General features: G+C 46.3%; 1 long non-coding RNA gene across 1 annotated transcript; it reads left to right on the top strand.

Moving 5' to 3' along the window:
- The first annotated feature begins 36,036 nt into the window (after positions 1-36,036).
- LOC141220735 (uncharacterized) lies at positions 36,037-69,893 on the top strand. Its single transcript, XR_012288912.1, has 2 exons — positions 36,037-36,361; positions 69,619-69,893. It is a non-coding gene; the product is annotated as an uncharacterized lncRNA (long non-coding RNA).
- The last annotated feature ends 2,196 nt before the right edge of the window (positions 69,894-72,089 follow it).

The raw sequence follows: 72,089 nt of genomic DNA, 5'->3' as shown, positions 1-72,089 counted from the left end.
GAATGGGAAAAGAGGTTGTGGTTGAAGGGGGAATAAACTTGGTGTTAAAGGTATACATGGGGTAGAAGGTAATGTTAGTGAAAGCACTAGTAAACCAACACCGTCATGTCCTATCCAAAGACAACTGACAACTTCAGTTACTGAACAGGCTACTCCACTCCCTTTCTTTGGCAGCCGCACAGCGATACGCCTTGTTGATAAGGGCCAGAAAGAGCAGGTGCTCCAGTGGATGGCAAGCGCTGCTTCAAATGGCCTCTCCTTTTCTTCCTCTACATCAACATCATACACAGTACAGTCCACAGAGGTGGCACCCCAATTACTCTTGCTCCCCCCCCGCGTCACAACTGCCCAACTGACTGTAGCGAACCACAGATGGGTGAGTCTGCAGAACTGTTCACACATTCTAAATCATGGGCATAAGAAGTGTACTCCAAACATTCACAGAGTCAAGAAGAGGAGGAAAGCATCTGCACCGATGCCCAAAATTTTTCTACGTTCCAAGCAGGTTCCTGACCCTCATCACCAGACATTAAACACCGGGGAGGGAGGTGATCTTGATGAGGCTCAGATACCTGAAGCTCATGTGGACTGTACTGTACTGTCAGAGCAACAAGAGGAGAAGGGTCACGCTGAGGCTGAGGAATGGTATAACATATTGGATGATGATGAGGTTGAAGATCCTACCTGGTGTTAACCCAGAGTCAGCAGCCGAGTAGCTCATCTGAGGGGGTGGAGGAGGAAACCTTCCACCCTACGGTGCAGACACGGAGTGATCCAAGCACGAGGAGCACTGCGTCCTTGGCCACAACGGTGGCTGTGGCCAGCAGGGGTGGCAAGGGTTGCCTAGCCTGGACCTTTTTTGAGACCGCAAAGGATGAGCCAACTCATGTTATCTGCACACTTTGCAAGAAAAGATTCACTAGAGGGAAAAAGTGTAATAATTTGACTACTATATGCATGAACTATCACATGCGCACACAACATGCATTATGCTTGGAATATCACTGCACTAAAATGCAGACCAGCGGACCTCAACAAACATCAGCTGCCCCATCAACCTTATCCGCTGCTTCTTCCTCCTCCTCCTCTGTTAGGCTATATGCCCACGATGCAGAAATGCTCAGGATTTTTTCCTGAGCGTTTCTGCATCTCCCTGGCAGAAAAAATGCATGCGGATTGTACATGCGTTTTTCCTGCCAGGGACATGTGGATGTGAAGCGTTCTTCACATGCATTTCCGCATGCGGGTTGACAAACACTTTCCAAGCAATTTTAGCATCACTTGGAAAGTGCTTGACAACTTGGTCACACTATATAAATCCATGCAAAATGCATGGATTTATATACTGTGACCTTTAAAGAATGGTAAAAAAATAAATCTATACTTACCTTCTGATGGCCCCCGCAGTCTTGCTTCGCTCCGTCCTGGCTGCCAGCAGCTCACGGTGCACTGCACTGAAGGACCTGCCGTCACATGACTATGACATCAGCGCAGGTCCTTCAGTCCACCGCGAGTTGCCGTCAAGTGAAGACAAGGAGACCGGGGGCCTTCAGAAGGTATATATAACATTTATTTTTTGTTTTATTCTTTTTTTCACAGGTTCTATGGTACCAGAGGAGAGTCTTCTGTCCTCCACACCCGGGTACCATCCGCACATTGGAACGCATGGATTCCGCATGTACAGATGCAGTGATGCGGAATCCATGTGTTCCAATGAAAGTCAATGGCGGCGAAAACGCAGTGCTTCCGCAAAATAATTGGTAGTGCTGCGTTTTTTCCGCAATGATAACACGCAGCGGAAATTTCCGCAGCATGTGCACAGCACATGCGGATTATCATTGGGGAACATGGCAGGCCTTATACCATGCATTTGTTAAGCGTTTCTGCAGCATTTTTGCCGCTGCGGAAATGCTTAAAAAATGCATCGTGGGCACACAGCCTTACCTTGCCAAGTATTGGCATGCAGGTCACCCACCGCAAAACTTCTGGTTCTCTACCCACTCCAGTCAGGCTGAGTGAAAGCTCATCAGCTGTAACAGAAGTGGACATGCCTGCTGTGCTTGTTTCACCGAGCACACCACGCGTTTCTCAATCCACCAAAACATCTGCGCCTGCACCTCACTCACAGACCAGCAGTTTGTCCGTTTCAATATACTCCGCCCTCTCTCAGCACTACAGCTAGCCCTCGGTCCCACAGTTGTGGTCACGTAAAAGATTATTTCATCCTATACATGACAAAGCTAAGAGGTTGAACTCCACCGTCTCAAATCTGCTGGCCACGGAAATGTTGCCTTTCTGCCTCGTAGATACAGACTGTTTCCAAAAGCTGATGGCCATAACAGTCCCCCAGTACCAGTTGCCTAGTCTCCATTACTTCTCTAAGAAAGCTGTGCCTGCACTACACCAGCATGTCGCAGACAACATCACCCATTCCTTGACTAAATCTATATCTGGCAGGGTGCATTTCACCACAGACACCTGGACGAGTAAGAATGGCCCAAGGCGTTAAATCTCGCTGACTGGGCACTGGGTGACTGGTGGCTGTGGGGAAGGGGCTGCTCCACAAATCTTGGAGTCCCCAAGGCTTGCATAACAAACCTCTGTAATTCACACTTCCTCTACTTCACCTAGGGCCTCCACCTGCGCAATCAACCTCTGCCTTAATGAGACACGCTTTCCAACAGTGCAGAGCTAATCCACACCACATCCTTACTGCACAGCCAGGGCTCACTGCAATCAGGCAGTCTTAAAATTAATATGCCTTGGAGATCGCAGTCATACAGCTGAAGAGTTGTGGACAGGTCTCCAGGCTGAGTTTGAGCAATGGCATTCACCGCTGAACCTGGAGCCAGGGAATTCCGTGTGCGATAATGGTGCGAACCTGGTGGCATCACTACGAGCTCACACATGTGCCTTGCATGGCTCACATCCTCAACCTGGATGAGCTGCTTCAGAAAGCACAGAAGCTGTGTGCTCAATTCCGCCGTTCGCACCCCTCAGGTCATCGACTTGCATCGATACAGAGGTCTTTGTCCATGCCAGTTAACAGGTTGATATGCGATGTGCCGATATGGTGGAATTACACTCTGCACGTGTTGCAGTGACTGTGGCAGCAGCAACGAGCCCTGACGCAGTACGTCATGTCGTATAGTCTGGGCCAATGCAGTACAGACATGGGGCATATCACGTTTAAGAAGTGTGAACAGATTAAGGACCTCTGCACCCTTCTGCACAGTTTTGAAATGGCTACTAAACTAGTTAGTGCAGACGATGCAGTCATCAGCATCACTATTCCGGTCATCTACATGCTGGAGCCGACTTTGAATAGTGTGTGGCAGGAGGTTGTCCCAGAAGAGGAGGATGTGGAAGAGATAAGAATGTTTCAAAGTTCCAGACTGTCGTCACACAGGCGGATGCCAAGTGATGGTGGCTTCCTGTTATCACGGGGGTTTGGTGATACCAGACACACTGTTAGTGAAGGTGCAAGAGCCGAGGAACAAATAGAGGAGAAAGAGGTGATGTGCGAGCAACATTCAGAAGATGAAGAGGATAATCATCCCCTTTCTGTTGAACGTGGATTGCAGGAGGGGACTGGGGAAACATGCATCAGTGTTACGCAGCCAACCATAAGGTCTGGCTTTGGACCACCTGAAAGAGCCTGACATATGAGTGCCTTCTTACTGTACTTTCTGCAACATGATCCCCCGTATTAGTTATGATTTAAAATAATGCTGACTACTGGGTTGCCACTCTGTTAGATCCACATTATAAGAGTATATTTTGCTAGATGCTTCCCGCTCCCTGGAAAGAGACACGCTAATGTTGGAGTATCGAAACAAGCTTTTAAGCAACCTTAATAGAACTTTTCCTCAAGATAGGAGTGAGGCACACAGTGTGCATCGCAGCTGTAGTCTTTCAACCTCCAGCACGTCTGTTCGTCAATGCCAAAACCTTAGCAGCAGCATCAAAATAAGTGGCAGAAGCAATTTCTGTGAGTCCTTTCACACATTTTTTTAGAGCAGCTCGTGCACCAGCACAACAGAGTACAAGTCTGACAAGTGGAGAACGACTGGAAAGAATGGTGGAGGACTATCTATAGCTCAATACGAATACCATCAGTAAGAATTTTGAGCCTTTTACATTTTGGTCTTCAAAAATGGATGAATGGCCTGAGCTCGCCTATCACGCCTTGGAGGTTTTATTATGCCTGGTAGCCAGCGTTCTCTCAGAACGTGTGTTCACCTCTGCTGGTGGTGTCCTGATGGATAAGTGCACCCGGCTGTCTCATGAAAGTGTTGACTGCCTAACTTTCATCAAGATTAACTAGTCATGGATCTCAAAGCACTTTTGCACCCCAATTGCAGACTGTACGGAGTAGGCGATGTTGTAGTTTTTAGTGTGCTGCATTGTTCTTGCGGCATTGCAGTCTGTGATATGGCTTTTGTGCCTCCTTTTGCTGCAGCTACAGGTTTTAGGCTCGCTACTGCTCTATGCTCGCCCCAGCATCTCACTGCTCGAGATGCTCAGCGCTCGCAGAGTATTTCCAGGATTGCTCGGCTGGAGCTTGGGTCCCCTCCCTACATGTTTGGCGCTTTTTAGAGTGACAATGAACATGCAGGGATTGTCTGCCACACACTGTAATGCCGCAGCCATGTTGGTTGTGGCATTACAGTGATTGGCTGGCCGCACAGCATCATCAGGTCTATATCAGACCTAGCGCCGCCGTGCTCGTCACAGTCTACTCCACAATCAGGCAGTGTAGGGAGAGGTGCTGCAGAGCTAGGGAGAGATTTGCTTGTTTCTTGGTTAGTGTAGGTATACCACAACATATTCTACACATTTCTATCTCAACTCACAGTCCTTCTGAAGACTAATCCAGCTGCATAGATATCAGTGCTAGGCAGGTAGGCAGTGTATGTGGCAGACTGCAGTGCATATAGCAAGAGGGTCCATTCCAGTTCTGTCAGCTGGTGCTTTTACAGATATTTCTAGAAATAGTCCCAGGTATCAGGGGCCAGGAGTAATTTTTTTTGGATCTTAATCCTAATTATTTGCTTAAAAAGCAATCCAGAGAACACAGTTTTTTGTGCTCCATTTGCTTGTTGGCACTACAGAATACAGCAATATCCTTTCCATATTACAGCACTAAAAATCCATCTATTTAAAACTGTGGTTTGTTCATCACACGGATCATATATAATTATGCTGAAAATTCTCTTATTTCTGGCCTCCATTAAAATTTTGTTGCAGTGTATCAACAAAGTTATTGACATGAGGTCGCTGTTTAAAAATAGTTACCTACAGGCCATCTATTTAAAACTGTGGTTTTCCGCCAAACGTATCACATATCACTGAGGTTCAAATCCAGCCATTTGTACTGAACGTGGAAAATATGGTCCTCCATTTAAAATGGGTAAGACGCATGGCAAGGGAAGGGGAAGTGGACGTGATGATGATGATGGTGCATGCATAGGACGAGGCCGAGGCCGTGGGCTAGCTGAAATTGTGCCACAAGAAACACCCACATTTTCTCGTTCAATCTTCCTGTCTCAATTAATAGGGGGCAGCAGAACACCACTATTGAACACAGAGCAGTGTGAAAAGGTTATTTGTTGGATAGTAGATAATGCTTCCAGTCACTTAGCCACCACCTCTACCACCATGTCTTCCACATGGTCAAGTCTCAGTAGCCGTGAGTCTGGACTGCATATTTCTCACCCTGATCCTCCTTCCTCCCACCATGCTTGAGTAGCCACGGTCACATGAAGTTGACGGTGGGAAAGTATCACAAGAGGTGGACGATGATGAGACAAAATTGCCAGAAAGTCAGGAGGAGGACCAGGGTGCGGAAGTGGAAGGCGAGGGGGCGGATGATATAGTAACTGACCCAACCTGGTAGGGGGACACACAGAGCGAGGACAGCAGCACACAGGGGGAAGGAGCTATAGCACCACAACAGGCAGGAAGAAGCAGTGTGGTGGCCGCAGACAGAAGGCGGGCAACCGTTTCCCGTATCATCAACATGACGGAAGCTGCCAGTACAACTGCTAGGTCTTCCCGAGTCTGGTTGTTTTTTAAAGACTCTGCCGATAACCGAGAACAGTGTCTGTGGGTGGCACCTCTGTCTATGGCGCATGCGAAGATGCCTCCTGCCCTGCATCTGTCGTTGCACACTCTCAAGTAGCTCCATCAGCAAGCACATCCGCGTCCTTTTCCCAGTACAGCGTTCAGTTGTCCCTACCCCAGTCCTTGGAACGCAAGCGCAAATACGCAGCCAATGCCCCACAGGCCTCACTATTAAATTCACACATTTCGCGACTGCTTGTGCTAAAAATGTTGCTTTTTAGGCTCGTGGAGACAGAAGCTTTCCGCAGCCTAATGGCGGCGGCCAACCCTCGGTACTCAGTCCCCAGCCGCTACTATTTTTCCTGGTGTGCCGCCCCCGCATTACAGGAGCATGTGTCCCATAATATTAGCCGTGCCCTCAACAACACAGTAACAGTAAAAGTCCACCTAACCACAGACATGTGGACAAGTGCTTGTGGGCAGGGATAGTACATCTCGCTGACGGCACACTGGGTTAATATAGTGGAATCCGGGATCCCGTCAGACCTTGGGATGGCACACGTCCTCCCGATGCTGAGGATTGCGGGACCTGGGTCAGTCAGGGTTGCCCCCACATTCTACAGTTCCTGCATCTCCTCCTCCTCTTCTTCAGCATCCATCTCCGAAATGACAACATCAGTCGTAAGCTGGAAGCACTGCAGCACTGTCTCGGCCAAGCAGCAACAGGCTGCGCTGAACCTAATATGCTTAGGTGACAAACCACACAACGCTGAAGAGTTGTGGGCAGCTCTGAAAGAGCAGGCAGATCTGTGGCTGACACCTCTGAAGCTACAGCCAGGCATGGTCGTGTGTGACAATGGCCGGAAACTGGTGTTGGCTCTGAGGCGAGGCGAGCTCACACACGTACCATGCCTGGCCCATGTGCTTAACCTCGTAGTTCAGCGGTTTCTCAAAACTGACCTGGAGCTGCCAGATATGCTTGTCAAAGTATGCAGCCTGTGTGCCCATTTTAGAAAGTCACCTACAGCTTACGCCGCCCTTGCTGTGTTTCAGCAACGTTTGCAGCTTCCAGCTCACAGACTGGTGTGTGACTACCAGCATCAACAGCTTTTGAGCCAGTTTTAAGGTATTGTGTATGATTTTTTTTTGTCCCAGCTGTAAGGCTGCGGTGTTCACACCGTGCAGTAACTGAGGCAGTGACCCAAGCAAGTCCAACATAAACAGCTTTTATTCAGCAACTCACAGGTAAACAAAGTCCTCCGTTTCGCAGCCGGGTTAACATGAGTCCTTAAACAATGGTTGCCATGGGCAATGGCCGGGCTTAATGGACCTGTGGCAAGAGCCACTGGAAAACCCGGGTTGGAGGGAGGAGGCCGCCCCACAGCCTTCCTGTAGCCTCCTCCAAGAAATGAAGGCCCTGCCTGGATTTACTAATCTGCCTTAGCTTGATAGCCTGACCAGGTCAATGCTCACCTTCATTCCTGCATTGCAGCCGCAGGTGAGTTTGTGACTGCAATGCACTCCATTGGATTTAATAGGTCTCTGTACACATTCTGGGGGATACATAATGTCCCTCGTATACGATCCCGGTCACTGCATCACAAAGTCCACCGGTATTCAGTTCAGACTCCACACATAAGACCTCAGGAGTGGACATGGATGTCAGACATATGTACAATCCTCCAAAACTTTGAGGACTCCACCAAAATGGTGAGCGGTGATGACGCCATAATTATCATCACCATCGCGCTTCTCTGTCTTCTGATACGCTCTCTGCTCACAATCAAAGAGGATGCATTGCAGGCAGAGCAAGATGAGATGGAGCAAGGAACCATACAGGGTGATTACACACAGTCCAACCTCGTCTCATCCCAATGTGGATTGGGTGACAATGAGGAACAGGAGGAGGAGGAGCTAGTTTCAAGTGATATAGACGGTAATACCTGCACAACTGTCATACCATCTGTTCAGCATTGATGGCCTGAGGACAGGGAGGAGGAGGAGAGCATGGTCAGTCGTCCTCTTGGTGAGCACGCAAGTCTTGCCTGTTGGCAGTCTGGCACGTATCGCTGAGTTTATGTTACGCTGCCTTTTCCGTGACCCTCGCATTCTCCAAATTTTGGGTGACTGTCATCTGGTTGATGACACTTCTAGACCCATGCTACAAAGAGAACTTTCTATCTCTTATTCCCGAGACGGACAGGTCTACTAAAATTGGGCAGTACCAGAAGGCCGTTGTTGCGGAATTAATAAAAAAATTCCCATCTGAAAACACTGGTGGCAGAGGTCACGGTTCGCTGGACAACCAAGGAGTACATGCGACAGAGACACAACTCCAATCCAGCAGAGGCAGGGGAACACTGTAAAAGTTCTGGGACAGTTTTCTCAGACCCTCCCATCTTACAGGCCGTGAGGCACGGGGTACTCTCACAAGGAGTGTAAAGTTTGGGAAGATGGTGAGGGAGTACTTTACCAACCATGCCAACGGTCTCCATGATTCCTTTGTGCCTTATAATGACTGGGTATCCTAGCTGGACACGTGGAATGAACTGGCTCTCTGTGCCCTGCCACTAGCGTTTTATCAGAGTGGGTTTTTAGTGCCGCCGGTGGAAAAATAACTGATATGCGCAACCGCCTGTCAACTGAAAATGCTGACAGGATGACTCTTATAAAACAAGGGCTGGATTGGGCCAGACTTCTCAACACCACCAAATTATAGCAGCGTAACAAACTCAAATCCAGTGTCTTTTTTTGGGAAGTCTATTCCCATGCACCTCTTCACACCTACACATGGTTATATGCTTCCTGATTTTGCCTATTTGCTCTTGTCCTCCTCCTTCTCTTTATCCTCCATCACCATATCATTCACCACCATATGTACCATATCATCATATCTACGTCTCTTGCAAGGGACATTGGAGTTTCTCCAAGTTTTTGGCAGCTTTTGCATTCACTGCATAGGCAAACACTATGGGAGACCCACTTCCTAATAATGGGAACATTGTTTTTAGGAGGCTCTCCGACCTCCACGTCTCTTCCAAGGGGCATTGGAGTGCCTCCAAATTTTTGGCAGCCCTTGCAGTCAATGCATATGCAATAACAGTATAGGAGACCCACTCGTTAATAATGGGAACAACAAAGCATAGCCGGCTGATGGCTCTCTAACGATAGCGAGGGCCGACTGCTGGCCCTTTAAGAAAAGTAAGGGCCGCCTGATGGCCCTATAAAATAGACTATGTGACTTTCAGAGTCCCTCCATCATAACTGAAACAGGATGTGTCAGATGATGTCAGACATCACATGGCCAGATGTAACAGGTCTGGGAGGTGGAACCTCAGAGCAACTATACAAAAGGGCAGTCCTTGTAAGGAAGCAGGTGGCTCCCAGGGAAGGTGGGCAGGTAGTCACGGCAAGTGACGGGGACAGTCTCTGGGTAGAAGGGCAGGAGGTCACAGCAAGTGACGGGGACAGTCTCTAGGTAGAAGGGCAGGAGGTCACGGCAAGTGACGGGGACAGTCTCTGGGTAGAAGGGCAGGAGGTCACGGCAAGTGACGCGGACAGTCTCTTGACAGGCGGATGGCCACGGCAAGTGACAGCAGGTAAGAGTCTCTAGACAGGCAGGTGGTCACGGCAAGTGACAGCAGGATAAGAGTCTCTGGACAGGCAGGTGGTCACGGCAAGTGACGGCAGAGCCTCCAGATAGGCTAGCAGGCAGGTAGCAGGTGAGCACTCCCAGGTGAGCGGGCAGGAGTCTCTGGATAGGCAGGTGGTCACTGCAAGTGACGGCGGAGCCTCCAGGTAGGCTAGCAGGCAGGTAGCAGGTGAGCACTCCCAGGTGAGCGGGCAAGAGTCTCTGGATAGGCAGGTGGTCACTGCAAGTGACGGCGGAGCCTCCAGGTAGGCTAGCAGGCAGGTAGCAGGTGAGCACTCCCAGGTGAGCGGGCAGGAGTCTCTGGACAGGCAGCTGGTCACGGCAAGTGACGGCAGAGCCTCCAGGTAGGCTAGCAGGCAGGTAGCAGGTGAGCGCTCCCAGGTGAGCGGGCAGGAGTCTCTGGACAGGCAGGTGGTCACGGCAAGTGACGGAAGAGCCTCCAGGTAGGCTAGCATGCAGGTAGCAGGTGGGCGCTCCCAGGTGAGGGGGCAGGAGTCTCTGCACAGGCAGGTGGTAACGGCAAGTGACGGCAGAGCCTCCAGGTAGGCTAGCAGGCAGGTAGCAGGTGAGCGCTCCCAGGTGAGCGGGCGGGCAGATCCATAGACAGACTGACTGGTGTTGGAAGGCAGACTGTCGGACCGCAGGAATGCAAGCAGATAGACAGGAATCGGGTAGGTATCAAGCAGAGATCTGGCAGGTAACTGGCAGGTATCTGGTAACGGGACCTGAGGGCTGAAGCAGAGTTGAAAGGCTTTGCAACAACATTGCTCGGGCACCTCCATTTTGGAGGAGGTGCCTTATATATGGTGAGGTCCTCCGGCCATTGGCCGAGGACTCCTTAGGACGGCGCGTGCGGCCCCTTTAAGAGAGGGGGAGCGCGCGCGCGCCCTAAGCACAGAGGCTGGGAAGCAGTGTGCGCTGCCAGCAGAGCGGGAGGAAGCCGCCGGGCACGGAGCGGAGAGGTGAGGGGAACGGCGTCCCTGCCTGGCAGGAGGCAGGGACGCCGACGCTACACCAGATAAGGTTGTAAAATGTTAAAATGACATTTACCAGTGAATGCATTTGTCTTGGTTGAAAGCAATGCAAAAGTGCAAAAATGCATCAAAAACACTACGTGTGAACATAATCCAAGGTGTGGAGAATTTTTTGTTTTTGTTTATTTATTTTGCCTTATATACTAGTCATTATCCTGGAAAGGATGTCCCTTTAATATATTTCCCAGGAAAATTCATTTTGGTTTTGCTTTTGTATGTTTTATTGTGAGTCTGTAAAAGTGGCGTAATATCTCTGACAACGTTGTTGACAGCAGTGACCTGGGAGTCAGAAATGCTTCCAGGGGTCTTCCCCCATGCTGTTCCCACGTCATTTTTTGCACTGTTCTCATCGATTTGGGCAATTTTTAGGCCCTCTGCAGAGCGCCTGAAAAATGCTTGAGTGGGAAACTCAAGCATTTTTCAGGCGCTCTGCAGAGGGCCTAAAAATTGGGCTCATTGCTCGAGTCGAGCACCGGGGCATTCCAATTTGCTCAACCCGAGCATCGAGCACCCTAGCATTTTAGTGCTCGCCCATCACTAGTCTCCATCTTTTGGGTTGGCTGTTGGGGAAGAGGTGTCATTCCTAATTATACAATTTCTACTGTACTGAAATTGATGCCACTTTGTTGGTGTCTGCCAGTAATTTTTGGAAATGTGGGGAATCCTGATTGGGTCTCCATCTATTGGGTTGGCTGTAATGGAAGAGGTGTTGGTCCCCATTATACTACTTATACTCTAGTGAAACTGATGCCACTTTGGTGGTTTTAGGCCTAATTGTTTTCAAATAAGAACAGTCCTGATTGGGTCTCCATCTACTGGTTTGGCTGTAGAGGAAGAGGTATCGCTCCTAATTGTACAATTTCTACTGTAACGAAATTTATGCCACTTTGTTGGTGTCTGCCAGCAATTTTTGGAAATGTGTGGAATCCTGATTGGGTATCAATCTACTGGGTTGGCTGTAGGGGAAGAAGTGTCGGTCCTAATTATACTATTTCTACTGTACCGAAATTGATGCCACTTCAGTGGTATTAGGCCCCAATTTAGGGAAATGTGAACGCTCCTGATTGGGTCTTCATGTCCTGGGTTGGCTGCAGTGGAAGAGGTTTTGGTCTCCTTTACAATAGTTATACTCTAGTGAAAATAATTTTTTGGTGCAGATATTCTTCTCCACACAGGGGGATAAAAAGGTTGGGTCCAAGCAGCTTCCTGACCCTCGACTGTACTGTGCTGTCACGGCAAGAAGAAGAGGAGGGTAACTCTGAGGGCGAGGAATGGGATAACACATTGGATGATGATCTGGTTGCACATCCAACTTGGTGTGAACCCAGAGACACGCAGCTCAGTAGTTCATCTGAGGAGATGGAGGAAGACGAGGAGGTTACGTTGCGTCTTATGGCGCAGACACTCATCCTTAGCCACAACCTGCAGCGGCTAAGGGTGCTGTGGCAGTGACCAGCAGCAGTCACAGGTCTGCAGCTTTCAGGGGCGGCATGGGTTGCCTAGCCAGGGCCTTTTTTGAGACTGCAAAGGATGAGCCAGCTCATCTGCAAACTTTGCGGTAAACTCAATAGAGGGAAAAAGTACAATATTTTGACTACTACATGCATGACCCTTCACATGCGCAATCAACATGCGTTACTCTGGCAATCTCACTGTGATTAAAATGCGGACCAGCGGACCTCCACAACCATCAGCTGCCCCATCAACTGCATCCGCTGCTTCTTCCTCCTGCTCTGTTACCGTGCCAAGTATTGGCACATAGATCTCCCATTGTACAACCTGTGCTTCTCTACCCGCTCCAGTCAGGCTGAGTGAGAGCCCGTCAGCTGTAAGAGAAGCGGACATGCCTGCTGTGTTTGTTTCACCAAGCACACCACACATTTCTCAATCCACTGTAACATCTGTGCCTGCATCTCACTCACAGTACAGCAGTTTGTCCGTTTCACCGTACTCCGCCCTCTTTCAGCACCGCAGCCAGCCCTCAGTTCTGCATTTGTAGTCGCGTAAAAGATTGTTTCCTCCCACACATGACAAAGCTAAGAGGTGAAAATCCACCATCTGCAATCTGTTGGCCATGGAAATGGTGGTGTCAGGCCCTAATTTTTTGAACTGTAAACACTCCTGTATGGATCCTTTTTTACTGAGGAGGAACCTGAAGGAAACCCCCGCAAACACGGGGAGAACATACAAACTACTTGTAGATGTTGTCCTCTATCATCATAAAGGAGTTAGCTTGTTGTCTATGAGACTGACCACCGCTGCTGGCTACCTTGTGAACATCATGTTGAAGCTTGCAAGGTGTCACTGGTTTACTGTGACAGGGAGGAATCAGAAGACTGCAGCGTCTGATTCCTCCCACTTCTGCAGTCATTAGAAAGAAGCCTTTCACCTTCATATTAAATCGGTGCAAGGATTAATCTGCTCAGTTGTGAGCTCCTGGAAACTTAACATGATTTAAGCTCTTGACAGATTTGTCCCGTGCATCTCCCCTACTGTGATAACACTGTACCCCAACATATCAGACTGTTGCCTACCATGGAAAGCTTTAAAAGGAAGCTGAAGACCCACTTCTTGTGACAAGTGTACAATCTGCGGTAAGCCTCACTCCAGCATACCGCTGCACGACTAGCTGCACCCTGACCTACTGCATCCTCACCCATCCCTTGTAGATTGTTTGTGTGCCCTCATAGGCAGGGTCCTCTCTCCTCTTGTACCAGTCGGTGACCTCTTTTGACATGTAAAGCGCCACGGAATAAATGTCTCTGTAATAGTAATAATAATTATAGTACTAGTGCTCTGGGTCAATTAATGGCACTTTCCAAGTGTCTACTGCTAATTTGATGTGTTTTGCCAGCTTTTGAGCGAGTTTTAAGGTATTGTGTATGATTTTTTTTTGTCCCAGCTGTAAGGCGGCGGTGTTCACACCGTGCAGTAACTGAGGCAGTGACCCAAGCAAGTCCAACATAAACAACTTTTATTCAGCAACTCACGGGTAAACAGAAAGTCCTCCGGTTCGCAGCCGAGTTAACATGAGTCCATAAACAACGGTTGCCGGGGACAACGGCCACGCCGGGGCCGCTCAGAGCCTGATACATGCAGAGCCTTCCTAGGCAGTGGTTCAGCCACACTCAGTCCTACTGAGCTAACCTGCTGTGCTCCTAGCAGGTTGCAACATAGAACAACACTAAACCTGAGTGAAGGAGTTTTAAAGGACCTGTGGCAAGAGCCACTGGAAAATCCGGGTTGGAGAGAGGAGGCCGCCCCACTGCCTCCTGTGACCTCCTCCAAGAAATGAAGGCCCTGCCGGGTTTTACTTAATCTGCCTAGCCAGGTAGTCTGACCAGGTGATTGCTCACCTTCATTCCTGTATTGCAGCCGCAGCTGTGTCTGTGACTGCAATGCACTCCAATGGATTTAATAGGTCTCTGTACACATTCTGGGGGATATATACCGTCCCTCGTATATGATTCCAGTTACTGCCTCACATATCCCCCCTCTCTGTTCAAACTTGTGGGGTTGAACATTTTCCACCATACAGGGTGCCCGGGACAGGGCATCCGCGTTTCCCTGCGACCTCCCAGGGTGATGTTCTATCGAGAAACTGAAATTTTGCAGTGACAGGAACCACCTGGTGACTCGAGCATTCCTCTCCTTGGCATTTCTCATCCATACCAAGGGTGAGTGGTCCGTCACCAAGCGGAACTGACGCCCGAGTAAATAATAGCGTAGCGATTCCAAGGCCCACTTAATAGCCAAACACTCCTTCTCTACCATGCTATAGTTTTTCTCTGCCGGGACAAGTTTTCTACTCAAGTAGGTGACCGGGTGCTCTTCACCATTCATTTTTTGTGACAATACTGCTCCTAGGCCTACCTCCGAGGCATCTGTCTGTACAATGAAGGTTTCCTTGAAGTTGGGGCTGATGAGGACCGGTTGTCCACACAGGGCCAACTTCATGGACTGAAAAACTTCCTCTGCCTTAGGGTTCCACTGAACCATTACCGATTTTTTTTTTTTTTTTCCTTTCAAGAGATCAGTCAGGGCCGTCGTTCGCCCAGCAAAATTAGGTATAAACCGGTGGTAATACCCAAGGATGCCAAGGAACGCCCTCACCTGCTTTGTACTTGACGGTTTAGGCCAGTTTTTTATGGCCTCAACTTTATTGATTTGGGGCTTAATAGCTCCTCGGCCTATCACATACCCAAAATATCGGGCTTCCTCTAGCCCTATCGCACATTTTTTGGGATTTGCCGTTAACCCCGCAGCTGTGAGAGAATCCAGAACCGCTTGTACCTGGGATAGGTGCGTATGCCAGTCAGTGCTAAAGATGATAATGTCATCTAAATACGCGGACGCGTACTCCTAATGGGGCTTAAGCACTATGTCCATCAACCTCTGGAATGTAGCCGGGGCCCCATGTAACCCAAAAGGTAAGACCACATAGTGGTATAGACCCTCTGGAGTTACGAAGGCGGTATTTTCCTTTGCCGAATCTGTGAGGGGTACCTGCCAGTAACCCTTGGTGAGATGGAGCGGGGTAAAGAACTGGGCCTGCCCCAGTCTCTCAATCAGCTCGTCCACCCTGGGCATTGGATAAAGGTCAAACTTTGACACTTCATTCAATTTCCGGAAATCGTTACAGAAGCGTAATGATCCATATGGTTTTGGAATCAATACGATGGGGCTAGCAAACTCACTCCATGATTCCTCTATGATGCTTAGCTGAAGCATTTGTTTTACCTCAGCCGTGATTGCTTGCCTCCGGGCCTCGGGTACCCGGTACGGCCTTATTCGTACCCTTACACCAGGTTCGGTGACAATGTCATGTTGGATAACCGTAGTCCTACCCAGTAGCTCTGAGAACACGTCGTTATTGTGCTGCACCAGTGAGCGAGCCTCCCGTCGCTGCTGTTTAGTGAGGGCACCATTTATCCTGACCTCCCCCTCGGATGCTTCCCTGGCTAAAGGTAGAGAACTCTCTGGTGATATGCGCGTGGTGACGTCTGTAACTAAACAATCTCGATCTTTCCAAGGTTTTAACAGGTTTACATGGTAAAGCTGCTCAGGTTTCCTTCTTCCAGGCTGATATACCCGGTAATTTACCTCCCCCACTTTTTCTTGAATCTCATATGGCCCTTGCCACTTGGCCATGAACTTACTCTCGGCTGTGGGTACCAGTACTAACACCCGATCGCCCTTGTTAAAAGACCTGACTCTGGCTCTTTTATCATATGTGCGCCTCTGGGCTGCCTGGGCATCTAACAGATGTTCTTTCACGACGGGCATGACGGCCGCGATCCGGTCCTGCATACTAGCCACATGTTCAATTATACTCCTATGCGGAGTCGGCTCTTGTTCCCATGTCTCTTTGGCTACGTCCAGCAGACCCCTAGGGTGTCTGCCATACAACAACTCAAAGGGAGAGAATCCTGTGGAAGCCTGGGGTAAATCACGGACGGCGAACATCAGATAGGGTAGCAACATGTCCCAATCCCTCCCGTCCTTAGAAACCACCTTTTTTAACATGAACTTGAGGGTTTTATTGAACCGTTCTACTAGTCCGTTGGTTTGAGGGTGGTACACCGAGGTGCGCAATTGTTTAATTTTTAGCAATTTGCACAGTTCCCTTGTCACTTTGGACATAAAAGGGGTCCCTTGATCCATCAGGATCTCCTTAGGTAGTCCAAGGCGACAGAACATAGCAAACAGCTCCCGTGCAATAAGTTTTGCTGAGGTGTGGCGTAGTGGTATAGCCTCAGGGTACCGGGTGGCATAGTCGATGACCACCAGTATATGTTGGTGGCCCCGGGCGGATTTTACAATGGGCCCTACCAAGTCCATTGCAATCCGTTCGAAAGGTACCTCTATTACTGGCAGCGGTACCAATGGGCTATGGAAACTTGCAGTGGGCGAGGTCAACTGACACTCGGAGCAAGATTTGCAGTACCTTTTGACCTCCGCGTAAACCCCAGGCCAAAAGAACCGCTGTAAGATATGTTCTAGGGTCTTCTTTACCCCTAAGTGTCCACCGAGCAGGTGTGAGTGTGCCATTTCCAGAACCGCTCGACGGTACGACTGAGGTGCCACTAACTGTTCCACCACCTCGTCCCTGATCTAATCTATCCTATAGAGCAACTCACCGTTGATTACCATGCGTGGAAATACAGTATCTGCACCGGGCTGTTGAGCTACGCCATTTACCTCTAACACCCTTTTTTCGCGCCTGAGTCAGGGTGGGATCCTGTAGCTGAGCTGTCCCAAACGTGCCCCGGGACACTTCCAGCTCGGGGATCGATGGGGTCTCCTTGACCTCTCCTGCCAGCTCCTCTAAGGGAAACCTATCGGGTTCACAATCTGTCCCTACGGCAGGTTCGTCGGGTACAGCGTCTGTAACACATTTTACCGGGGAAGAGTGGATTTTGTTTTTCCACAGAGACCAGAACAGGGGCAAGTCTCTTCCCAACAAAGTCCCATAGGGAAGAGTTTTTACCACTCCCACCATATGTTTTATGTCCCCACATGGCGTGGACAAAACTACCTCTGCAGTTGGGTACTCGCAGAGGTCCCCATGGATACATACAACCCCGACTGGCCGTCCACTGGGGTTGTCTCCTGCCACCAGCGACCCATGTACCAGAGTCACGAGGCTCCCTGAGTCCAGGAGAGCCTCCGTGGGGTACCCATTAACCAGTACCTGACATATTTGGAGTTCATTGTCCCGGGGTTCGGGGCTCGCTGTGCAGACGGTCTGGGCGTACATTGAGACATGGCGGCTATATCCGCAGTCCATGGGTTCTGAAGTCAGGGGACAATTAGCAATCACATGCCCCGGCCCCTGACACCGCCAGCACCTAAGGGTGGTGGTACTGTTAGGTCTTATGACAGTTTGGGAGGGAACCGGTCTCCTGCCACTCTCACTGCGGGGCTCCCCTTCAGCACGGATACGGTGCTGACTGTCCCCAGCAGAGTGACGAGACCCCTTTCCCGATTCCTGGGTTGGCAGGGATCGACGTGACAGCCGAGAGGGGGCGGAGTCTCGAATGAAGTCCTGAGTGGCTGAGTAGCGCTCGACCAAACTGACCACCTGGTCGAGGGTGTCGGGGTCCCCTTGCCCCACCCAATGTTGGATAGCGACTGGCAGAGTCCTCACCAGCCGGTCAACCACCACCCTCTCCACTATTTGGGCTGGGGACCAAGTCTCAGGTTGGAGCCACCTCTTTACCAGCTGCAGGAGGTCATAAGCCTGAGACCGGGCAGGTCGGGTCTCCACATAGGCCCACAAAAACACACACTGAGCCCTCACGTATGTATTGACCCCCAGCCGGGCAAGGATCTCACCTTTGAGCCTCTGGTAGTCCCGGGCGCCCTCCTGACTGAGGTCGAAACAGGCCTTCTGGGCATCGCCAACCAAAAACGGAGCCACCACTTCCACCCACTGGTCGGCTGGTAGGTTTTCCTGCTCTGCTGTGCGTTCATAGATGGTAAGGAAGGCTTCCACGTCGTCCTCCGGTCCCATCTTCCTCAACGCTGATCGAACCTTGTCCCGGGCCTCTCGATGTTCCGGGGCTGATGCCACCGGTGTCTCCCGGAGGGCAGCAATCTGTTGCATCATCAGTTCATTTGTTTTTTGCTGCTGCTGGTACAGTAGCTGCTGCTGCTGCTGATTGTGCGGCTGTTCCAGCTCCTGCTGTTGCCGTTGGAGACTCAGTTATTGCTCCTGCTGTTGCCGTTCCCTCTCCTGCTGTTGCCGCTGAGGCTGCAGCAACTGCTGCTGGGCAAGTGCGAGCTGCTTTAATAGCTCCTCCATTTTGTCCTTGGGGTGGAACTGAAAGGTGGCAGGACGGATTGTGGTCATGCAGCTGCCGGTGGGGTATGCCTCAGTCACAATGCCACCATTCTCCACCAAGCTGTAAGGCGGCGGTGTTCACACCGTGCAGTAACTGAGGCAGTGACCCAAGCAAGTCCAACATAAACTGCTTTTATTCAGCAACTCACGGGTAAACAGAAAGTCCTCCGGTTCGCAGCCGGGTTAACATGAGTCCATAAACAACGGTTGCCGGGGACAACGGCCACGCCGGGGCCGCTCAGAGCCTGACAGGTGCAGAGCCTTCCCAGTCGGTGGTTCAGCCACACTCAGTGCTGCTGAGCTTCCCTGCTATGCTCCCAGCAGGTTACAACATAGAACAACACTAAACCTTAGTGAAGGAGTTTTAAAGGACCTGTGGCAAGAGCCACTGGAAAACCCGGGTTGGAGGGAGGAGGCCGCCCCACTGCCTCCTGTGACCTCCTCCAAGAAATGAAGGCCCTGCCGGGTTTTACTTAATCTGCCTAGCCAGGTAGTCTGACCAGGTGATTGCTCACCTTCATTCCTGCATTGCAGCTGCAGCTGTGTGTGTGACTGCAATGCACTCCAATGGATTTAATAGGTCTCTGTACACATTCTGGGGGATGTATAACGTCCCTCGTATACGATTCCGGTCACTGCCTCACACCCCATTGAATCCTATGGTGTTCGGTAAGGTTCGACGATCATTCAACGAATAAATCGGCGAATATTGCAAATTCGACTATTGTAATCCGAATCGAATATTGAAACATTCGCTCTTCTCAAGCTGTCGTTTCACATCTCCACCTCTAAGGGCTTTCTGTATTCTTTCTATGCCAATTACTTGAAGAGAGTCCATGAAGTGTTGATGGTAAGAAATGAAGTGTTTAGAGGCATGCGACACATTGCGATTAATAGTGGAAAGAGTGGTAATGTCAGATGAATGCTCCGAAATGCAAACCTTAAGTTTCCTAGTGGTACAACTCACATACATCAAATCACAACAAGTGCATAAAATTAGATAAATAACATTTGATGTGTTACAATAGATGTATTCCTTAATATTGAAATTCTGTGATTTGTCATGATTATGGAAACTGTGTGTAACAAGAGAATGTATGAGAGTACGGCATTTATTATGTACACATCTAAAAGAAACGGGATAATCCAACTGTGTTTTGCTTTGTTTTTTAGAAGTAAAATGGGAAGGTAATATAGTATTGCCTATAGTAACACCTCTTCTAGCCACCACTGAACAACTAGAGTGCAGTAAATGAGCAAGGTCTTTGTCCTCATACAAGATGGGAATATGGTTGAGGAAAATAGACCTTGTCACATTATATTGGGGGCTATATTGCAAAGATAATAGCAATCTGTCAGATTTTATGCCAGGACTCAGGGCCTTGTTTTTAATTAAATCACTTTGATTCTTGCTTTTTACTATCTGGCTAGCTCTATTTAACCACTAAGCACCAAAGCCTGTTTTTGCCTTCGTGACCGGGCCAATTTTTTCAATTCTGACCACTGTCACTTTATGAGGTAATTACTCTGGAACGCTTCAACGGATTCCCCTGATTCTGAGACAGTTTTTTCGTGACATATTGTACTTCAGGACAGTGGTAAAATTTCTTCGATATCACTTGCGTTTATTTGTGAAAAAATCGGAAATTTGGTGAAAATTTTGAAAATTTTGCAACGTTCAAACTTTGAATTTTCATGCACTTAAATCAGAGAGATATATCACACAAAATAGCTAATAAATAACATTTCCCACATCTCTACTTTACATCAGCACAATTTTAGAACCCAAATTTTGTTTTTGTTAGGGAGCTATAAGGGTTAAAAGTTGACCAGCGATTTCTCATTTTTCCAACAAAATTTACAAAAACATTTTTTTAGGGACCACATCATATTTGAAGTCACTTTGAGGGGTCTTTATGACAGAAAATACACAAGTGACACCATTCTAAAAACTGCACCCCTCAAGGTGCTCAAAACCACATTCAAGAACTTTATTAACCCTTCAGGTGCTTCACAGGAATTTTTGGAATGTGGAAGAAAAAAATTAACTTAACTTTTTTCAAAAAAATGTTACTTTAGACCCAATTTTTTTAATTTTCACAGGGGTAACAGGAAAAAATGGACCCAAAAATTTTTTGTTCAATTTCTCTTGAGCGCGCTGATACCCCATATGTGAGGGAAAACCACTGTTTGGGCGCACTGCAGGGTTCAGAAGGGAAGGAGCGCCATTAGACTTTTTGAATGTAAAATTTGTTTGAATAATTAGCGGACGCCATGTTGCATTTGGGGAGCCCCTGATGTTCCTAAACAGTGAAAACCCCCCACAAGTGACACCATTTTGGAAACTAGACCCCTTAGGGAACTTATCTAGATGTGTGGTGAGCACCTTGAACCCCAAGGTGCTTCACAGAAGTTTATAATATTGAGCTGTAAAAATAAAATTTTCACATTTTTCCCACTAAAACGTTTTTCATCCCTTAATTTTGCATTATCATAAGGGTAATAGGATAAATTGCACCATGAAATTTGTTGTGCAATTTCTCCTGAACACGCTGATACCCCATATGTGGAGGCAAACCACTGTTTGGGCGCACGGCAGGGTTCGGAAGGGAAGGAGCGCCATTTGACTTTTTGAATGTAAAATTTGTTTGAATAATTAGCGGACGCCATGTTGCATTTGGGGGGCCCCTAATGTGCCTAAACAGTGGAAACCCCCCACAAGTGACACCATTTTGGAAACTAGACCCCTTAGGGAACTTATCTAGATGTGTGGTGAGCACTTTGCACCCCCAGCTGCTTCACAGAAGTTTATAATATTGAGCCATAAAAATACAATTTTCACATTTTTCCCACAAAAAATGTTTTGCATTATCATAAGGGTAACAGGATAAATTGCACCATGAAATTTGTTGTGCAATTTCTCCTGAGTACGCCAATACCCCATATGTGGGGGAAAACCACTGCTTTGGTGTACAGCAGGGTTCGGAAGAGAAAGGAGCGCTATGTTGGCTGGGATAGGTTGCAGACACCATGTCACATTTGAAGAGTCGCTGACATGCCGAAACAGCAGAAACCCCCACAAGTGACCCCATTTTGTAAACTACACCTCTCAAGGAATTCATCTAGGGAAGTAGTGAGTATTTTTTAATTTTTAAATTTATACCATTGGGCAGTGAAAAAAGCATAATTATATTTTTACCACAAAAAAATGTTTTACCCTCAGATTTTACATTTTCACACAGGGCAATGGGTAAAAATGGTGCCGAAATGTGTCACACAATTTCTTCTAAAAGTGTCAATACCCCATATGTGGCTGTATCGTACCGCTCAGCCATACGGTGAGATCTGGGAGGGACGGAGCGCTATTTGACAATTGGAGAACAAATTATTGTAGAATAGGCATTTGGATTTGGGAGCACAAAATTTTTTGAATTTCTTTTGGGGGGCAAGGGCCATTTCGCTTTTCCAGAGCCTTTCTGCTACCAGTAACTTGGAAGTCCCTTATATTTTTAACAGATGACGGACCTGAGTGGGGACTAGCTTTTTTTGAGGACTGAGTTGAAGCTTTTATTGGGAACATTTTACGTAACATTTATCCGGCGCTCTAGGCTGAGCACTTACATCGGGGTTTCCATCTAAATTTCCAAGTGATGTAATTCAGATGAAACCCCTGCAGGATCCATTCACTGTAATGAGGCAGCAGAGTTACTCTGGACTCCGTCTGGCCTCTGTTTAGCGGTGTCCTTTTTTTCAGAAGTGCACAAAACTGTGGCCAACCGCACTTTTATGCACGCCTAAAACAAATGACACCGTGGGATCACAGGCTAGACGGCATTCACAGTGGCCTATATCTGCCTCATTACAGGGAATTTTCCGTCATGGGTTCCATCTGAATCACGTATTTCAGAGATTTACACAGAAACTCTGGCGTAAGTGCTCAGTGCAGAGCGCAGGATAAATGTGAGCAGAGCCTTACTGCAATCTTTGGGAGACATAATAAACAAATCAGTAGCAGGTGAAGAATTGGTTTTATTTATTTTTTTACGCCGTTCCTCGTGCGGTATAAGTGATTAGACAACCTTATTCTTCGGGTCGGTGCGATTACAGAGATACCATATTTATATCGGGTTTTTATGACTGACAGCTGTCACACACTAAGACGCTTTTTTTTTGCAAAATCTAGTTTTTGCATCGCCATATTTTGAGAGCTATAATTTTTCCATATTTCGGCCGACAGAGTCATGTAATGGCTTGTTTTTTGTGGGACGAGTTGACATTTTTATTGGTACTATTTTTGGGTACGTGACATTTTTTGATCGCTTTCTATTCCGTTTTTTGGGAGGTAAAATTAACAAAAACCAATAATTCAGGAATTGTTTTTTGAGGTTTTTTTTTTTATGCCGTTCTGCGTGTGGTAAAAGTGATCAGGCAGCGTTATTCTTCGGGTCAGTACGTTTACAGCGATACTACACTTACTGTATATTTTTTTTATGTTTTGGCGCTTTTACACAATAAAACAATTTTATAGAAAAAATATTTTTTTTGCATTGCTTTATTCTGAGCACTATAACTTTTTTATTTTTCGGCTGATGGAGCTGTATCGTGGCTTTTTTTTGCGGAACAAGATGACATTTCAGCGGTACCATTTTTATTTCCATTTTGCTTTTTGATCGCATTTTTTTCCACTTTTTGTTTGGCGATATGAGGAAAAAGCATAGCTTTTTGCTCCGTTTTTTATTTATTTTTATTACGGCGTGCACAGAAGGAGTTAATTAGTGTGACAGTTTTATAGCTCGGGTTGTTTCGGACGCGGCGATACCAAATATATGTACTTTTTTTATTTTTGCATAAATATACGGATTTATCGGTTTAATATTTTATTTATTTATTTTAATTTATTTTGTATTTTTTTTTTTAACAGTTTAAAAACATTTTTTTTACTTTTTTTTACATTTTTACTTAGTCCCTGTATGGGACAATAATTTTTATTTTTCTGATCACTGATCTCATGTAATGTAATAGACATATATTACATTACATGAGATCTTCACTGACTGTTTCACAGTCAGAGTCTCCTGCCTGGCTTCAGCTGCAGGCTGAGCCAGGCAGGACACCATATATGGCAGAGCTGGAGGCGGTCATGTGACCTCCAGCTGCCATAGCAACCCAAGGTCCTGGAAGGTATCAGGGGTCTTCGGAGAGGTAAGTATACCACCCCCTCTCCTCCTGCTGTCTTCTATATGCCGCAATCACTATAGATCGTGGCATATAGAAGACAGCAAAGGGTTAACATCACTGGGACCTCATCTAATCAGGTCCCGATGATGTTCCCTGTCAGAGCTATCGCTCTGCACTGCTCCCACAGCGCTTGCAGGACCCTGGGGGTCCTGAGCGCTGCGGGACCACCCACCGTTTTTAAACGTCCACGCTGCACAGAGCCCAGGCAGCGCGGACGTTTATGTACAGTGGGCGGTCGGGAAGCGATTAATGTCCACTTGGGATAACCCCGTTTAATTAATTTGGATTGCAATTGTGCCAGTTCAGATGCTAACTTGGCATCATCATTGCAATTCCTGGTAATATGGGTAAATTCCCCTGTAGGTATTGCTTTAATCGTGTGTGATGGAAAGCTACTATCCACGTGCAGGATAGTGTTAACTGACAGAGGTTTACAGTAAGTACAGGTGGAAATGGGTTGGTTGTATATTCCACTCAGATTCCGATCTAAAAATGAAATAGATAAGCTGTTAGAAACATGAGTGAAAGTGAGGTTGCAGTGATTAATATTAAGATAATCCACAAATTCTGGTATGACAGATACAGCGCCCTCCCAAATGCCATACCAGAACAAATGACAAGCATAAGAGTTGTAGAACCGATGCCTGATATTATAGGTCTCATTGGTGGTGGGTTAGTGCCTTTGTGCACTTTTGGAAGAGCATGCATAATAGGTGTAATAGGACAGTCAACTATGAGATAATCCTTCTGAGCCTTAGTCAATACTCCCAATGCGAACCCATTTTGCACAATTTTAATAATGTCTTGTTTAATCTTGGCAACTGGATCTTGTGTAAGTTTCTGATATGTGGTGGCATCTTCCAACAAAGACATGATCTGGGACCTATAGACATCCATGTCAAGGACAACAGTCATCCCACCTTTGTCAGCCATACGTATGGTAATATTAGACATGTTTTTTAAGTCTTGTAAAGCTTTATATTGTGTGGAAGATAAATTATGATGGTGCTTATTCCTCTTGGTGTTTATGTCCAATAATTTATGGCTGGGAGCTATTGCAGTCTGATTACTTCCTCTCTGGTGCTTGGAGGACGTTTGGTGTAATCTCTCTGAAGTCGGCTCAAGCTAAGTTTCTTCTCCCTGTGTTTGTCTCCCTTGTTGTCTTTAGGTTATAGTGGGGACTGACCAGTGCTCATCCCCCTTCCCTATCCAGGGCCTAGCTCTTGAGATTTACAGGGCTTAGGATTCCTGTTCTGCAATTGGTGAGGAACCAATATAGGGACTGTAGGGGAGGCAGGGTGATATTAGATCAGAATAGGAGGTCTCCACTCCTCCTTTCCCTAGTGTCTGGACTCCCTTCCCCTCATCCCTTTGTGTTGTACTTTGTCTTTGCTACACTGTGCATGACACGGGGAGGCGGCGAGACTACTGTAAACACTGACTCTGGATCTACCACACCTAGGGCTGCCGCTTTCGCTACCACAGAAAGCCCTGTGGAAGGGAACAGGGGAACAGATTGCCGTTCAGGAAGAGAGGCCTGCACAGTGGTGCGAAGAGGGGGCATGTCCTCCACAGTCAGTGAACCCCAGATGGTTAATTCCATGGCTGCAAGAAGGGGAGCAATATGTCGTCAGGAAGGAGAGTCCAGCAGTGTGCGACTAGAAACTAGTGGCAATGTGGGTAGAGATGACTTCATTGGTATGCTAAAATTGTTTTTATCAAAGTTGGAGCCTAGGCATAATGATGTCAGCGCTAATTTTGCTTTTCGCGATACGATGTTTTGTGGTGTTGCTCCACTGGGTACTCCTGTGTCTACGGAGGCAAAGAAAAAATATGAAAACAGGAATTTGTTGATATTTTTGGTCCCTTGTTACAGTGAAAAATGTGACTGTAGATAAAGAGCTGTTAATTGAGTGGGGTTCAGATAGAAAGGCAAGAGTAGCAAAAGTATTTGGGAATTGAGTGCAGCGTTTTTGTACCCTGGCTTATATTTTCTCTCAACATTTTGCAGGAAAAGCGGCATAGCTTTTTTTAAAAAATTTAGATACAATATATAGTGCGCACAAGTTGCATGGAGCTGCGGCTTGGTGGCATTATGATGAGGAATTCCGTTGTTGTTTGGCTTTGTCTCCTGCAATAGGTTGGGCAACTAAGGCAACAGCCATATGGATACAAGTAATGCTTTCACAGTAGTCACAAACTCGTTCTTCCTTTCAAGGAGGAGCCATTGCGAGAGTTTCCTCAGCTCACACGGCGACTCACCGTCCCACAGGTTCTTATTGGCTCTTCAATGAAGGTTACTGCAGGTTTTTCTAAAACATATAATGATCCTCTATAGATAGAAATAGCCCCCTCATTCATTACGTATAAGCCTATTGAGAACCAAAAAGAAGAGGTATGGGGCCCTAATATATACTGTATGATCAATAATCTACATTTATTGGTATATGATGCAATCAATCGAACAAGAGATGCCCTGATAGGCACCCACAAATTAAGAAAGATACACAGATACACAAAACAGAAGTACATATACCCCAATATCAATAATAGAACCAGCATCCAAACATATGTATCACCATATAGATAGTAATTAGTGTCATACTGTGATATGAATTATGTATATCTCTCATGACTAACCATGTAATGCCTAATTCATACATACCGTATAATACAATGTATATAAAATTGTATGTTTCAACTTATAAAAGTATATACTGAATTACATCAATAAATAAAATGATATATGGATATTGTTTAAGTAGATATATGTCAAAAAAGCTTATATTATAATAATATTCATATCTTGCATCTCCGTAGGGTATGTATCATAATATTCACAAAAAATCAATATATGAAAGGTCCTGACAGTATTAGATGTAATCAAAATTCATATATCATTGTGCCAAAGTACACTCATCTATAGAAGTATATATTTGAGATTGTTCTCTGTTACAGGGCGCGTCCTTGCCATGTTGCCTTGTCATTGTGGGGCCGGCGCTCGCCATGTGAGTCACCGCGGCACGTCACCAGGTCAGCTGACCCGGACAGTTGCCATGGCGACACATGCAACATGCTAACCGAGTGCCGCCCCCCCGCAACAGCGAAGCAGCTCATGCGCGGTGGGCACTCTTCAAGTGTCAATTGTCCAATCATGCACAAACAAGGTGATGTTTTCAATCCATATATAAAATAGAGTAACTGGATTTGGTGAAACGTATTGTATAGATCTAGCAGGTCTACTGCAATTAGACAGCATACCATATGAAAAAAAGAGAGAAGGAAGATATGGGCAGCACCCATTATATCTAATATATTAGTTAACAAATACATGAATTATGCTATTGATCATCTAAAGTGACATGTGCTATATAAAATATATTGTGCATTGAATGCATTAAGCTATAAACCCTATTACAGTAATATGTGTGTAAATTAGACACATAAATATCATTATCAGGATCCTGTGTATGATCGTGACTTTAGTGTGTGAATTGATGAGTAAAGTGCATATAGATAGCCCTCACTAATTGTGTGTAGTGAGTAAAGTGACGTGCATGAATCTATAAGAAATACTAAATTATTCCCACAAAATATGTATTAACTTGCTAATGATATAACTTCTTAAAATCAATAGCAAGCTATAAATCAGCCTTAATATGCTGGATACATAAATATTAATAGGCCATAAATACTATTTGTCTAGCAAATATCAATGTCCACTTGTATGAACTGCAATATCATACATATATGCAATATATACATAATATTACTAACAATAATACCATATATAACCAACATCATAATTGATAATCATATCATAGTATACATAATACAGCATTGGAAAAGTCTATAATTGTGTGATGTCCCCTGCAGTATATGCAACATTATACAACAAAACCAGCATCAGACCGATGGAACCAGATCCAGCCAGCATGATCAGACTTACCCCAAAAGCTTCTCGAGATAGCCCCTAAGAAATAAAAGGATGAAATAAAATAGAAACCAAGGTAAGTATTACATAACAAAAAATAATTCAAACATGAACTACTGACCAAAGAAAGAACAAAACAATACAAAAATAAAAGCTAAAACCTTAAGTGTAAAGAAATAAAATTTGTGCCGTGAAAAAAGGGTTTGAAGCTAATAGTTTCATTAAGAACTCCTGGTCCCATTGTATCAAGTGAAAAAATCCATTTGGATTCTTTTTTTGAGCTGCTCTTTTTATAATTACCTCTTCTAACTCCAAGGTGAACTTGATCTATGCCTTTTTACCTTCAAATGTTTTGGATTGCTATTATGGTCTTAAAGTGCCTGCGATTAATTTTAAGATTCTCAAGGTTTACTTCTTTTATGGCTTTGCGAATATCTCAGACGTGTTCCAAGATGCGTACCCGTAATTGTCACAAATGTTCCATATGTGGAAGTTCATACTCCGCACTAGTGATGAGCGAGCATGCTCGTTACTCGCCCGAGCATCTCACTGCTCGAGTCGCTTGGCAAGAACTTCCGGCATGATCGGGCGGGAGTTCAAGTCCCCACCTCGCATGCTTGGCGCTGTTTTAACAGCAAATAAACATGCGGGGATTGCCTGCCACGCTAATGATGTAGCCATGTTGGTTGTGGCATTAGTGATTGGCTCCCGCATAGCGTCATCAGGTCTATATCAGACCAGGTGACCCTATGCTCGTCACAGTCTACCCTTCAGACAGGCAGAGTAGTGAGAGCTACATCTGAATGAGGGAGAGAATTGGCTGTTTATTTAGTCAGATGGTCCACAGCAATATACATCTAAACTAAGACCTCAACAACACCGAAGCTACTGCAACCCCCCCCAACCTACTGTCTCCTTCCCCACCATCCTGTAGAATGTATGCCCGCAAGGGCAGGGTCCTCTTCCCTCTGTACCAGTCTATCATTGTTAGTTTGTTTACTGTAAGTGATATCTGTATTTGGTATGTAACGCCTTGTCATGTACAGCACCATGGAATCAATGGTGCTATATAAATAAATAATAATAATAATAACTAACAGTCCTTCTAAGTACTAATTCAGATGAATATGTATTACTGGTGATAGCAGGAGTTAGGCAGGCAGAGTTTGTTGACACTATTTATGGCAGAATAGGGTGCATTGCACGTTCTGTCTGTTGCTATTACAGATATCCATTGCCTAGATATCAGGGCTAATTTATTTTTTATTTTTTGCTCTTAATCCTGATTATTTGCTTAAAAAGCAATATAGTACACCATTGTACTGCTTCATTTGCTTGTTAGCAGAATACAGCCAGATTTTTTTTATTCGCATTGCTATATTGTGGAAGCAGAGAAACTTGTCCATCATCAGACGTGATCCCATGTTACTGCGGTAATAATCGTGACATTTTTTGGAATGTGCCAAATATTATACTCCAGTCAAAGTCTGCCATTTGTGTGTTGTTCAACCAGTTCACACTTAGTTGCTAACCAATACCATATCTCCAACGCCACTGCCTAAAACCGTGGTCATCACACTTGATGCCATGTTACTGCGGTAATAATACAGACATTTTTTGGAGCGTACCATATATTATACTCCATTTAAAATGGGCAAGGCGCGTGGTAAGGGACGAGGAAGTGGATGAAATGGGCAGAGGCTGAGGCCATGGGCAAGATGAAACTGTGCCTGCTGAGGGAGCACGACAAACACCCACATCATGTCGAACTACCTTACGGTCCCAATTTATAGGGGGCTGCAAAATACCACTCTTGAAGCCAGAGCAGAGTTAAAAGGTTGTTGGTTGAATAGCAGATAATGCTTCCAGTCAGCTTGTCACCACCACCCTGTCTTCCACATGGTTATGTCTCAGTAGCCGTGAGTCTGGACCACATATTCCTCAACCAGATCCTCCTTCCTCCCACCATGCTGAATGCCCAGAGACAACTGATCCCACATTTGGACACTCCAAAGAGCTGTACACTTTTCCATTTATAGATTTGGGCCTCTCGCCAGGCCCGCTTTAAGCGGGGCAAGAGGAGATTGCATATAGCGATGCTCAAATATTTGAGCAGCCATGGTCACACGAAGGCAACAGTGATAAAGTGCAATAACTGTCGCAAGAGGTGGATGATGATGATGAGATCAATTGCCAGCAAGTCAGGAGGAGGCCATGGGTGCGTATGTGGAAGACGGGGTGGTGGACGATGAAGTCGCTGACCCAACCCGGCAAGGTAACATGCATAGCGAGGACAGCAGCACAGAGTAGGAGGGAGATGTAGCACCACAACAGGCAGGAACAAGCAGTGGGGTGCCCAGACACAAGGTGAGTAACTTCCCCGGAACACCAAAACGAGAGAAGTTGCCAGAATGCCAGTCCAACTGCTAGGTCTTCCAGAGTCTGGCTCTTTTTTTAAAGACTGCCCAGATAACTCCAAAAGGGCCATTTGCAACATCTGCCAGGCCAGCATCATCAGAGGCAGCAAAACTACCAGTCTAACCACTACCAGCATGCTCAGGCACATGACAGCAAAGCACCTGACTAGTTGGGCCGAATGCCAGGGTCCAGAAATAGTGTCTGCGGTTGACACCACTGCCTGTTCCGCTGTTGTGTGTGCATGCCAATCCTCTGTCCATGGCGCAGGCGAAGATGCCTCCCGTCCAGCACCTGTCTGCACACTTGCAACCATCACCGTCAGCAACCACGTCCTTGTCCCAGCGCAGTGTTAAGTTGTCCCTACCCCAGTCCTTTTGAACGCAAGCGCAAATACACAGCCAACGCCCCACAGGCAACAATACTGAGCTCCCACATTTCTTGAATGCTTGCACTTGAAATGTTGCCTTTTAGGCTCATGGAGATGGTGGCGGCCATCCCTCGGTACTCGGTCCCCAGCCGCCACTATTTCTCCCCATGTGCCGTCCCCGTCTTACACAAGCACATGTCCCAGAACATTACCCGTGCCCTCAACAACGCAGTTACTGGGATGGTCCACCTAACTATGGACACGTGACAAGTGCTTGTGGCCAGGGACGGTACATCTCGCTGACGGCACACTAGGTTAATGTAGTGGAAGCTGGGACCCAGTCAGACCTTGGACGGAACACGTCCTCCCGATACTGAGGATTGCAGGCTCTTAGTCAATCAGGGTTGCACCCATTTTCTAAAGCTCCTGCACCAACACCTCCGCCTCCTCCTCAGCCTCCATCTCCGAAATGACCACATCAGTCGGAAGCTGGAAGCACTGCCTCGGCCAAGCAGCAACAGGCTATGCTGAAGCTAATATGCTTAGGTGACAAACCGCTCACCGCTGCAGAGATATTGACAGCTTTGTAACAGAGCAGGCAGATCTGTGGCTGTCACCGCTGAACCTACAGCCAGGCATGTGACAATGGCCAGAACCTGGTGGCCACTCTGAAGCTAGGCAAACTCGTAGACGTACCATGCCTGGCCCATGTGCTCAAACTAGTGGTTCAGTGTTTTCTCAAAACCTACCCAGATCTGCCTGAACTGCTTCTCAAAGTACGCCTGTGTGCCCATTTCAGCGTTTGCAGCTTCCATCTCACTGACTGGTATGCGATGTCCCCACGCATTGGAACTCAAAGTTGCAGATGTTGAGAAGGATTTGTGACCAGTACAGAGCAGTTGTTGAGTACCAGCTTCAACACAGCCGTCGTTATTCCGGTCAGCCTCCACACATAAGAGCTGATGAGTGGGCATGGATGTCAGACATCTGTGCCGTCCTCCAAAACTAAGATGTTGAGCGGCGATGACGCCATAATTAGTGTTACTATCCCACTTAACTGTCTACTGAAACGCTTGCTGCTCACAATCAAAGAGGATGCATTGCAGGCAGAGCATGATGAGATGGAGCAAAAAAACATACAGGGTGATGCCACACAGCCCAGCCTCATCTCCTCTCAACGCGGATTGGGTGATAATGAGGAGGAGGAGGAACCCACAAAACTGTCATATCATCTGTTCAGTGTGGATGGCCTGAAGAGAGGAAGAACAAGGAGGAGGATGAGGAGGAGAGCTTGGACAGTCATCCTCTTGGTCAGGACAGGGAAGTCTTGCTTGTTGGCAGTCTGGCACAAATGGCTGACTTCATGTTCCGCTGCCTTTCCCATGATCTTCACATTGTACACATTTTGGATGACAGTAATTACTGGTAGGTCACACTTCTTGACCCATGTTACAAGGAGAACTTTCTATCTCTCCTTCCCATGGTGAATAGGTCGAATAAAATGTTGCAGTACCGGAAGGCCCTTGTTGTGGAATTATTAAAAAAAAAAAAATTCCCATCTGAAAACGCTGGTGTGAGAGGTCCCAGTTCGTTGGACAACCAAGGAGTACAGGCAAGGGAGACACAAATATGATGCAGCAGAGGCAGGGGAACACTGTCAAAGGTCTGGGACAGTCTTCTCAGCCCATCCCAGCGCTTAGGCCCTGATGCGTGGGGTACTCTCACAAGGAGGGAGAATTTTGGAAGATGCTGAAGGAGTAACTTGCCAACCGTACCAACGTCCTCTGTGATTCCTCTGTGCCTTATAACTATTGGGTATCCAAGCTGGACATGTGGCATGAACTGTCTCTCTATGCCTGGGAGGTTCTGGCCTACCCTGCCGCTAGAGTTTTGTCAGAGCAGGTTTTTAGTGCTGCGGGGTGCCTATCAACTGATAATGCTGACAGGCTGACTCTTAACAAAATGAAAGGGCTGAATTGGGCCAGACTTCTTAACACCGCCGGATGATGGCAGCAGAACATAAAGTCAAATCCAGTGGCTTTTTTGGGGGGGTTCTATTCCCATGCACCTCTTCACACCCAGACATGGGTATACGCTTCGTGATTGTGGCTATTTTCTGTTGTGCTCCTCCTTCTCCCCATCCTCCACCACCATAACACCAGGGTGACCGTTATGCAACACCCACATAATTTTTTTAAGGGTATTTATGATGTCCGTTGGAAATTTTTTTTTTTAGAGGCCTACCTCTAACATTCTGTATGTTCATGTATACCTACCAGTGGTAAATGTTTTTCAGCCAATGCACTTAGTGCATGGGCATTAACAGTATAGGATACACACTCCTTAACAATGGTAACATTTTTTTTTACTGAGGCTCTCTTCTATGTCTCTTCAAAGGGGTATTGGAGTGCATCCAATTTTTTGGCAGCCCTTGCAGTCACTACAAATGCAAAAACAGTATAGGAGACCCACTCTTTAATGATGGGAACAACAAAGCATAGCCGGCTGATGGCCCTCTAATTATAGTAAGGGACGATTGATGGCCCTGTAAAAATAGGCTTTGTGACTTTCAGAGTCCCTCCTTCATAAATGAAGCAGGATGTGTCTGATCATTTCTCACACACCACCTGACAAGATAAGGTAGTAAAATCTTCATTTTACAGTTACTGGTGAATGTATTTTTCACCGTTCAAAGCAATGCAAAAGTGCGAAAACACATCAAAAACGCTACTTGTGAACATAGCCCAAGGTGTGGAGAAGCAGTTTTTTTTTGTGCTTTTTTATTTATTTTTTTTGCCTTATTTACAAGTCATTACCCTGGAAAGAATGTTCCTTATCATTTTTCCAGGAAAATCCATTTTGGCTTTGTTTTTGTATGTTTTATTGTGAGTCTGTAAATGTGGCGTAATACTCTCACAACATTGTTCACAGCAGTGACCTGAGAGTCACAGATGCTTCCATCAGTCTTCCCCATGCTGGTCCCATGTAATTTCAGCACTGTTCCCATCGATTTGAACATTTTTTTTTAGGCCTCCTGCAGACCTCTGGGGGGGGGCCACAGGAAAAAAGCTTGAGTTTCTCATTGACTTACATTGGGCTCGTTGCTTCGGTCGAGCACCCGAGTATTACAATTTGCTCGATCCGAGCAACGAGCACCCGAGCATTTTAGTGCTCGCTCATCACTACTGTTTCAGGAGAGCTAGACAGTTTGAAAAGCCTGCAGTACCCGATGCATATGAAAACACCAGTGCATATATGCACAATGTTGCCTTGGTTAGATCAGTACCCCAGGAGAAAGGAAGGTAACCTGGCGATTCAGTCAATGACGTAATATCAAGAGGAGGCTGCGGCTTCATACACATCCTTTGATGTAGACATTCAGTGGCTTCGGCGCTATGGGTAAAGGGAATTGTTGGCAAAGTCCAATATAGAGTCAGTATTTCGTTTTTTGCTGGTTCACCCAGATTATCATCTGTTGGGATGTAAGTTGAATGGTTTTTACTTTGTGGACATGTCTATGCCAATGGGGTGCTCGATTTCATGTTTTTATTTTGAAGCTTTTGCATCCTTCCTTGAATAGATGGTTCGTTTAGAGTCGGGCATACCATCGGTTGTTTCACTATTTAGATGATTTCCTGTTCATTGCCCGAAAAAATTATGATACATGCGCCTATTTATTGTATGTATTTTGACGATTGATGAGATGGTACACATTGCTGATGGTGAAATGGAAGGTCCAGTCACAAATATATCATTTTTAGGCATATAATATAGTCACAATGGTTTTTTGTTTTCCTTAGGACAAATTAAAAAAACTGGTGGCCTTCATCGATCAGTTTGTGTCGGCTAAGCTGAGACTGAAACAAGTGCAATCTTTGCCAGGTTTGTTGAATTTTACCTGTCAAATAATCCCAATGGGTTACATTTTTATCTCTGGCAACACGCGATATTCTAAGGCCAGATCACTTCATGAGAATTAGAGATCCATAAGAAAGGATTTACAAGTATGGCAAATTTTTCTATAGGATGTCTGGTATGTCAGGAGCAGGAAGTACAAAATGATGTGTTGCAGTTGTTCATGAATTCATCAGGGTCCTATTGGTTTGGGTCTATTCTGTGCTCACTTTGGTGATAGTCAGCATGGCTTGCAGCCTGGCGTGTTTGACCTTTAATTGAAAATCTATCATTACTTGAGCTACAGGTGCTTCTCACAAAATTAGAATATCATCAAAACGTTAATTTATTTCAGTTCTTCAATACAAAAAGTGAAACTCTTATATTATATAGAGTCATTACAAACAGAGTGATCTATTTCAAGTGTTTATTTCTGTTAATGTTGATGATTATGGCTTACAGCCAATGAAAACACAAAAGTCATTATTTCAGTAAAGTAGAATAATTAACACAAATAGCACAAATAAAGGCTTCCTAAGTTTAAAAAGGTCTCTTAGTCTGTTGAGTAGGCTCCACAATCATGGGGAAGACTGCTGACTAGACAGATATCCAGAAGGCAGTCATTGACACACTCCACAAGGAGGGTGAGCCACAAAAGGTCATTGCAAAAGAAGCTGGCTGTTCAGAGTGCTGTATCCAAGCACATTAATGGAAAGTTGAGTGAAAGGAAAAAGTGTGGTAGAAAAAGGTGCACAAGCAACCGGGATAACCGCAGTCTTGAAAGGATTGTTAAGAAAGGCCATTCAAAAATTTGGGGGAGATTCACAAGGAGTGGACTGCTGCTAGAGTCATTGCTTCAAGAGCCACCACACAGACGTATCCAGGACATAGGCTACAAATGTCGCATCCCTTGTGTTAAGCCACTCATGACCAATATACAACGCCAAAAGCGTCTTACCTGGGCCAAGGAGATTGTTTTCATATGTAAGTAAATTTTGCATTTCATTTGGAAATCAAGGTCCCAGAGGAAGAGTGGAGATGCACACAATCCAAGCTGCTTGAGGCCTAGTGTGAAGTTTCCACAATCAGTGATGGTTTGGGGAGCCATGTCATCTGCTGGTGTAGGTCCACTGCGTTTTATCAAGACCTGTTAAAATAATGGTTCAGCTTCAATCATTGCCTTTAAGAAGACTTGTTTTTCAGTCAGATAATCCTTATTTAGCAATACTTTAGTTTGTTCTGTTTTCTTGTAGTGTTCTCATGACCTTCATAAAGAATTGGCTCATTGGTTTATAATTATCATACTTGTCCTATGTCTGTACACAAAATAAAGTCCCAATATATCACCACCAGGAAACTCCCTAAGTTCACCATGACCTGGGCTGTATTCAGTACTATCAGTGAGAAAGAATGTTGGGAGTATCATACATCATGAATATCCTGCAGATGTATTGACAAGCACCTGTTATTTAATTATTCTGCGCCAAAGATAACATATTATTTACATAATCTCATGCGCATGTATCAAAGCACAACCCACGTTGATTGGGGTATATAATTACATTACATCTTAAAATAAACAGAATCATTCTCTTGAGACAGTCTGTAGTGAGTGTCTTATTTGAAGCGTCATTCCTATAGGAAATCTATATAGGTAATCTCTTTTGTCTACCTGAGAAGAAGTGAGATCCCCTCCCGTCTTTAACAGCTGGAGGCCCTTCAGCGAGATCTATTTCCTTTTTTTTCCTTTTAATTTAATCTGAGACTGAACAACAGCTTTACCCCTATCCTGAACAGAAACAAACCCCGGCCGGGTAAGTGAGTGGCCTTAACACTCTGAGCAAATTTCTCTCCAGGAGAGGTGGAGTCAATCTAGGTCAGTCTCCGGGGATCTTGAACGGGAAACCCTCAGGTAGCAATTTTATTATCATTATTATTATTAATTTCTTTTAATATATATATTATTACTAACAATTTCACATAACTGGAAAAATTACTAATTCAAATACTATATCGTATTTCTGCACTTTTGCATGCATTAACTATTTCATATAATATATATATATAGTACTTCTACCTCAGCTAATCCCCAATCATTGCAGCTTCCAACTTAACTAACGTTCATACTAAGTGTAACTGTGTTAAGTTCATGCTTATTATAGAAAAAATGTACGAGATATAAGTGATTAGATGACGTGTGCTGAATGTGAGTGTAGTACTCTGGTTAGCAAATACAACAATGGAGCTGTCACGCATTTTAGGAAGCTGCGAGATTAGTGTGGAATCTGAAGGTTGGGGGCTACGGGAGGAAGATAATACATTCCTTACGTTAGTATATGTGAATATTAACAGTCATTGTTTTGTTGAACCTTATACCATTTATGAATATTGTGATATTGATTCAACTAGAGTAATAAATAGAATCCAGGATTCACAGGATATAAAGTTATTTTGCCCACTTGCCCTAGAAAATTTTAATAGGAATTGGAGTACGAGAAGTGCTGTGGTGGAGAATGAGGAGGTGTTAATGACTGAAGTGGTGATTAAGAGAAATGAATAATTGATAGGCTGGAAAAGCATACATGACTTGTGAAAAGTGTTTATGCTCGGTTACAGTAGTGAGAAAGCGAAAGCCTCATCGTAGGGATACTGCTTTGTTTCTGGAAAGGATACATTTGTACCCTGTAAGTGCACACCAGTATAGGAGAAGTAACGTTACATACCGAGTTTTCCCTGCCATATTGTTCCACATCCACACACTATAGGTAAAGAGTGGCAGTATATTATAGAAAGCAGATGGTATATGCCTGTGTGACAGGATATTATTACTCATAATAATTATCTTGCCAATATTGGCACGGACTTAGGAATAGACGTAGGATATTTTTCAAGTGAGGACTCTGACCCAGACGTATGAAGAATATATAGCGATTGCTTTTGGAACGGTTTTGTTTATAATACTCTACATTTATTTGTTTAGAAGAACTTGTCTCGGCATCAGAGCAGAGCAAAGAGTTGCAGTTCAGCTTAAGGCCCTCGAATCAGGGGTAACTGGCTAACGTACTTGACCAGTTGATCCAGCTGATTGAATCAGGGGTAACCAGCTAACGTATCTGACTGGTTGACCCAGCTGATTATATAGCAGGATACTGAAGATAGGGATCGCAACCCTTGACAAATCCTGTTATGGGTGCTCGAGTCTCCAGATCAAGGAATAAGGATCCGAGGTGCACCATGTGTGATCTTGTGAGAAGGGAGCATGGCAGGGCAGCTGTAAAAGATGCAACAAAGATATTGAAAAGGGCTGGTATGCCAGCCAAGGGATGCCTAGATGCTGAGAGATGGAAACGGTTCAGTCAGGAACATTCACAATGGATTGATAAGCATGATTAAGGAGCACAGGTTGCAGCCTGGTTGAGAACTAGTGAGAGACATCATCCCCTTTTAATTCCCGATGATGACTATGAAACTGATCAGGTAGTGATCAGAAGCAGATCTCATGTCATACAACCCCCGACACCTAGTCGGGAACAAGGTCAAATCCAGGCTGCGCCCTCCACTCCGTCAGAGAATAGATTAGAGCCAAGTGATAGGTCAGAGTCAAGTGTAAGTGTTGAGAAAGAAAAATCACTGTCCGAGGTTTCTACCTCCCCAACAACCATACATAGTGCCAGCACTATGCCATATATGGACGAATCAATTAATCAGGTTCTCCAATCTCCATCCCCATCACCCACGATGTATCCGATCATATCATCACAGCCACAACACTCACCTCATTACACCTATGCCCAACAACCCGTTCTGATGCCGCAGTATCAGACACCCGTCCTGATGCCGCAGAAACAGGGCTATCAGTATTCTCGCGTTTTGTATCCGCCACTTCCAGTCAGTCCAGGTACACCTGAGAAACCCCCCGCCTACGCTATAGGAAACCATTTTCCAGGGATCCCATCTGGGTCTACTGATAGTTTCTCCACCCCAACAAAGAGGAAACAAAGTCCTCCCGAGAACGACACCTATCAATTCTCTCCCCCACATAGTACTACATCTACTACAGATAGTGACCGATCCCTTCACCTGCATATGACACCATCCCCATCCATGACTCCACGTGAGACAATAATTTTAAAACTAAAAGTAGGCAAGGATGGGACTTTGGGGGGTAGAGGATAAAGAGAGAGAAAGGGAAAATCTGGCTATCAGCTCAGTTGCCAGTGAGGAGGACGGTGGAGAGGAGAACGCAGGCACACACATGCAGCCCACAGCCCCTCCTCGCACTCAGCAGCTAAGAGGAACAATAGCACTACGCTCTAAAACATGGATCTGCCCAGGATGTCAGGATAGTAATTCAATATTTCAGTGTGAAAACTGTAATCTCGACAAAAGAAAACCAGAGACGGCCGCATTTCCAGTCATTACACAAACAACCAGGGGTACACAGGGGGATGCAGGACAACAGGTAAAATGGATACCACCACTTGGTATAAACCATGGTCTAGGTCAGAGCAATTGTCAATGGCAAATAGTTTTCCAGACATGTATAAAAATCCGATAGGATATTATAAGGCGGTGAAAGGGGTAGCTGAGAACTATGACGCTACGTGGAGTGATCTGGTACCGCTCTGTAGTCTCAATGGTGGAGTGCCGCTTGTGGAAAAAGTTAAACAAGTCCATGAAGGAAATGGTATACAAGGACTACTAGATGACACTAAAACTCTAGACTCGGGGAAACAGTTTATTCTCCGGTTGAATGCAGTTACGAAAACAATGGCAGAAAGCCTTATCTCAGGGCTGCCAGAGATATTCCAAGAACCCGAGGAAGCTGTAGACAAATTCCATGCTAGGTGCGTAGCTCTGTTTAAATATCAAGATTATAATTTGAATAATCCAAGGGAATTGGGGTTTCTGAGAAATATTTTTATCACTGGTCTCAGAGAAGACCTCAGGGCAGAGGTGTTTAAGCTGCACCCAGAATGCTTATATGCCCCTTGGAGCAGTCAATATCCACATTCAGAGGATTAGAACAGGCCATAAATAAGAGAAAAAGAAAGATAAGGTCACCCCAATTATGGTAAATATACACCCAGATGCCTTTCAGGACACTATTAAGGACACAGTGAAGTCAGCCACTCGAACTACTTTAGGCGGAAGGGTAGACGAAAAAAAATGGACCCAGAGGATTGTAAACAAAGGGTTTCTGTTTTGGGTACGGTGAGAAGGGTCACATCTAAAGGAAACTGAGCCTGTAAATATTAAAGATAGCACATGCTATTGACTTATGTACCCATCTACTTGTCTCAGATAAATATCCTAGAAATTTAATAGGTGCAGACATTCTTAATGCAATGAATGCAATCATTAAATTTGGAAAGAAAGGTGTTACCGTTGCAGGTCCATTATCTGAAACAACAATATCAACAATGATGTCAATAATTCAACTTGAAAAGGAGGTGGATACAAGTCTCGATGACGACATACAGGAGATGCCTGGTAACGTACCAACCGTACTATGGGTACAAGATAAAACGGATGTTGGACTGTTAAAAATAGCCCCAGTGACAATTAGGTTGAAGCCTCATGTTGCACCGGTACGTATGAGACAATATCCCCTGAGCAAGGAACAAACAGAAGCAATTGCACTACAGGTGAATGAATACCTAGAAGAAGGAATGTATGGTCCATGATTTGAGAGAGATTAATAAATTAATGGTAGTAGACACACCCATAGTACCAAATCCACATACCCTATTAAATCAAATTTCATCTAATGCAAAATTTTTTACAGTGATTGACCTCAGTAATGCTTTCCTCTCAATGCCAATAGATTATGAGAGCCAGCTGCTGTTTGCCTTCATCCATGGAGGAAAGCAGTATTGCTGGACCTGGTTACCTCAGTGGGGAGCAACTTCTCCCTCCATGTTCTCAGAGGCAATGGCAGGAGTACTTCTCTCTTGGGATCCTGAGAATCAAGACATTCAGCTACTTCAGTATGTGGATGATCTACTGTTGTGTACCCCAAGCAAGGATGTATGTTTAAAAGAGACATTATCTTTACTAATCTTCTTGTACCATGAAGGTTGCAAGGTATCCAAAGAAAAACTGCAAATTGCAAAGGAAAGAGTAGTGTTCTTAGGACATTGTATCTCCTTCCCACTCAAACATATCACTCCAGAAAGGAAAAAAACAACAACAAAAAACAATCAGTCAGGCTGTAGAACCAACAACTTCCAGCGCATTAAGAATGTTCCTGGGGCTGGTCAGCTACTGCAGAGAGTGGATTCCTTCTGCATCTGCCATGATGCAGCCCCTATTTGACGTGCTCTCCGCATGCAATAAGGGTCAGTTTTATTTGCTGACCCTAGAAGAAAAACAGGGGTTTCAAATGCTCAAGGACGCCATTCTCTCAGCACCAGCACTAGAAATCCCCAACTACGGCCTACCATTTTCCCTTTACTGTCATAAATCAGGGGGGCATGCTAAAGGTGTGCTCACCCAAAAACATGGAGGTAGACATCGTTCTCTAGGATACTAGTCTGCTCAGCTCGATGTTGTTGCACAGGGGGCACCCTCATGCATCAGAGCGGTAGCCGCCTGTGTAATGTTCAAAGAAAAGGTGGCTGATATAGTGCTAGACAATGCACTAGAAATTCAAGCTCCCCATTCAGTACAGGAGCTTCTGCTCCAGGCCAAGACAAAACACCTGTCCATGAGCAGATTGACCAAGTATGAGGTGGCATTATTGACTCCCCCAAATGTCACTATCAGAAGGTGTACGACTCTTAACCCTGCCATACTAATACCTGAACCAATTGATGATGAAACATTACACTTTGAGCATAACTGCTTTGAGTTAATGGACGCAGAAACTAAACCACTGGCCAATGTACAAGAAACACCAATGTCCGAGGCGGATCTAGAGCTATATGTAGATGGCTCCCGATACTACCTAGATGGGAAGCCCCATACAGGCTATGCCATAGTCAGTCAAAATGAAGTATTGAAGGATGAAGCACAGTCCCCTAGAATGTCTGCCCAGGAAGCTGAGTTAAAAGCACTCGCTGAAGCATGTATAATTGCAGAAAACAGAATTGCGAATGTTTTTACAGACAGTCGTTACGCATTTGGCATTTGCCATGATTATGGTCCCATATGGAAAAGCAGAAAGTTTATTGGTTCTTCTGGTAAACCCATAAAGAATGCAGAAGCAGTAGCACAACTCCTCAGAGCATTGGAGTTGCCAAAACAGGTTGCTATTGTAAAGGTACAAGCTAACACCAAAGAGTGCACAAAAGAGGCTGAGGGAAACAGGAGGGCGGATGCAGCTGCAAAAGCTGCAGCCCTGTTGCCCCTCCCAGTAGAAACATACACCGTGCAAGTGTCTGGGAGTGTGGACCTGGATCTCTTGCAGAGCCTACAGGATCAGGCCTCTGCACCAGAAAAGGAAGAATGGACTAAACGCTCAGCTAAACAGGGAAAGGATGGACTGTGGAGAGCAGATGGCAAATACTGTCTGCCGAGATCCCTGTACTCTATGATGTGCACTCTTTCTCATGGACCAACCCATCAGTCCAAGGATGCAATGGTAAGTCAGGTAAAAATCTATTGGGTAGCACCAGGATTCCACTATGCTGCTGTTAAATTCATACAGGGATGCATAATCTGTGCATGTCACAATGTGGAAAAAACAGTGAAAGTGCCACCAAAGTGCACTGTGAGACCATTATACCCGTTTCAGCGACTTCAGATAGATTTCATTCAGCTCCCGAAGGTAGGCATTCATGAGTATGTGCTTGTCTGTATCGACTTATTCTCATCATGGCCAGAGGCCTGGCCAGTTGCAAAGGCTAATGCTAAAACAGTAGCCAAGAAACTACTCTCTGAACAGAGAGTGACAGAGGCAGCCATTTCACTTCTCAAGTTTGTCAGGAAATTTTGGACGCCTTAGGGATCCAACAGTCCTTCTACACTCCCTACCACCCACAGAGCAGTGGTAGGGTGGAAAGACTGAATGGTACACTCAAATCAAAAATACAAAAGGTACATGGAGAAACAAGGAAAGTAATAGACATTATTTAGGGAAAATACCTGATCAACAATTGAAGCTCAGCTTCGCAGCAAAACACCCTGTTCCTTATGATGTTAGTAAAGGTGGTCAGCAATGTAAACCAACTTGCCTGGAAAGACATATCCAAAGAAATTGGAAAAAGGTACACCTCTTTGCCTTAGGAGATACCCACCAGTGTACAGAAAAGGGAGCTATACATGTAGATGAAGAGACAAGGGAAGGCCAATTGGGAGATGGGGCATCCGAAATGTCCATAAGTATTAACACCCAACTCCAATGTTTGGTTCTCCAATACTATAGAGCAGTTACTACCGACTTAGAGGATTCTTGGTGTTTATACCCACAAACAGTACGTTTGGTAACTATTGTTATGGCCTTCCTAAATGAGTTTCAATTTCAGTTACCAAAGGGCGTGTATATAGTATGTGGAGACAAGGACTAAAGATGGATACCCAAAGGTGCAGAAAGCACCTGTACATTGGCTAGGTTAGAGCCTGCCATATGGGTTTGGGAAGATGGAGACTTCCTCTATAAGAATGTGCCCAGCCATATGCTTGCAAACAGGAGTATAACTCCCCCCCCCCCCCCCCCCCCGAGAAAACATCTCATGGGAACACCCTGGTATCTCAAGGCAGGAGTGGTGTTAACTGGTCCCTTGGGGGTAACCTTTGGCACAATGAGAAATGCCCAGATGATAGAGGAGCTGGGGAACGTTTTTGATAATATAACTAATTATTTATTTAATGCAATCAATGTAGAATCTGCCTACATGAAACAACTGATAATGATAACCAATCAACATTCTATGGTGCTGGACTATCTTACTGCCTCGCAAGGAGGTTTCTGACAGGTTGTAGGTCCAGCATGTTGCCATTTTATAAATCCCACTGGTTTAATGCAAGTCACACATGATATAGAGCAAGCACAACGGATCAAAGAAGGTGTGCGGAAAGCAAATACCTTAGATAATTTACCACTCCCCGAGTGGTTGTCTTGGATGAATCCTTTAAATTTATTTAGGGGAATTGGAGGATGGATAAGTAGGGTCATACATTTCTTGATCCAGGCTGTGTTTGTAATAGTGGTAGTTGCAATAATCATAAAACTTTCTGTAATAATGATAAAGAAAATTCTTGCTTCTAATTGTAAGTGTTTTCCGGGTAAATCCCAGCATAAAATTGATACAGATACTGAAGTGAAACAAAACCAAGTACTGACTACAATAATAACCACAGCACAGCGAGAATGCATCTTCTGCAACAAGATGACTGCAGCAGACTTATCGGATTGTATGTTCTGCGCAAAGCCATTGGTCTGAAAAGCAAATCCTACTAGCAGAGGATGGAACCTGATAGATGCTGAACTCTCTGCTACTATTTACTCAAAGATATTGAACATATAACCTATAGTTGTATATACACAGCAGTCTATTATATTAAAGTAGACATATACCTGACATTCCCTCTATACATATAGCAACTATACTCAACTATACTCAGAAAATGGTAGGGAAAGTAAGGGATAGTGGGTCTGATAACAAATTAATTTGAACGGATGCGCAGCAGGACTGGCATCCCACTACATACGGAGGGTTAGCCCCATGATGTCGTGAAGTAGGGTTAATTTGCAGGCCTAGAATTTAGGTAGGGACATGAGGGACAGACAGTATGACAAAATGATAAAAAGAGGGGAATTGTTAAAATAATGGTTCAGCTTCAATCATTGCCTTTAAGAAGACTTGTTTTTCAGTCAGATAATCCTTATTTAGCAATACTTTAGTTTGTTCTGTTTTCTTGTAGTGTTCTCATGACCTTCATAAAGAATTGGCTCATTGGTTTATAATTATCATACTTGTCCTATGTCTGTACACAAAATAAAGTCCCAATATATCACCACCAGGAAACTCCCTAAGTTCACCATGACCTGGACTGTATTCAGTACTATCAGTGAGAAAGGATGTTGGGAGTATCATACATCATGAATATCCTGCAGATGTATTGACAAGCACCTGTTATTTAATTATTCTGCGCCAAAGATAACATATTATTTACATAATCTCATACGCATGTATCAAAGCACAACCCACGTTGATTGGGGTATATAATTACTAGTGTTGAGCATTCCGATACTGAAATATCGAGTATCGGCCGATATTCGCGGTATCGGAATTCTGATACTTAATTCCGATACTTTTGCAATATCGTATACCGGAATCGGAAGTTCCCATAATGCAATGAGCCATTTTCATTTTATTCAGCCAATGAGGATCCTAAGAAGTGTGGGCACATCCTGTTAGGCATGTAGGCATCTTAACTAATGGCATGGCTGTGATTGGCTGCTGAAATGATGTCATGATGCACCATAAAAGCCGCCGCCGCCATTTTGAGCTCACTCTGCTGTGAATTCAGTTAGGGATAGGATGCTGTTCTTCTGAGGGACAGTTTTAGCTACCTATTTGGTCTATTCTGCTTTACCCAAGCTACTTTATAAATCGCTGTGCCTTGCAGTGCTAGTGCACAGTTCTCTGTGCTGTTCACCGCTTTCTGCAAGGTCTGTGTGTGTGAGTGCAGCTCACCCTGTAGTGTGTGCTTCAACCACGTCTGGTTGTAGTGCACTCAGTGTGTGTCACTGCCTCATACATTGTCCTTTTTTGCCAATTCATAATTTTTCCTGATATCTCCTATTAGTGTGGTGGTTCCATCCGTATTCAGCTAAATTGGTTCCAAACACACTATATAGGAGTAGATAGAGAAATTTTTTTGGTCTTGCAGCGCTAGTGCACAGTGCTCTGCATCTGTACTGTTCACCGCTGTCTGCAAGGTCTGATGTGTGAGTGCAGCTCACCCTGTAGTGTGTGCTTCAACCACGTCTGGTTGTAGTGCACTCAGTGTGTGTCACTGCCTCATACATTGTCCTTTTTTGCCAATTCATAATTTTTCCTGATTTCTCTTATTAGTGTGGTGGTTCCATCCGTATTCAGCTAAATTGGTTCCAAACACACTATATAGGAGTAGTTAGAGGAGCCTTTCTGCAGCATTGGGCCCTGCAGCCCCAGCCAGATTAGTATTAGCCTATTTTTTGTAGCCTCATCTATTGCATTGTAGGTTACCTTCCTACATAGTATCACAAACTTTTTGTAGCTATTACAATCGTTATTACATCTTTAGGCACATCCAGTGTCTTTTTGTGACAAAAAAAACCTAAATAAAGTTCACCAAACACTCCACTTTACAGTTGTGTAGGCCACATTAGCTCATATTAAAGTCTAGTCCACACTTTATAAAATTAGTGTTTCTTATACCTGTTAGCAGCTGTTCAGGAATAAGCACACTAAGCCCTTAGTACTTTTCTGCCTATCTTTATCAGTCTACCAAGATGAAGAAGGCAGGGAGTAAGGCATGTGGTCGTGGGCGTGGGCGTGGAGTTTCTGCAGGGAGAGGACGTGAGGATTCTGTGCCTGCAGGGAGAGGACATGGGGATTCTGTGCCTGCTGCGGGCACCAGTGACTCAGCATCCCCCAGTTTTACCAGGGAACAGTCCTTTATGCGCAGCTTTGTAGGAGCTAGCCGTACCCCACTGCTGCGCGAGGACCAAATTGAAGCCGTTGTCGGATGGATGGCAGCTAACGCATCGACTTCAATTAGTTCCAGATCCTCTCAGGTCCTGAGCACTGAAGAGCACCCATCTGTCTCTTCACCACCTGCCAAATTGTCTAGGCAGTCAGAGAGCCCTGGACAGGAGCCATCTCTACTTCTGTTCTCTGAATCTCTTGGCTTGGAAAGAGGGGGCCAGCCAAGCAGAATTCCAGAATTTGAAGAAGAGGTAGTATGCAGTGATGCGCAACCGTTTTGTCTCTCTGAATCTGAAGAGGCGGGTGGGCCAGTGCCTATGGTCAGCAGCACACCTCAGTACGCATCTGATGATGAGACTCAGGTGCCACTTTCTGGTGCGTACTGTGCTGTCGAGACTACCCAGGAGAAGCAGTTGTTTGAAGAGGGTGTTGTAGATGATGAGGTCCTTGACCCATCATGGCGTGAGGGACAGGAAGGTGGTGGGAGCAGCTCTGAGGAAGAGATTCCCCGAACGGCCCAAAAAGGAGGGAGAGGGAGGGGGCAGACTTGGTTACCTGTAGCCTTCACTTCGACACCCATTAGGAGCATGGCTCTTCCAAAATCCAAAGCGGGCGCTCCCAAGATTTGCAGTGCCTGGTCCTTTTTTGACACAGTTGCAGATGACATTTGCTTTGTCAAATGCAAGCTGTGTAATCAGAAGGTGAAAAGAGGGAAAAGTGTCAGCAACCTCAATACCACAAATATGTGGAAACATGTGCGGACCAAGCACGTGGTGGAGTTACAAAAACACACTGAAGACCTAGGCCAACCTACAGCGCCACCTACCACCTCTTCAGCTCGTGTTGTAGCCTCTTCCTCCAGCTCACACACAGCTGGTTCGGCTTCCTCACAGGATCGCCATGGAAGAATCTCTGGCACTGTTGTACAGAGACACAGTGTAATTCCACCCACAGCACCACTTTCCCAGTCATCCTCACACTCCCAGGCCAGCCTACAGCCATCGTTAGCACAGGCATGGGAGAAAAGGCGCCCATACTCGGCAAACCACCCCCGAGCACAGGCTCTGAATGCTGGCATTGCTAAACTTCTGGCCCTTGAAATGCTATCATTCAGGCTGGTGGAGACTGACACATTCCGTAACTTTATGGCATTGGCAGTCCCACAATACAACGTGCCCAGCCGATTTTATTTCAGCAGGCAAGCCGTCCCTGCCCTGCAACATCATGTGGAGGGAAAAATTAAACATGCGCTACTAAACGCCATCAGTAGCAAGGTCCACCTGACCACCGATGCGTGGACCAGTAAGCATGGACAGGGACGATACCTTTCCCTCACTGCCCATTGGGTAAATGTTGTGGAGCCGGGAACAGATCTTGAGAGTGGCGCTGTACGTGTTCTGCCAACTCCAAGGATTGCAGGAATCCAGTCTGTACACATTGACTCCTCCTCATACTCCAGTTCCTCTGAATCAGCGCTGCAGGAGCCGTCACGGTCTACCTCCACATCGACCCGTGAACGGTTACCTGTTATGGTGACCAATATGAGCACAGCCGTGGCCAAATGTCAACAGGCCGTATTAAAATTAATTTCTTTGGGGAATCTAAGCCACACAGCGCAGGAGCTCTGGAATGCCATCAAGCAGCAGAGCGACGTGTGGTTTGTGCCAGCGAATCTCCAGCCAGGCATGGTAGTGTGTGACAATGGCCGAAATCTGGTGGCAGCTCTGGGCCTAGGCAACCTCACTCACATCCCATGTCTGGCACATGTGCTCAACTTGGTCGTGCAGAGCTTTTTGAGGGACTATCCGGATCTGCGCTCACTTGCGGTGTTCCAGCAATGCAAGATCACGCATTGCAGCTCTGCAGCGCCGATTACGTCTTCCGGAACATCGCATCATATGTGACCTACCCACCAGGTGGAATTCAAGGTTACATATGTTGGAGAGGTTGTGTGAGCAGCAGGCAGCAGTAATGGAGTACCAGCTGCAGCAGGCGCAAACAAGTCGCAGTGCGCGCCGTTCACACTTCACCACCACTGAGTGGGCCTCTATGAAGGACATTTGCCACGTTTTGCGTGCCTTTGATTATTCCACGCGGATGGCGAGTGCAGATGATGCACTAGTCAGCATGACTATCCCCCTTATCTGCCTGCTTGAAAAAACACTGCAAGCACTAAGGGACGAGGTTTTGGAAGAGGTGGAGGATGAGGAGTCACAAATGCCATCTGCTTCTCTACAGTCTGCGCAACGTGGTTCCTCACAAAGGCCTAGGCAGGGGACACTTTGTGAGGAGGATGAGGAGGAGTCAATGGATGAGGAAGACATCTGTCCAGAGGAGGGAGGTACACAATGCTCTAGTAGTCAGTATCTAGAGCGAGGGTGGGGTGATGCAGAGCAGGCAGAGATCACGCCTCAAGCAGGGGACAGCGTTTCTTGGCCAGTTGGCAGTCTGCAGCACATGGTTGATTTCATGCTGCAATGCCTGAGAAACGACCGCCGCATCGCCCACATTCTCAACACGGCTGATTATTGGGTGTCCACCCTCCTAGATCGTCGCTACCGGGACAACTTACAAAGCCTCATAACACCGTTGAACCGGGAGCGTAAAATGCGGGAGTACCAAGACGCACTGGTGCATTCCATCATGTTCTCCATTCCAACCAAGAGCAGTGCTGCTAGTGCTTTACAAAGCAGCTCAGTGCGTCGAGGCAGTGGAGGAAGCTCTGCACAAAGAGGGAGCAGAAGCAGCGCCTCAGCACAAGGCAAGACCACTATGGCCGAAATGTGGCAAAGTTTTGTCTCCCCGCTGCCACAAATGTCTACACCATCACAGACGGCACCAGTCAGCAGGATGCAACGTTTCCGTCAGATGGTGACAGACTACATGTCTTGCCCTCTTAGTGTACTCCCAGACGGCTCTTCTCCCTTCAAGTTTTGAGTCTGTAAGCTGGATACATGGCCAGAGCTTAGTCAGTATGCATTGGAGGTGCTAGCTTGCCCTGCTGCTAGTGTATTATCGGAACGCGTCTTTAGTGCCGCAGGTGGTGTACTAACAGACCGTCGCATGCGACTATCCTCCGATAACGTTGACCGGCTTACTTTTCTCAAAATGAACAAGGCCTGGATCTCTCATGAATTTGCCAGTCCTCTTCCAGAATAAATAATTGGTTGGCAACAGTATCCAGGTCTCCTGTTCTGTTCATGTTTCTACCACCTGAACTGTAATCCCTGAGCTCCAACACCGCCAGTTGGCGCTCGGAAGTGCCGTCTGCACAGTCAACACTTGCTGCCGTGTTATTGGGGTTCAGTAACGTCAGCTGTTCCCCTGCTGTGCGGATGGCAATTTCTCTTGCTCTGTCCACATTCTCACTACTACAGATTTTAAAGTTGCTCCAATTACACCTCTGGCTCCTCTGTTTTCAGTATTATCCCTGAGCTCCAACACCGCCAGTTGGCGCTCGGAAGTGCCGTCTGCACAGTCAACACTTGCTGCCGTGCTATTGGGGTTCAGTAACGTCAGCTGTTCCCCTGTTGTGCGGACGGCAATTTCTCCTGCTCTGTCCACATTCTCACTACTACAGATTTTAAAGTTGCTCCAATTACACCTCTGGCTCCTCTGTTTTCAGTATTATCCCTGAGCTCCAACACCGCCAGTTGCTGCTCAGAAGTGCCGTCTGCACAGTCAACGCTTGCTCCAGTGTTATTGGGGTTCAGTAATGTCAGCTGATCCCCAGCTGTGTGTCCGGCAAATTCTCCTGCTTTGTCCACATCCACTGTACTACTGATTTAAAACCTCCTCCAAATACACCTCTGGCTCCTCTGTTTTTAGTATTTACCCTGGGCTCCAATACCGCTAGTTGCTGCTCAGAAGTGCCGTCTGCACAGTCAACGCTTGCTCCAGTGTTATTGGGGTTCAGTAACGTCAGCTGATCCCCAGCTGTGTGTCCGGCAAATTCTCCTGCTTTGTCCACATCCACTGTACTACTGATTTAAAACCTCCTCCAAATACACCTCTGGCTCCTCTGTTTTTAGTATTTACCCTGGGCTCCAATACCGCTAGTTGCTGCTCAGAAGTGCCGTCTGCACAGTCAACGCTTGCTCCAGTGTTATTGGGGTTCAGTAACGTCAGCTGATCCCCAGCTGTGTGTCCGGCAAATTCTCCTGCTTTGTCCACATCCACTGTACTACTGATTTAAAACCTTCTCCAAATACACCTCTGGCTCCTCTGTTTTTAGTATTTACCCTGGGCTCCAATACCGCTAGTTGCTGCTCAGAAGTGCCGTCTGCACAGTCAATGCTTGCTCCAGTGTTATTGGGGTTCAGTAACGTCAGCTGATCCCCAGCTGTGTGTCCGGCAAATTCTCCTGCTTTGTCCACATCCCCTGTACTACTGATTTAAAACCTCCTCCAAATACACCTCTGGCTCCTCTGTTTTTAGTATTTACCCTGGGTTCCAGCACCGCCAGCTGGTTCTCGGTAGTTCCATTTGCTCTTGTACCTTCTACTACCCATCCGGGTTCCAGTACCGTCAGCTGGTTCTCGGCAGTGACTTTGGTATGGGTACTCCCTCCTGCTCAGCCTGGTTCCAGCACGCCAGCTGTTTCCGGGTAGTGTCAACGTCACTTTGCCTCCAATGCGTTGTCCTGTCGTGTTGCGGTCGGGTTAGCCGACTCTATGGTGCCTGCAGTTTAGGTGACTCCTATGTGGGCTGCGGGATCTGGCAATGAAGGCTGGTTCCATAGTGCCAATAGGACAAGCACCCCCTGTAGGACTGTGGGTTTTGGTAACTGCGGCCGGCTCGCGGCCTTGAACTTTTTTTTACATGGGTACCTTCTGCTACCCATCCGGGTTCCAGTACCGTCAGCTGGTTCTCGGCAGTGCCTTTGGATTAGGTGCCTCCTTCTCGGTATCCAAGTTCCACCAACGTCTGTGTAATGCACACGCCCGGGCTGAGCGGCGTGTGCGTGTGATTGTAGTGATTCCACTGGACCGTGCCGGAGAGTGAATGCCTGGAGGGGCGTAACTAGGTATTCACCCGATCCGACCAGGGTCGCACGACGGCATACGACGCCAGTGCACCAAGGAGGAACCGAGCAGAGGGACCAGGTGCTACTCCAGGACAGACCCCGGACACGGCTGTTGACCCACACAGGGGAATACAGGAACAGACTGGTAGGCTGGCACACAGACTGGTGGGTATAGGCAGGCACGACTGGTATGCAGGCAGGCGGGTATGCAGGCAGGGGGGTACAGAAAAGCACAGCTAGAGTGCAGACAGGGAGGCACTAGCAGGTAGGAACACAGGCGGGATAGGACCCAGTACACACTGGGACTCAGGAACAATACAGGCAGAGGGGTACAGGCAAGCACAGCTAGAGTGCAGACAGGGAGGCACTAGCAGGTAGGGACACTGGCGGGATAGGACCCAGTACACACTGGGACTCAGGAACAGAACCACAGATGTGGCGGACAAACACAGCAGAGTGAGGCCGCCCAGAGAGGTGAGCGAGAACAGGGCAGGACAAGGCCGCCTGGAGCGGTGAGCAAGAGTACAGCTGGACAAGGCCGCCAGGAGCGGTGAACAAAGGGTCAGAGCTGAGCAAGACTGCCGGAGCAGTGAGCAAGAGTAAAGCAGGACGAGGCCGCCTGGAGCGGTGAGCAAGAGTGGAGCAAGACTGCCGGAGCAGTGAGCAAAAGGATAAGAGCGGAGCGAGACTGCCGGAGCAGCGAGCAAAAGGGTCCGAGCGGAGCAAGGCTGCCGGAGCAGAGAGCAAAGGAGTCAGAGCAGGCTAGAACCGCTGGAGCAGAGAGCAAAGGAGTCAGAGCAGGCTAGAACCGCCGGAGCAGTGAGCAAAGGAGTCAGAGCAGGCTAGAACTGCCGGAGCGGTGAGCAAAGGAGTCAGAGCAGGCTAGAACCGCCGGAGCGGTGAGCAAAGGAGTCAGAGCAGGCTAGAACCGCCGGAGCGGTGAGCAAAGGAGTCAGAGCAGGCTAGAACCGCCGGAGCGGTGAGCAAAGGAGTCAGAGCAGGCTAGAACCGCAGAACGGTGAACAAAGGAGTAGGAGCAGGCTAGAACCGCCGGAGCGGTAAGCAAGGCAGAGCAGGGGGGACAGGGCTCTGTTCACACGGAACAGACAGGAAGAGAAAGGCAGAGCCAGATACCCACAGGATACTTGCAGAGAAGTAGCGAGTGGACCACAAACTCACAAACGGGAGTACAGAGACAACAAGCAGGAGTTAGGTACGAGTTCAGACTCTGCAGAAAAAGGAAGGGAACAGACATAGAGGCAAAACAGGTAAAGGATAGGAAAGAGTTCAGACTGGAACTGAGTGTACGGAGGAGACCGACACTGCAGCGGGATACAGGAGCGGGTCTGGGAATACGGCCCCCAGAGAGGCGGGACGAACAGGCAAGGAGCGTGTTCAGACAGGACAGACAAGATACAGGAGCGGGTCTAGGTAATCGGCCCCTAGAAGGCAGGAGGAACAGGCTAGGAGCGTGTTCAGACAGGACAGACAAGATACAGGAGCGGGTCTAGGTAATCGGCCCCTAGAAGGCAGGAGGAACAGGCTAGGAGCGTGTTCAGACAGGCCTGGAAATACAGCCTCCAGGATAGGCAGACAAGAGAACACAAAACGGGACCTGGCACCTTCAGAGTGCAAGCACACACTGAATGAAACACTATGCTCAGGCAGGGATTGATAGGAGCAGCTGAGCTATATACCAGGTGACAGACAGCAATAGGCTGAGGACGCACAAGGGGTGTGACCCACAGCAGGTACAAAAAGCAGGAAGTGATCGGGCGCCGCCCTTAAGCAGCAGAAACAGACACAAACAGACAGCATGGAGGGAAGCCAGAGAGACATTCTGGACTGGAGATCAAGTGCGCGCTCTTGCACAGTGGGAGATGGACCACCATGCAAGGACGCCGCCAGGTATGTTACAGTCTGCTGGTCCTTGGTAGTGCTTTCTGGCACAGGTACCTCCTGCTTAGTAACCGAGTTCCAGTACCGTCAGCTGGTCTTCGGCAGTTCCATTGGCTCTTGTACCTTCTGCTACCCATCCGGGTTCCAGTACCGTCAGCTGGTTCTCGGCAGTGACTTTGGCATGGGTACTCCCTCCTGCCCAGCCTGGTTCCAGCATGCCAGCTGTTTCCGGGTAGTGTCAACGTCACTTTGCCTCCAATGCGTTGTCCTGTCGTGTTGCGGTCGGGTTAGCCGACTCTATGGTGCCTGCAGTTTAGGTGACTCCCATGTGGGCTGTGGGATCTGGCAATGAAGGCTGGTTCCATAGTGCCAATAGGACAAGCACCCCCTGTAGGACTGTGGGTTTTGGTAACTGCGGCCGGCTCGCGGCCTTGAACTTTTTTTTACATGGGTACCTTCTGCTACCCATCCGGGTTTCTAGTACCGTCAGCTGGTTCTCGGCAGTGCCTTTGGATTAGGTGCCTCCTTCTCGGTATCCAAGTTCCACCAACGTCTGCTGGTCCTTGGTAGTGCTTTCTGGCACAGGTACCTCCTGCTTAGTAACCGAGTTCCAGTACCGTCAGCTGGTCTTTGGCAGTTCCATTGGCTCTTGTACCTTCTGCTACCCATCCGGGTTCCAGTACCGTCAGCTGGTCCTCGGTAGTTCCTCAGCTTTCTTGTACCTTCTGCTACATTTCCAAGTTCAAGCTTTTTGAAATGGTTCTTGGTAATCACTCTAGATCTCCCTGACGAGGACCCTGAAGACTAGGACCCTGAAGACCAACCCTAAGACGAGGACCCCGAAGACGACGACCCTGAAGACGAGGACCCTGAAGACCACCCCGAAGAAGACGAGGACCCCAAAGACGAGGACCCCGAAGACGAGGATCCCCGAAGACGACGACCCTGAAGACCACCCCGAAGAAGACCAAGAAGATGACCCTGAAGAAGTTGACCAAGAGGACAAAGAAGAGAAGACGAGCACCAAGATACAGAAGAACAAGAGACAGAAAACCAAGAAGCAGAAATACAAGAAGCTGCAGAACAAAAAGCGGAAGAACATTAAGCATAAGACTAAAAATCAGAGCAAAAGATAATATCTAAATTATAAGCAGAAGATGACTAAGCAGTGTATGGGGGTGAGTCCGTTCCTCCTCGTGGTGCCCCTGGAAAAGACCTGCTGCAGCAGGCCAAACTGAATGCGGACAAATCCTGTTGTAAATTTTTTGTGACGGGCAGAACGAAAGGTGTAATGTCCAACCTTTTATAGATAACTACAGGAATGCCTGCCACAAATAAGAATATGATGAAGAAGAAGAAGATGAAGAAGATGAAGTAGAATATGAAGAATGTAAAAAAAAAGAATAATACGAAGAAGGTGAAGAAGAAGATGAAGTGATGAAAAAGATGCTGAGGATGATGAAGGAGAAAGTGTGGGAGAAGTAAAAAAGAAGGTGAAGAGCATGGAAGTAGTGAAACATAAATATCTGACAAAATAAAAAAATACTTAACATAGTCAATATTTCCGTAACTCAGAACGTCTTAAAAAAAAATATTAATTCCTGCTATTCCATTTGATTGGGCTAAACCTCTATGCCTTTATTGTCTCCCCCACCTCCCCCAATACATTCTACATTATTCTTAGTTGTTTTCCTTCATGTAGAATTAACCTACAAGGAAAGAAAGGGTTTATTTTCATTCCGATATTAGTGTCCCATTGACTTGCATTGGTTTCCGGTATCGGAATCGGCGATATCCGATACTTTTTGAGTATCGGTCCGATCCAATCCGATACGATATTTCCTGATATCGGAAGGTATCGCTCAACACTAATGGTAGTCCATCCACCGAAAGCTCAATTTTTAGTATAAGTCTGGAGCTGTTTTAACACATTACCAGTTTAAATCTATTTTCAAGTCATGTTTGTGTAAGGTTGGCATGGACGCTGCACAGTTTGGAACGCATTCTTTTCGTATTGCAGCCACGACAGGAGATAGTGTGCTAGAACTCAGTGATTGATGCAATAAAGAAGTTGGGAAGATGGAAATTGTCGTGTTTTACTACATATGTTTGGCCTGATTTGGTCTTAGAAAAATCAGGTTTATACGATTTAAATGTTTTCATTTTTATATTTCATAGTTACAACAACGTATATATGGATTATTGGCCAAAAAATGAGTGCAGGTTTGACCAGTTGGAATAGGTTTTGGTCAGAGTGGTGTTGAGGTACATTGGCAAGTTTATCCTGGCCTGCACTGGGTGCAGCTGCTTGTTCGCATAAAAGCGATAAGCGTCATATGCAAATATTCTGTTATTCTAGTTATTCATGCCAGGGGCAACAACTTGGGGAAAAATAAAACTAGCAGAGCTCATTGCTCTCATAAAGTCGGATTTACATAGATTTAGGAAATTGAGCAAAAATGCATAATATTATGGATCGAAGTAGTTACTCGCCAGGTTGGGAAAGGGGATCTTAGTGGCGAGAAAGAGCTCGCCTGTTACTTAATGAGAGTCTCTTATTCATTCGAGCAAATGGTGGTATTGTAGTGCGTCGTCGTATGCTAGAAGGAGATAATAGAAATGTGCCATTGACTGATGGCGTGCATCTGACTGCCATTGGAAATTATATATTTTTATCTGGTATACAAGATGGCGTTGAAAGTGCCCTAGTGTTGTTGGGTGGCGGTAGTCAGAGTGTTGAATAGGTTTTCCGACCTCCTCTCTTGACTGAAAAATTTTGGCCCTGGAGAATACATTCTCAGTGCTTTGCGTTGTGACTTGGCATGGTGGAATGTTTTTTGAAGCAGGGTCAATGATGATTTTATACAAGTAATTTAAACAATAGTTTTCGCAACTTGTTTCACCCAACACAATGGTATTGCATATTTATTTGTCTTTTGTATGTTGGAAGAAAATCATCCATAAAGTTTAATGGTAAGTGTAAGCAGTCTCTTAATTTCTATTGAGCATCTCTTAGCAGCTTCAGGTCTCCAAAAATGGCAAGCAGTTAAAAGAAGTGAGCGGACAATTCTTTAGGTGTTTGTCACTATACAGCCCCACTCCATACTTTAAAACAGAATAAATCAGTGGGAAGGCTTGAAAAATTCCCGGAAGATGCCTCAGCCTTTTAGGTCAAAAAAATGCTAGCACTCCATTCATTGCTTAATGGGTTTAAAAAGACATCACAAAAACACAATGTGCTAAAAAGCCACTAAAAATTTACTAAAAGTTACAGGAAATGTTTGCAAAATACTTTTGAAGACTTAAAGGGAAGGTGCCATAAAAAATAAACATTTCTACAATTGAAAATCTGTAAAGTAGCAATGTTTTATTTTTCTAATATTATCATTTTGGTTTTCAATTAAGTAAAATATGCAGCTGCTGAAATTTGACATGAAAACCTAGTGTACAACTAGCTCACATTAGAACTGCAGTAAATGTGAGCTGGATCTGCTCACTTGTGTCAGATGTCACCTTCTCCTCCCTTTCTGGGTGTTTGCAACAGGATAAGAGAGGATGAAGTTTAGGATCACAGTGTGGAGCCATTTTGTTGGTGACTGCCAGTGATACTGACAAATACAGTGTCACCGAGGCCGGACGGCAGCACAGATTCTGGTACTTGGTTCTGCTCGCCGTATCATAAGCTGGGGTTAGATATGTGGAGTGTACCACATGAACGATTAGATACCATTAGAGTAACACACAGGGATTAGATACAGGGCTAAGTATAGTTTATCCCATCTTGGGATTAGATATTGAGATCAGCGGAGTGTATCACACAGGATGTGATTAGATACACAGTATCTAATGTATGTAATGTGTGACCCTGCTCCATCCACTACATTACTGCTCCCATAGACTTAAACATAACAGGGTCACTCATAACACCACAGCTCCCTTAAAAATGTGTTACACCATTTTGGGAGAAGTGGTGTTAATGTGTGACACCGCTCCATTCACTTCTATGGGAACAGTGGCATAATGTGTGACCTTGCTCTTTCCACTTCTATGGAAGCAGTGATGTAATATGACCCTACTCTATCCACTTGTATGGGAGTAGTAATGTAGTGGATGCAGCGGGGTCACACATTACACCACTGCTCCCGTAGAAATGCGTGACACTGCCCCATTCACTTCTATGGGACCAGTGGTGTAATGTGTGACTCCGCTCCGTCCACTACATTACCCATACACATAGACAGAGCACGGTCTCACATTATACCACTGCTCCCATAGAAGTGGACAGAACAGGGTCACACATTTCACCACTGCTCCGATAGAAGTGGACGGAGCGGGGTCACACATTACACCACTGCTCCCTTAGAAATGCGTTACACCCTGCTCTGTCCACTTCTATAGGAGTAGTAATGTAGTGAATGGAGTTGGGGGTCACTCATTACAGCACTGCATTCCTAGAAATTTGTGACCATGTTCTGCCCACTTCTATGGGAGCAGTAGTATAATGTGTGACTCAGCTCCGTCTACTACAATACTACTCCCATAGAAGTGGACCGAGCAGGGTCACACGTTAATTGCCCCTCCATCCTTCCACCCACCCCCCAAAAAAAAATAAAAAAAAAATTCAGTGGAGTCTCGGAAGATCATATATATCATTATATACAGTACAGACCAAAAGTTTGGACACACCTTGTCATTTAAAGATTTTCCTGTATTTTCATAACTATGAAAATTGTACATTCACACTGAAGGCATCAAAACTATGAATTAACACATGTGGAATTATATACTTAACAAAAAAGTGTGAAACAACTGAAAATATGTCTTATATTCTAGGTTCTTCAAAGTAGCCACCTTTTGCTTTGATGACTGCTTTGCACACTCTTGGCAGTCTCTTGATGAGCTTCAAGAGGTAGTCACCGGAAATGGTCTTCCAGCAATCTTGAAGGAGTTCCCAGAGAAGCTTAGCACTTGTTGGCCCTTTTGCCTTCACTCTGCGTTCCAGCTCACCCCAAACCATCTCGATTGGGTTCAGGTCTGGTGACTGTGGAGGCCAGGTCATCTGGCGTAGCACCCCATCACACTCCTTCTTGGTCAAATAGCCCTTACACAGCTTGGAGGTGTGTTTGGGGTCATTGTCCTGTTGAAAAATAAATGATGGTCCAACTAAACGCAAACCAAATGGAATAGCATGCCGCTGCAAGATGCTGTGGTAGCCATGCTGGTTCAGTATGCCTTCAATTTTGAATAAATCCCAAACAGTGTCACCAGCAAAGCACCCCCACACCATCACACCTCCTCCTCCATGCTTCACGGTGGGAACCAGGCATGTAGAGTCCATCCGTTCACCTTTTCTGCGTCGCACAAAGACACGGTGGTTGGAACCAAAGATCTCAAATTTGGACTCATCAGACAAAAGCACAGATTTCCACTGGTCCATTCCTTGTGTTCTTTAGCCCAAACAAGTCTCTTCTGCTTGTTGCCTGTCCTTAGTAGTGGTTTCCTAGCAGCTATTTTACCATGAAGGCCTGCTGCACAAAGTCTCCTCTTAACAGTTGTTGAAGAGATGTGTCTGCTGCTAGAACTCTGTGTGGCATTGACTTGGTCTCTAATCTGAGCTGCTGTTAACCTACGATTTCTGAGGCTGGTGACTCGGATAAACTTATCCTCAGAAGCAGAGGTGACTCTTGGTCTTCCTTTCCTGGGGCAGTCCTCATGTGAGCCAGTTTCTTTGTAGCGCTTGATGGTTTTTGCAACTGCACTTGGGGACACATTCAAAGTTTGCCCAATTTTTCAGACTGACTGACCTTCATTTCTTAAAGCAATGATGGCCACTCATTTTTCTTTACTTAGCTGCTTTTTTCTTGCCATAATACAAATTCTAACAGTCCATTCAGTAGGACTATCAGCTTTGTATCCACCTGACTTCTGCACAACACAACTGATGGTTCCAACCCCATTTACAAGGCAAGAAATCCCACTTATTAAACCTGACAGGGCACACCTGTGAAGTGAAAACCATTTCCGGTGACTACATCTTGAAGCTCATTAAGAGAATGCCAAGAGTGTGCAAAGCAGTCATCAAAGCAAAAGGTGGCTACTTTGAAGAACCTAGAATATAAGACACAGTTTCTGTTGTTTCACACTTTTTTGTTAAGTATATTATTCCACATGTGTTAATTCATAGTTTTGATGCCTTCAGTGTGAACGTACAATTTTCATAGTTATGAAAATACAGAAAAATCTTTAAATGACAAGGCGTGTCCAAACTTTTGGTCTGTACTGTATATAATGATATATATGATCTTCCGAGACTCCACTGAATTTTTTTTTTATTTTTTTTTGGGGGGTGGGTGGAAGGATGGAGGGGCAATTAACGTGTGTAAACTTTTGGTCTGTACTGTGTGTATGTATATGTGTGTGTATGTGTGTGTGTGTATATATATATATATATATAAAATTTAATATAACCGTGGATGCGTACCTCTCTCTGAAGCCTCGATAGACTGCGCATGTGTGACGCGCAGTCTGGCTCCAGACAGAAGCAGGCATCCAGCCGTTACAGGTAAGAGGAGGTGTATGGCGCCAGAGATCGCGATATGCGTAGGCACTTGCATACTTACCTGACCAGGAGGAGCGTTGCCGCGGCGCCTCTCTTCGTAGGAGACCGGGGCAGGAGTGAGGCGTCGGATCGGCGCGTGTGTATCGGCGCGTGCTCATAGCGCTATCCGGCTCCATTTTACTGAAGACACATTTACAGTGTGTCTTCAGCAAAATGGCGCCGGACAGTGTGGTGCTCTGGTGCTGCATTCCTCTCCCGGCCTCCGGAAGAACAGGACGCAGCAGCGCTGGAGTGCAGAGAAGAAAGGTGAGTATAAGTGTTTATTTTTTTTGTTTGTGTGTACAGTGTGAAAGTGATGAAGGGGCCACATATACCAGGATTGTGGGGTGAGGGGTACCACACATACCAGGGTTGGGGGGTGAGGGGTACCACGCATACCAGGATTGGGGGGTGAGGGGTACCACACATACCAGGATTGGGGGGTGAGGGGTACCACGCATACCAGGATTGGGGGGTGAGGGGTACCACGCATACCAGGATTTGGGGGTGAGGGGTACCACGCATACCAGGATTGGGGGGTGACGGGTACCACGCATACCAGGATTGGGGGGTGAGGGGTACCACGCATACCTGGATTGGGGGGTGAGGGGTACCACACATACCTGGATTGGGGGGTGAGGGGTACCACGCATACCAGGATTGGGGGGTGAGGGGACCACGCATACCAGGATTGGGGGGGCAAGGGGTGCCACACATACAGGGATTGGGGACGTGGGGTGCCACGCATACCGGGATTGGGGACGAGGGGTGCCACGCATCCCGGGATTGGGGACGAGGGGTGCCACGCACACCGGGATTGGGGATGAGGGGTGCCATGCATACCGGGATTGGGGACGAGGGGTGCCACGCATACCGTGATTGGGGATGAGGGATGGGGTGCCATGCATACCAGGATGAGGGATACCATACACTCCAGTATAGGGATTAGGGATGGGATACCATGCATACCAGGATGAGGGATACCATACATACCAGGACAGAGATGAGGGTTGGGGTACCATGCATACCAGGATTGGGGATGAGGGGTGCCAAGCATACCAGGATTGGGAATGAGGGGTGCCACGCATATCAGGATTGGGGATGAGGGGTGCCACGCATACTGGGATTGGGGATGAGGGGTGCCATGCAAACAGGGATTGGGGATATGGGGTGCCATGCATACCGGGATTGGGGGTGAGGGGTACCATGCATACGGGGATTGGGGATGAGGGATGGAGTGCCATGCATACCAGGATGAGGGATACCATACATACCAGGATAGGGATGAGGGGTGCCACACATACCAGGATTGGGGGTGAGGGGTTCCACGTATACCAGGATTGGGGGTGATGCATTGTAATGCAGCGGCTTGCGGCATTGCTGTAATGGTCCAGGGTGTGTTTTGGCTGACCATGTACCTCCCCCTCAGGTGACTAATCACACGACTGTGACATCAGCACAGGACCTGTGCACACAGAAGGTCTGGTGACATGATTGTGACATCAGCACAGGTCCTTTGTGCATTGGAAGATATATAAACCCTGGTATTTTTGAAACAGGTGTGAAAGGCGTGAGGCCTGTTCCCTGTGTGGGACACCGTTAGCCTGGAGAGGCTTAGTGTGGCCTAGAGAGGCCTGGTGAAGCCTGAAAGGCAGAGGCTGGATGTTATGTGTGTAAACATACTAGTAGCCTTGGAGGGCAAGAGGCTTGGAAGGCAAGAGTCCTGGAAGGCAGAGGCTGGATGTTATGTGTGAAAATATTTTGAAGGTACGAGGGCTGGAGACCCCCATCTGGGAAGCCGTAAAGCCACAGCTGTGGCTGAACAAATCTGAAGCAGCTAAAACCCGGCAAAGGTAAAACAATGCTTGATGTGGACATTTATATCGTTACCTTGCTGAAGGCTGTATCTGGAGCCAAGTGGACATGTCTGTCACTGGAAAGGCTCTTGGACATTATATGTGTAATATGTTGGCGAGCCACTGAGATGGACTCGGTTATGAGCGGTCTATGATAAATAATAAACTGCTGGATCGTGAAATACCGGAAAGGTGTTGCATGGTGTGCTTTAATTGATCAGGTGAAGAGAGTGTCCCCCAACATGATGACTAGTGCTGCGTTACTATATATATATATATATATGCAGCACTTAAACAACAGAATATAACTCCAAGTAAATCAAACTTCTGTCCACTTAGGAAGCAACACTAATTGACAATCAATTTCACATGCTGTTATGCTAATGGAATAGACAATAGATGGAAATTATTGGCACTTACCAAGACACCCTCAATAAAGGAGTGGTTCTGCACGTAGGCACCACAGACCACATCTCTGTACCAATGCTTTCTGGCTAATGTTTTAGTCACTTTTGAATGTTGGTTGTGCTTTCACACTCGTGGTAGCATTAGACGGACTCTACAACCCACCGACGTTGCTCAGGTAGTGCAGCTCATCCAGGATGGCACATCAATACGAGCTGTGGCAAGAAGGTTAGCTGTGTCTGTCAGCGTAGAGTCCAGAGGCTGGGGACGCTATCAGGAGACAGGCCAGTACACCAGGAGACATGGAGGGGACCGTAGGAGGGCAACAACCCAGCAGCAGGACTGCTACCTCCGCCTATGTGCAAGGAGAAAAAGGAGGAGCCCTTCCAGAGCCCTACAAAATGACCTCCAGCATGCCACAAATGTGCATGTGTCTGCACAAACGGTTAGAAACCGACTACATGGACAGCCCAACACCGTGCAGGACGCTTTGCATTTGCCACAGAAAACCAGGATTGGCAAAGTCGCCACTGGCGCCCTGTGCTCTTCACAGATAAAAGCAGGTTCACACTGAGCACTTGTGACAGAGTCTGGAGACGCCATGGAGAGCGATCTGCTGCCTGCAACATCCTTCAGCATGACCGGTTTCGCAGTGGGTCAGTAATGGTGTGGCATTTCTTTGGAGGGCCGCACAGCGCTCCATGTGCTCACCAGAGGTAGCCTGACTGCCATTAGGTACCGAGATGAGATCCTCAGACCCTCTGTGAGACCATATGCTGGTGCGGTTGGCCCTGGGTTCTTCTTAATGCAGGATAATGCCAGACCTCATGTGGCTGGAGTGTGTCAGCAGTCGCAGCGAGATTAAGGCATTAAAGCTATTGACTGGCCCGCCTGTTCCCCAGACCTGAATCCGATTGAGCACATCTGGGACATCATGTCTCGCTCCATCCACCAACGTCACGTTGCACCACAGACTGTCCAGGAGTCGGCGGATGCTTTAGTCCAGGTCTGGGAGGAGACCCCCAGGAGACCATCCACAACCTCATCAGGAGCATGCCCAGGCATTGTAGGGAGGTCATACAGGCACGTGGAGGTCACACACAATACTGAGCCTCATTTTGACTTGTTTTAAGGACATTACATCAAAGTTGAATCAGCCTGTAGTGTGTTTTTCCACTTTAATTTTGGGGCCACTAGGCACTGGGTAGGCGTCAAACTTCGAGACCTCATTCAGCTTCCTATAATCATTGCAAAACCGCCATTCCCCATCTGGTTTCGGCATTAGGACTATAGGACTGGAACATCCACTTTTGAACTCTTCAATGACTCCCAGGTTAAGCATTCGCCTCACTTCTTTTGAGATCACCTCTCTGCGGGCTTCTGGGATCCGGTATGGTTTAAGATTGACGCGAACATGAGGCTCTGTGAGTACCTCATGCTCTATGACCTGAGTGAGTCCTGGCAACTCTGAAAACAGGTCTTTATTTCGCTGTAGCAAGTCTTTACTCAACATTGCTTTCAAGGTTTTGTTAAACCTCTCGACCAGTCCGTCCGTCTGGGGATGGTACACGGAGGTTCTCAGTTGTGCAATCTGCAATGTCTTGCACAATTCCCTCATGACCTTCAACATAAATGGAGTTCCTTGGTCTGTTAGGATCTCCTTAGGCAACCCCGTTATTGAAAACAAGTGGACTAACTCCCGGGCTATACACCTGGAGGAGGAGTTTCGTAGTGGTACGGCCTCTGGATACCGTGTAGCATAATCTAATACCACCAAGATATATTGATGCCCTCGGGCGGACTTGACCAGAGGCCCCACTAGATCCATTGCTATGCGTTCCAATTGAACCTCTATGACGGTTAGGGGCACTAGGGGACTGCGGAAGTGGGAGTTATCTGGCATGTGGGGCAGGAACGACAATATCTCTTTATTTCTCTATAGCAACCTGGCCAATAGAATCTCTGGAGGATCCGTTCCTGAGTCTTGTCTGCACCCAGGTGACCACCCAACACATGATAACGAGCCATGTCTAACACCCTGCGTCTATAGGGCCCTGGCACCAGCAACTGTTCTTTTACCTCACCCAGGGGCGAACATAGGAATCATGGCGCCCCATTGCAGAAGTTGCAATTGGGCCCCCACCCCACCAAAAAAAATGTAAATAATTATCAGGGTCACAGAAGAGCAGATCTCACAACTTTCCAGCCTTTACATAGTAATTTTCCTAGACGTCCTAGATCCCTCTTTCATTGCCCATAAAGTATGATGCCAACAAAAGTTTCCCCCAAACACAGTATGATACCCCCATGGTGAATTCCTCCACATGCGTAGTATAATGACCCTACTGTACCCCACCTCAACGCCCAAGGCAAAGTATTGTGACACCAACACAGTATGATCCCCCAACTGTGAGACCTAGAGCTAGAGAGGATGGTAGGTAATAAGGGAGGGTGTTATACATAATAAAAGATAAAACTATATAACTAAGGATGGCATTATACATAATAAGCGAGTACACTATATACTAAGGGAGTATGCTATACATAATATGGTTATATTCCTGCATCTGTGTGCAGTGTCGGTGCACTGCCCTATTTTCCAGACTCATTGAGCATGTCCTATTCCAATCCTCAAAATCGGATCAGAAAATGACATTCTGACGCCTACAGATCTCATTCTCAGATCCGTGATTTTCATGGATGTGTGAATGGATCTATAAAACTCTACAAGTCCGTGGACCATCCGATAAAAAAAATCTGGCAGCACACGGACATTTCACACAAATGTGAGAATGCAGCCTAAGGGATTTTACAGACAACATTATCAATCCAAGTCACACAGTGCAGATACAGAATAATATTTACATCCAGGCACTTACCGCTAACGTCTCATTCGATCAGAGCCGGTTTCTGCTGCTTCTTCTCCATCTGGTCGGACCTTCATGCTGACATCTCCCAGCCACGTCTTGTCACGATGATCCTCCAGCCTAGAAAATAACAAGGTCACATATATTGTATATATACATGTCTCCCCCACACTGCGGCCCTGAATACAGATATGTACCCCCCCTTCATTAATATACTATTAGCCACTTAGTAATCAAAATATAAAGTGATAAGCAGCACTGTGCCCCCATTAACTATAATCTCCACCAGCCAATAATATAAATTATTCAGTGTCTGTGACTCTCCCCAATTAACTGTAAGGCTATGTGTACATGGAAAATATACAAGCACCCCTATCATTGCTCTGTCCCAGCACCCCTATCATTGCTCTGTCCCAGCACCCCCATCATTGCTCTGTCCCAGCACCCCCGTCATTGCTCTCTCCCAGCATCCCCATCATAGCTCTCTCCCTGCAACCCCATCATTGATCTCTCCCTACACCCCCATCATTGCTCTCTCCGAACACCCCAAACATTGCTCTCTTCCATCAACCCCGCCAATGCTCTCCCAGCACCCCCATCATTTCTCTCTCCCAGCAATCCGTCATTGCTCTCTCCATCCCCACCATCCCTATCATTGTTCTCCCCATCCTCACCATCCCCGTCATTGCTCTCCCCAGCCCCACCATTGCTCTCCCCATCCCCATCAGTCCCATTATTGCTTTCCCCAGCCCCATCACTTCTCTCCACAGCCCCGTCATTGCTCTCCCCAGCCCCATCAGTCCCATTATTGCTCTCCGCAGCCCCATCATTGCTCTCCCCATTCCCATTTTTGCTCTCCCCAGCCCCAGCATTGCTCTCCCCAGCCCCAGCATTGCTCTCCCCAGCCCCAGCATTGCTCTCCCTAGCCCATTATTGCTCTCTCCAGCCCCATTATTGCTCTCCCCAGCCCCATTATTGCTTCTCCCCAGCCCCACCATTGCTCTCCCCAGCCCCATCAGCCCAATTATTGCTCTCCCCAGCCCCACCATCCCCAACATTGCTCCCCCACCTCCCCTCCCCAGCGTTTCAGTAAAAAAACAAACAAAAAAAAAACACTTACCTCTGTGCCCGTTCCCCTGTAGGCCGCAGCATCCTTGTTGTCAGTAACTTCCTCCCTCACACAGGCCCATGCTGCATGATGACGTCATCAAGCAGCGCGGGCCTGTGTGATGGAGGAAGCGGTGGGCAGGCAGCAGAGGATAGATTTCTGCAGCTCTGCTGCCATTCTGTCCTGTCAGCAGCGGAGCTGCAGGGATCGCTCCCTGCCCTCTGCTAGCAGGGAGAAGTTGCACCGGCGGGGCCCCTGGCGCAGCTGCACCAGTGGCGGTATGTCCGCCCCTGGACTGCTATTGGGCCCCCCCGGCTCATGGGCCCCATAGCAGTCGAGTGGTCTGCCACCATTGGTGGTACGCCACTGACCTCACCCCTTGGCTTGGTTACTCTTTACAGCAAATCCCCATTCACAGCAAAATGAGGGAACAGAGTGTCAGCCCCCAGCTCCTGAGGCACCCCATTTAACACAGTAACATTTTCAAAGGCCCATTTCAGAGTTAAATCCCTCAGTTGGGCAGTTCCAAAGTTTCCATCGGACACCTCCAGCTCAGGGATATTGGCCTCAGGGGATGTGGCCTCATCCTCATCGCCCACAAACACACACATGGGAAACTCATCTACTATGTTTTGCGGGTAAGTTTCCTTTGGGGCGATCTGGCTGTCGTCCGAACAACCAGGTGTCCCCCACATTCCCCAGAATAATGCAAAGTCACGTCCAATTATTATGGGATGCAATAGGTCCTTAATGACCGCCACTTAATGAGATGTGGTGCCACAGTCCGTGTTTACATCCACCTGGGCCACAGGATAGTTCTTAGCGTCCCCATGGACACACCGGATACCCACCACCTTCCCAGGAACCAGTTGATGAGGGAGCGTGGCCCTTTTCAGCGTCACCAAACTTCCTGAGTCCAATAGTCCAGAGACTTGTAGCCCGTTTACTGACACTGAGCATGCCTGAGGGCCCATTCCATGTTGAGGAACTGCGCTGCAGGCGGGGTAGGCAAAATAGGAGCAACGCCCATGTTGCAGTCCATTGGCTCAGAGTTTATGGGACACCGGACGGCAATATGGCCAGGGGTATGACATCTCCAACACACTATATATTATGGGGTGGGACCTTGGGCAGCAACTCAGACCTCTCCTGAACTCTAGGACGCCCCCAGGTGTGGCTCTAGCTGCCTTCTTTTGTGTGTCAGCAGCCTTTTGGGAACCCCAGTATTGAGAGGCTACGATTCCTTGTTTTCCCAATGAACTCTCAACCGTCTAGTATCTTTCCACCAACCCCACAAAGTCATCGGCATTATGGGGATCTTCCTGGGCCACCAGGATGTGTGCTGGAGTCTGCTTCCTACATCACCAAAGCCTGGCACTTCGGGGACACATACCTCCTGTCCATGACCTGTCCGGCAGCCACCTTATAATATATGTATATATATGCTGGGAAATTTGCAGCACTTGACCTTTCCTAACTATGTGAACAAGCCATAGCCCTAACAGGCTAATTAGGATCTGAAACCTTGGTCAAAGTTATCTGAGCCCACAAATCTCCAAGGGTGCCCAAACTTTTTTTTGTAATTTTTAAAATGTAAATGCAAAGAAAATGTGTCATATTTTAAATTTAGCCCTTTTAGAGATCATTTAATCTTCAACTTGCTTAACTGATCCCAATAACAGTAATTTTGACCAGGGGTGCCCCATATAGTGCATCCTGATATATGTCCCACATCCTGGTATGTATCCCTCATTCTGGTATATGTGTAAAGTGCGGCAGAGTTGTAGTCGCGACCTAGCTGCTGTCTGGTTGCGCTCTGACACTTTACAGACAAAGGGTGTCCCAGTCCTACTGTGTTGTAGGGTGTGCGGTGCATCACACTCATTTGCAGGCGGCTATGTCTCCGCTGCTTCTGGCTTCCGTCCTCAGGAGCCGCCGCCGCACACAGTTCATAGGACATGAAGTTCGTTGTAACAGTCAAACTTTTACTAAACAGTTCAAGTTCATCCAGTGGGTACAAGTGGGATAATGTACAACAATTAGCATTTATTTCCTCCTTACTACAACTCCTTTTCTGTCTTGCCACTTGTTCTTTCTGGACTGGCCCCAAGCCCACTGACTCAATCAGCCATCTAATCATCCACTCTGGCAGTGCACTTGGGACTGATCACTTGCTCCCCATGTAATTCAACATCCATCGACCTCGTGATGTCAGAAGATCAGGCCTACTCCATGGAACCTGGCCAGCGCCGTAAGCTCCAGATGCTTTGGAATGTCCATCAGGGAACTCAATTTGGCCTCCCACTGCCTCGAATGTTTGCCCATGCTGCCCCTATCAACCCACCCCACCTGAACTTGAACTCCACTGTCCACTTTACTGGCTGATACTGAACTCCCTCTAACCAGGAAGCGCCCCCCTTCTTACCAGTACTAGTGCCCACCCACTGGGCTGTTTCTATCCTTAATCATTTCCTATCCTACATGCTAACCTATTATCCTTATTCCATATCCATATCCTATGCTGTCCTAAGCTTATCCTTATGCTAATTCACATTATGCATTAACACCTTATATACTATACATCCGCATAATGCTTTACATTTGACAAACATTACTTTTACATATAAAACCTCAAGACTGTATTCACATAGTGAGTCTGTCTTCAGGGGCAGAAACAGGGTAAGACAGTCCACATACAGTACAGACCAAAAGTTTGGACACACTCATTTAAATTTTTTTCTGTATTTTTATGACTGAAAATTGTACATTCACACTGAAGGCATCACAACTATGAATTTACACATGTGGAATTATATGCTTAACAAAAAAGTGCGAAACAACTGAAAATATGTCTTATATTCTAGGTTCTTCAAAGTAGCCACCTTTTGCTTTGATGACTGATTTGCACACTCTTGGCATTCTCTTGATGAGCTTCAAGAGGTAGTCACCGGAAATGGTCTTCCAACAATCTTGAAGGAGTTCCCAGAGATGCTTAGCACTTGTTGGCCCTTTTGCCTTCACTCTGCGGCCCAGCTCACCCCAAACCATCTTGATTGGGTTCAGGTCTGGTGACTGGGGGCCAGGTCATCTGGCGTAGCACCCCATCACTCTCCTTCTTCGTCAAATAGCCCTTACACAGCCTGTTGGTGTGTTTGGGGTCATTGTCCTGTTGAAAAATAAATGATGGTCCAACTAAACGCAAACCGGATGGAATAGCATGCTGCTGCAAGATGCTGTGGTAGCCATGCTGGTTCAGTATGCCTTCAATTTTGAATAAATCCCCAACAGTGTCACCAGCAAAGCACCCCCACAGTATCACACCTCCTCCTCCATGCTTCACGGTGGGAACCAGGCATGTAGAGTCCATCCATTCACCTTTTCTGCATCGCACAAAGACAGGGTGGTTGGAACCAAAGATCTCAATTTGGACTCCTCAGACCAAAGCACAGATTTCCACTGGTCTAATGTCCATTCCTTGTGTTCTTTAGCCCAAACAAGTCTCTTCTGCTTGTTGCCTGTCCTTAGCAGTGGTTTCCTAGCAGCTATTTTACCATGAAGGCCTGCTGCACAAAGTCTCCTCTTAATGTCAAGGTAAAATATATATTATAGAAAATCAATTAGTGTCTTTTAATAGATTACCTAATCAGTGTGAATCAATATAGCAATGATGGTATAATCAATGTATATGTATGTATGCAAATGTGTATATGCACATGGATTATCTTAATAGTTAATGAATATATAACTAACAGCTTCTGTTCTAAATTGTAGACACGGACAACTAAACGATTTCCTGGGAATGACGTATGCATGTGCACGGCAGATAACAGAGAGATTCATGTCGAGTTGGCAAAGATGGCGCTGAGGGGCGAACTCACCCCCTCCGTCGGAATTCCTAAGGCACTACTCAAATCAAGAGATACATAGATGGACAAATTACAGCGTGCCGAGTTGTCAGAAAAGAGTAATACATTTTACAAATCCCACCTAGAAGGAGAATGCTATTTAACCCCATGTCTACTTAATAAAGTATGCCATTTTGCGTGGTTTGGTTTTTGAGTGAAGTTTTTCAACCAGATTAGCAGATTTGGTTAATTAGCTTCTCTGCATGCACTCAGACATCTTTAATTTGGAGGAGAGCAGTTACCTAGTGTATCTTAAATTGGTGTAACCTTCACATTAACAGTTGTTGAAGAGATGTGTCTGCTGCTAGAACTCTGTGTGGCATTAACCCGGTCTCTAAACTGAGCTGCTGTTAACCTGCGATTTCTGAGGCTGGTGACTCAGAAAAACTTATCCTCAGAAGCAGAGGTGACTCTTGGTCTTCCTTTCCTGGGGCGATCCTCATGTGAGTTTCTTTGTAGCGCTTGATGGTTTTTGCAACTGCACTTGGGGACACTTTCAAAGTTTTCCCAATTTTTCGAACTGACTGACCTTCATTTCTTAAAGTAATGATGGCCACTCATTTTTCTTTACTTAGCTGCTTTTTTCTTGCCATAATACAAATTCTAACAGTCTATTCAGTAGGACTATCAGCTGTGTATCCACCTGACTTCTGCACAACACAACTGATGGTCCCAATCCCATTTATAAGGCAAGAAATCCCACTTATTAAACCTGACAGGGCACACCTGTGAAGTGAAAACCATTTTCGGTGACTACCTCTTGAAGCTCATCAAGAGAATGCCAAGAGTGTGCAAAGCAGTCATCAAAGCAAACGGTGGCTACTTTGAAGAACCTAGAATATAAGACATATTTTCAGTTGTTTCACACTTTTTTGCTAAATATATAATTCCACATGTGTTAATTCATAGTTTTGATGCCTTCAGTGTGAATGTACAATTTTCATAGTCATGAAAATACAGAAAAAAATTTAAATGAGAAGGTGTGTCCAAACTTTTAGTCTGTACTGTATCTCCCTCATCCTGGTATCTGTTCCCCATTCATCCTGTTATATGTGCCGCATTCTGGTGCTTATTCCCCCACCATATATTGAATGCATAGAAAAAAAACAATAAACTCTTCTCATCTTCCCTCTGCTCCTACGCAGTGTGGCATCCACTTCTATTTCAGTTTGTTCAGAGCACAGCAGCTTAATGATTTCCCTGCTGTGCTCTGAACACGGCGGCATTGAGCAGTGATTGCAGCTTGTACTGTAATAACGATGACCGGCTGTGATGTCCTCTCGCCGCCACCGCCGATATTCGCCTCACCCTGGACCTTCGATCCCCTGCACCTCCTCTCTCCGGCAGCTCCTGTCATCGCACTTAGATCAATGTGGGTGATGACAGAGAGAATATGGAGCCCGCAGAATACACTGTGGGCTACACAAAGATGGCGCCAATCTCCTCCCACAGCTGTGACCCAGGACACAGCTAGAGGATACAGCTAGAGGAAGACTCAATACAAGAGATGCAATAGTACTGCAACCACAGTCTCTTATGAACAGGGGCTGCCGTATTTGAGGTGTGTAAGTGTCGTGGTCAGACACTTACATCCCCCCAAATGCAAATGGCAGCCCCAAGTAGCTGAAGTAAAAATTACTAAATTAAAAAAACTATTAAAGTAGTACATTTAATTTTGTATTAAATAATTGATTATATACTCAATAATTATTAATATAAAAAGGAGTCGCGGCACCCTCCCTTTTTAATAAAAAATCCTTCTAGTTAAAAAATTCCAGTTTCCTGAACCAGTTTCTGCTTGAAAAACTTTTCATTTTTCATCATCTGAAAAAATGCACTGAAGTAAACACTTGGGGCATGCGGATACTGTCTCGCAATAGTTCCCCCATTAAATGAATATAGTTCACAGCAATGTCAAAACAACATTGCTGTGCACATGTTCCAGCTTGTATAACTACTTTTAACTGCTTCTAGGTTTGGGAACCTTGAAGTGATTAAAAGAAGTAACCTGTTCATTCTTTTAATGGAAGCCACCCGCTCTCTATACTGGAAATATAGTGTGCAGATATCCTAACGAAGTGTTTTTTCTATGTATGACATTTTGAATATTTTTCTTTTATTTCTACGGAGAAGCCTTCAGGAAAAAATGCCATGCTGTGTTTTGAAAGGACACAAAAAAGCATTCTTTGCTTTATATTTCATTACTGATATATATCAAACATTTGGTAACCTACATTTAGGAAAACTGAATCACAATTTGAAGGGGTTTTCCCACAAACAAAGTTAATTTTATGAACATTTTGATCAATAGATCTTTGAATAATAAGTTCCACAATT

The sequence above is a fragment of the Phyllobates terribilis genome, unplaced genomic scaffold (assembly GCF_046119375.1).
Source record: "Phyllobates terribilis strain yellow unplaced genomic scaffold, ASM4611937v1 Scaffold_2__4_contigs__length_985480577, whole genome shotgun sequence".
Taxonomy (NCBI): domain Eukaryota; kingdom Metazoa; phylum Chordata; class Amphibia; order Anura; family Dendrobatidae; genus Phyllobates; species Phyllobates terribilis.
Note: the sequence above shows the minus strand (reverse complement) of the source record. Positions and strands in the feature narration are given on the sequence as shown.